The sequence below is a fragment of the Lactuca sativa genome, chromosome 5 (genome assembly GCF_002870075.4).
Source record: "Lactuca sativa cultivar Salinas chromosome 5, Lsat_Salinas_v11, whole genome shotgun sequence".
Lineage (NCBI taxonomy): Eukaryota > Viridiplantae > Streptophyta > Magnoliopsida > Asterales > Asteraceae > Lactuca > Lactuca sativa.
Window position 1 is genome coordinate 308,370,109 of NC_056627.2, and position 72,089 is coordinate 308,442,197.

The 72,089-nt window shown below is 37.5% G+C and overlaps 4 protein-coding genes across 5 annotated transcripts; 2 read left to right on the forward strand and 2 right to left on the reverse strand.

Moving 5' to 3' along the window:
* Window positions 1–6,529: 6,529 nt before the first annotated feature.
* LOC111890760 (peroxiredoxin-2) lies at window positions 6,530–7,568 on the forward strand. The gene is made up of 3 exons (XM_023886848.3): window positions 6,530–6,723; window positions 6,997–7,076; window positions 7,167–7,568. Exons 1-3 carry the CDS (start codon window positions 6,569–6,571, stop codon window positions 7,418–7,420), a joined length of 489 nt encoding a protein of 162 aa, XP_023742616.1. The 5' UTR covers window positions 6,530–6,568; the 3' UTR covers window positions 7,421–7,568.
* A 10,361-nt stretch (window positions 7,569–17,929) lies between these two features.
* On the reverse strand, window positions 17,930–21,951 carry LOC111890754 (dihydrolipoyl dehydrogenase 2, chloroplastic). 2 transcript variants are annotated; one of them, XM_023886841.3, is made up of 15 exons: window positions 21,443–21,951; window positions 20,828–20,974; window positions 20,610–20,744; window positions 20,371–20,488; window positions 20,129–20,253; window positions 19,923–20,048; window positions 19,701–19,844; window positions 19,528–19,602; window positions 19,370–19,448; window positions 19,193–19,293; window positions 18,981–19,094; window positions 18,793–18,906; window positions 18,641–18,712; window positions 18,423–18,481; window positions 17,930–18,201 (listed from the first exon to the last, which is right to left on the reverse strand). In XM_023886841.3, exons 1-15 carry the CDS (start codon window positions 21,767–21,769, stop codon window positions 18,117–18,119), a joined length of 1,821 nt encoding a protein of 606 aa, XP_023742609.1. In that variant the 5' UTR covers window positions 21,770–21,951; the 3' UTR covers window positions 17,930–18,116. The 2 variants fall into 2 exon arrangements, with proteins under 2 accessions (XP_023742609.1, XP_023742610.1); XM_023886842.3 differs by lacking the exon at window positions 18,423–18,481 and having other exon boundaries at window positions 21,443–21,950.
* Window positions 21,952–33,002: 11,051 nt separating this feature from the next.
* Window positions 33,003–35,198, forward strand: LOC111890724 (serine/threonine-protein phosphatase PP1 isozyme 9). Its single transcript, XM_023886806.3, has 4 exons — window positions 33,003–33,434; window positions 34,017–34,576; window positions 34,651–34,845; window positions 34,931–35,198. Exons 1-4 carry the CDS (start codon window positions 33,239–33,241, stop codon window positions 34,952–34,954), a joined length of 975 nt encoding a protein of 324 aa, XP_023742574.1. The 5' UTR covers window positions 33,003–33,238; the 3' UTR covers window positions 34,955–35,198.
* A 3,834-nt stretch (window positions 35,199–39,032) lies between these two features.
* On the reverse strand, window positions 39,033–40,104 carry LOC111890797 (peroxidase 5). The gene is made up of 2 exons (XM_023886883.2): window positions 39,880–40,104; window positions 39,033–39,791 (listed from the first exon to the last, which is right to left on the reverse strand). The coding sequence occupies exons 1-2, from the start codon at window positions 40,102–40,104 to the stop codon at window positions 39,033–39,035; spliced, it is 984 nt and encodes a 327-aa protein (XP_023742651.2).
* Between the last annotated feature and the right edge of the window lie 31,985 nt (window positions 40,105–72,089).

Sequence of the window (72,089 nt, forward strand, 5' to 3'; positions counted from 1 at the left end):
CAACACTTGACCAAAAGATAGATCTAGGCTTCTAGGATCGATCTAGCACGTGAAGTTACAAACTTTACGTGTATGCATGGGACTATGAGCTCAAATGGCCCTAAATGAGACTCTTAAGATGCATGGGGCTCTCTAAGGCTCCAAAAATCAGTCCCTTTTTCTGCCTTGTAACCCCTTAAAGACCTTGGATCTAAAGTCTCAGCCCCCAACCATGCTTGCACTCATGATTGGTCACCAAGAATGGCTCCTAAAAGCCCTAAATCACCTCAAAAAGGGATCTAATACATGAAAGAGCAAGTTATCAGCTTTATACCTCTAAAGAACTGCAGATGGTGCACAAACTCGAACTCCTCTGGCCTCCTCTTGATTCCTCAAGCCTTTCTCTTCCTTCTTATATTCCAAAATCACCAAAAACCACCACAAAGGCCTTAGATCTTTACACAAACGATTAGGGTTTGATATAGAGAGTTCTTGAGAGCAATAGGGATGAAGGGAGGCTGAATGAGATGCTTAAATACGGTGCAATCCCATAAATTAGGGTTTTATCCAGTCAGGGCCTACTCGTCAAGTCTGGCTACCGACTCTCGGGTCCAAGTCGCTCCTACTCATCGAGTTGGCCATCAACTCGCCGAGTCTAGGCAAAAAAAATATTAATAATACTTAAATGAAATTCATACCAGGAACCGGGTGCTACAAAAACCTTATGTTTAATCTCAGATTATGCTCTTCTATTTGTGACTAGGATGCCACAGATCACAAACAAGATGTGAATAACCATGTAAACATGCTTGGCAACCTCGATGCCTTTTATCGTCTCTAATTAATGTGTCTGTTTACCATATGCGCTCCATTAACAATGATAATTTTCTATATATTCATCATTTGTCTTCAAAATCCCTATTAGTATGTCGGTTAACCACATACGCTCCACTGACGACATATTAAAGTATGATGTGTGTTTTCATGGATTAGCATACTTTTCACATTTTTCTTAAAGTAACTAGAGTATGATTTTTAAAGAAAGTTCTAGTACTTTTATAGCATTATACTTTTAATGAGATTATGTCTTATCAAATTCATTCGGCTAACGACCCTCCACCATACAAGGGAGCGGTGAGTGTAAGTGGACACTCAATGGCGGTCATTTTATAGGTCACTTCCTTATACCTCTTTATAGTATGGCTTTGTAAATGAGGCGTAGTAGCGATTTGACTGACTTTTCTTATACATATAATATATTAAACTTTTAATACTATATAAGGTGTATTTTAAAACTTTTCTAAAATACTAGCTTTAATATTAAATTTTTGAAAATTAATTTAATTTAAAATTAAACCATTTATGATTTAATCTTTATCTTTTAATTAAAAACTAATTAAATTAGTTTAAATCACAAGAAGATTAAATAATTACTTACTGTAAATCTGTTAATCAAATAGTTTAAATATAATCCTAATTCAATCCCTACTAAATTTCAAAAATGGAGGGTATTGGGTTATCTAATTTTAATTATTTTATTTTAACCAATTAAAACAAATAATTATCAAATAAGAAACCCTAACAAACCCTAAATAATTTAAAAATTAAGGGAGGAGGCCAGGGTTTCAAGAACCCTAGCCCAAGTCGAAAATTTCAAGCATTAGGGTTTAATTTCAATAAACCATAATTTGATCTATTCAACTATTATGCATATTCAATTAAAAACATTGGGCTCTGATACCACTAATATAGGTTTATAGGTTACAAAAATCATGTGGCGGAAAATAACTTAACTCTTAAGTTCACTAATTGGATCTATGTTTTCACTATTGGATGTTATAATCTATGAACATCAAGGAACCCTATGGAAACCCTAGTTTAATCAGAATTCATAAGAGGGTTAGAGTGTACATAACTTTTTTTTATTATACTTGTAAATAACCAATAAAATCCTTCTTCAAAAGCTCTTTGAAGCAAGCACCAGAAATCTCGTGTCTCTGATGGTTCACACCCAAACCCTAGCTACTAAGGAAACTTGGAGAGAGAGAAAGATAGAGAGGGGGGGGGGGGGGGGGGGGGGGGAAGAGGGGATGATTTTTGGTTATCCTTCTAGGAGTATAGGTGGCCAAAAATATGATGCCTAAGGACCCTATTTATAGCTGATAGGAAAATCCTAAAAACCCTAATTTGAAATAAAGTAATATTATTTAAAATCTGCAATTATCTAGCTTCCTAATGATTCATATTATCCATATGGAATATTTCAAAAACCCCAGGGAGCCTCTAATTTTCGTCCAACCCTAAGAATATTCTAGAATTACTCTCTTGTTCAACTATTGAACAATTATGGTTTTAGTCCTTGCTCTTTTAATTAATCTAATTAATCCTAAAACTAATTCTAATTAATTTATGATTAATTTTTAATTAAATAATATTATTTCTAATTGATATATTAATCTCATAATATATTAATAAATCATTTATTACTATTTAGAGTAAATTACATGAATGGTCCCTATGGTTTGGGGTAATTTACACGTTTTGTCCCTAACTATTTTTTTTAACTCGAACGATCCCTAAGATGTAATTCTGTTGCACGTTTGGTCCCTGACAGACCTAAAAAGACTATATTGCCCTTTTGTTTAATTTTTTATATTAATAATTACTTATTTCTTATTTTTTAATTAAAAAAATATCATTAAACACAAATGGCTTCCACCCATCATCATACTTGGAAATTACCATTGTCAAACAAAACCCTTTAAACCAAATATGAATGGAAATTTGAAATGTTTTCAGATCTGATACGAACATGATGATACAATCGGCTAATGAACAAAGCAAACAACAATCTATAACCCCAGAAAGAGGATAAGATCCAAACAACAGATGCACAATTGGGAAAGTCAAATATGAACATATTAAAGATTCTATGGCTCCAAAAGTAGATCTTAGACAAACATTGATAAATCAAATAGATCCACTACAAATTCATTGATAATAACGATTGCAAAATCAATAAAGAACATGCAAGTAGCCAAAAACACAATCCAGTCAACATGACACACGTTCGATACAAATCGATTTCAATTTCATATCAAGAAAACGGTAACGATGGAGATAATGGGACAGTTTCTTGGGGATGAGACGAACCGTCGGATATGCATTGGAAACCCGTCGTTCTACACACAAAAGTTGCTGACAACCTTTTCACGTCTTCGATCTGCACTTGAAAGTCGTTGATCTATACCTATGATCATCTGCTTCATCGATCTTCAACATCAGCCGCCAATGTACACCATGTAGTCGATTTGCACCTTCAACCTTTCACCTCTGCTGCCATGGGTTTTTTTTGGATGCACAGGAACAAAACGAAGGTGCATAAGATGGTGGTCGGCAATTTAGTAATGGTGATCGATGGAGGTCCGGTGAGCGTGAGTGGTGGCTGTAGAGTTTTGATCTAGGGTTTAGAGAGAGAGAGAAAGATAGAGAGATATAGAGAGAGAGAAAGAGAGAGATAATAGGTTTAGTGGGTGAGGGGTAACCGAATGGGTAATAAAATTATATCTTAGGGACCGTCCGAGTTAAAATGTTAGGGACCAAACGCGCAGATTACACCAAACCACAGGGACCATTCATGTAATTTACTCTACTATTTATTAATCATATAAGGGTAAATTACACCAATCGTCCCTCGTGTATATGCCAAAAAGCGCGTTTAGTCCCTATTTTCAAAAATTAACTCGGATCGTCCCTCAGTGTGTTTTTTCTTGCACGCTTAGTCCCTCCTCATATAAAAAGACCATTTTACCCTTATTTATTTATTTTTTGATTTATTTTATATTTATTTTATATTTATTATTTATTTATTGATTTTTTATTATAAAAAATAATTATTTATTTCCTTTAAAAAAAGAAATGGACCCTAAACCTAAGCACCTTCATAACTCGTCTATTCCCTTATTCTTCTTCATTCCGTCTCATCTCCACCATCACCACCAACACCAATCCCTGACATCACCGTCAACACCGATCGTCATCCCTTGAAGAAGAATAAACCTTAAAAAAATAGAAATTCAATTGTTTGAAACCTAAAACCCTGCAACTTAACAAATCTGCAACTTGCTACTAGGTTTTACCTGTTTAGGTCACAAGGGTCAGAGAGGGACCCATATCACCGGAGAAGAAAGGCGAGATGATCTAAAGTGGGGAAATAGAAATCTTATCGGAGAAGAAGAAAAAGGGGAGGGCAACCATCTATGAGTGGAAAACCACCTCCACTGGAACAAACCAAACCTCGTTCTCATCCATGGCTACGAAGGTAACTCAATTGGCAATTCATATTGCAGGTATCTACTGACATACAATTTCACCATACCATATCTGGTGTTTTTCACCAAATCTTACTCGATAAGGATGGAGCTTACAGAGGTGAGATGTTTCAGGTGAAGTGTGTGTGTGTGTGTGTGATTGAATGAAGAAATTAGGGGTTAATAGATTTTTGGTGTATATAATTAGTTACAGAGGTTTGTGGTGTACTGGATGGTGGATATGGAGGAGAAGATGGTGGAGAAAGGGGTGATTGTTAGCAGTGGAATTGGGTATACGGAACAACAGAAATCTGAGTATCTGGAGAGGAGAAGATTGGCGGAATGTTCCAGAGATTTTGGTACAAGAAAAATCAAGAGAGGGAGGGGGAAGAAGGTCGATGGTGGATGTGTTAAATCAACAGTCGCAAGTGGTGATGCTATTTCCGACATGAATAGAGCAAGGAAAGTGAGGTGGTGGTCCGTGGCGGCGATCAAGCGGGTTTCCGATGGTCCTTGTATCTCCGGTGGCCGGATTCTAATTTCAAAGGGAGGTGAGGGACGATGAAGAGAGGGATTGAAGAGTTAGGGTATTTGTTGGTAAATGGGGTGGGAGTGATAGGTTTAAGTGTTTAGAAATAATTAATAAATGTAAAAATACAGGATTGAAATTTAGTTTTTGTTTTTCTTATTAATACAAAATAAAACAACAAGGGCAATATAGTCATTTTATGTGAGGGTAAGGATGAATTGTGCAGATTTAAATTAACGAGGGATCAATCGTGCAAGTTTAAACCAAACGAGGGACGGTCCGAATTAATTTTTAAAAATAGGGACTGAACGTGCTTTTCGACATATGCACCAGGGACGATTGGTGTAATTTACCCATCATATAATAAATCAATGAATTGGTCTCTCTCTCTCTCTGAAAGTCATCATATTCAATCGCTAGTTTTGAAGGCAACTCAAAAAGACTTTGCTTTTAATTTAAATATATATACCAATTTAGAAATTTGACGATGATTGGTTGACACAAACAATAATGGTTTGCAATCAAGAAACATGATATTTTCCACCTTTAGACATGGGTTGTTCTGTTGCGATTTGGATGAAGATGAAGAATCTTTTTTTTTCATTTAGATGCAAACTGTTGTTCATGACGGAGATGTGAGAGGTGGAGGCGGAGACAGAGACGAAGAAGTGAGTACCAAATTAGGCGTGGATGAGAGATAGATGGAGATGGTGGTATATTCTAATCGAGAGGGAATGGCAGTGTCTAGAAACATTAGAATGGATTGGAGAATTAAACCCGATAAACAGTACCCCAGTCAGATACTCTTCTTTAAGAAGCCTCAAAATTAAATCTTATATGTATATAATTAGGATCAAACCTTCGTAATTTAGGTGTTGTTTGTTTTTCGGAAAAAACCTCTTCAGACCTCTTATTGCTGTGCGGCGCAGCACACGTGCAACACTTTTCATCTTGCATTGGTTTGTTTTTTAGAAGTCTTCAGAGTCAAAAACCTCTATATTTGGCGCAACACTTGTACTGCCTCTTCCAACCTCTTTCAACATCTTTTTATTTTTCTAGCTAAAATTTTTATTATATGTTATTGAAATTTTATTTCACTTTTTTTTTGTTTATTCTTGTTGATTTTTTTTTTGTTTTTTTTTATATATTGAATAATGATTTGTTGAATTTTTTTTTGTTTTTTTTTTATATTGAATAATGATAGATTTGTGATGAAATATCATTATTTTTTGCTAAATATCTTTAAGTTTTTTTTGTTGAAATATGATTATTTTTTATTGAAATATCATTAATTTTTGCTGAAATGTTATACATTATTAAATTTTTCGTATTAAAAAACTATTTTTGATTTATAAAATTAGTTTATTTTAATTTTTTAATATCTGCAGCAGTATGCAAATGTTAAAAAAACAAACACGCTTCTTATTACAGTTTGCAGCCTTTTGGTCCATCTCTTCTACTACAGAGGATTGCAGAGATAATCCGTAGACTTCATGAATTACAGAGATCATCCACATACTTCATACATTTTTGCTTCAAAAAATCAATTAGACCTTATTCTTTTAAAATTCCATGAGCCGGGCAACGAATCTTGGTTACTCAGTCAAACTGTATTAAATAAAATTAAGCTGCATAGCCGGACCCCAAAAGTTTTCAACTTTGGTTAATAAATTCCAATAAAATCCGCTCCACTCTACCCCTTAAATTCATCAGCCGCTGATCACCGTTCAATCGAATCATTCTTGCTGAAATGGCTCCGATTGCTGTTGGTGACACGATCCCCGACGGGACTCTTGCCTACTTCGATGAGCAAGATCAGATGCAACAGGTTTCCGTCCACTCTCTCGCCGCCGGCAAAAAGGTCGTTCTCTTTGGCGTCCCCGGCGCCTTCACTCCAACTTGCAGGTATCCTGAATTCCATTTTGCCCATTCTCTAATGAAACTTCAGTTGTTCATAAGCTTGATTCTTAGCAATTGGAGAAAGCATTGATGATTTTATATCTAAATCATATATATCTCGTATCGATTTCAAATTTAGGGCTTTACTAAATGAATCCCTAATAGAATAGGCCTGTTGATGATAAATTTATATGATTTGCGTAATTTGTCCTCTTAAATGTCGAATTTGATCTTCTTCTTAGTTCATCAAAATTGTAATCGTTTATTTGGTTAGAACAGTATGAAGCATGTTCCTGGCTTCATTGAGAAATCCGATGAGCTTAAATCAAAAGGCGTAGAGGAGCTTCTGTTGATCAGCGGTAAACCATAAGTGTGAATTTAGTGTCTGTTCTTTGTTTTCGAATTGTTAATTACGGAAGTAATCTTCTTGGTTTCATTTTCATTTGCAGTAAACGATCCTTTTGTGATGAAGGCATGGAAGAAGTCATACCCAGAGACAAAGAACGTGAAGTTTCTTGCTGATGGAGCTGCGAAATACACTTACGCACTTGGGTTGGAGCTTGATCTTTCAGAGAAAGGGCTTGGGGTTCGTTCACGAAGGTTTGCGTTGTTGGTGGATAACTTGAAGGTGGTGGCTGCAAACATTGAATCCGGTGGTGAATTCACAGTGTCCAGTGCAGATGATATCTTAGCTGCTCTGTAAATCTGTAATGTGTCAAAACTTTCTCTCTTAATGTTTTCCTCTTCATTGAGTAAGTATCTTCTCTAATACTTGTAGAAGAGAATTAAAAGATGACTATGTATGAGGTGCGTTTTATTTTAAATAAACGGGATTCAGATTTACACTTTTATTTCATTTTGTAAAGTATAAATTTTGCTGCTCTTCTACTCTCAATCTCTAACTGAACATAGAATCCCATTATACTAATCATATACACCAAAATGGTGTTAAAATGATGATGGATTGAATCATACTCGTGAGGATTTGATGTTTTGTATTTATTATACTAATACTTTATGTGTTAGTATACTTGTGTAGTTATATTGAAGTTGTATGGGATTTGATTTATCGTGTTATTATAGTAGTTCTTAGGATATTTTAGTTGTATAGTTATATTAGAAATATAATAATGATTAGTTGTAATATGTTGAAATTAGTCATTATGTTTTGAATTTATTTATAGTTATTGTAACATAATATGATGTAAAAGAAATTGGTAAAAACCTTTAAAAATAAATGTTTGTTTTTTGACAATTTATATAAGTTATAAAAAGAACAAGATACGAATATAGTTTTTTAACTCACAAATTCACAGCAACACCAAAAGCAGAGAGGAAAGAAGAGAAAAGAAATGGTTTTCTCCTTTTTCGGATTTCTTGAGACCGATATAGTGTTTCTTCATTTCTAGGGGATCCAACGGTTTGTTTTCTTTGATTTTTGAACATTGAGACCTTCATATCGTCCGCTTGAATTTTTGAGATCAACTCCAGTGACTCGTGAAACGTTGCTAGTATTTGCTGTTGGAAATTAGCAACATATTTGGTGATGTTACTCTTTGCCTTTTGTTTTTTGAGATCAACTCCAGAGACTTGAGAAACGTTGCTATTATTTGCTGCTGGAAATTAGCAACATATCTGGTGATAATCCTCTTTGCCTTTTGTTTATTTGATTTCATACAAAGTAATTTGTTTATTTACTCTTGTTTTGATGGGGTTTTCACACTAAAACTTTGGCGTCTCATATTGATTGATTACTTACTGTTTTAGGCTAATTATAAGGTCATACAAATTTCATTAGGACTAGTTTTGTTGCAATTGAAAAATAAATTATTTGTTTGCATCCGCAAAGGACAAAGGTTCATTTGAGTCGAGAAAGGTTAGCAAAATGAAGCTTATTTTCGCCGTGTTATTTATTGTTGTAGTTTGGTTTTCTCATAATATTGATATCAGAGCTTTGGTTTTTGTTATTGGGTTATTTGTTTGAACAATGGAAGCTAATACAAGTAGGATTGTCAATTTGAATGGTTCTAATTATCATGTTTGGAAAAGCAAGATGGAAGGCATTCTTTATGTGAAGGATTATTATTTGCCCGTATTTAGTACCGACAAACCTAGGGATAAAACAGATGCAAAGTGGAATATTTTGCATATAAAGGTTTGTAGATAAATTCAACAATGGGTTGATGATAATGTTTTGAACCATATTAGCACGAAGACTTATGCTCGTACTTTGTGGAACAAGCTTGAGCATTTGTATGCTCAGAAGGCTGGGAACAATAAGTTGTTATTAGCTAAACAGTTGATTGGCTTGAAGTCCCATGATGGTGTTGGGTTTATATTCAAAAATAATATAATTATAGTGTCAAAACTATGAGGTTAGCAACAGAAGCATTTTAAAAGAATATAAATAAAACTATGTTATACCCACCAAGGATCTTTTTGCAAAACATGGAAAGATTAAAACTCAACCATATGGAAAAAACAACTATAACATTTGAAGACTTTGATTTTTCTCAGGAGATTGGAAGTTGATGAAGATGGCAAAGACTTCAAAGTAGAAGCTCTCTATAATGTATCCACCAAGTAAGGATAAACCACTTTGAGATGTTAGTCTTCACTTGTAATTAGTTGTTCTTAAGCCTTAAAAGACATATATCAAATAAGTTTTAAGGAGAAGCAACTAGTAAGCCCTTAAACTCGACACTACACAGTGCAAGAGAGGAGATGGGAGAGCACCAAGTTGCTCTCGATTTTGGGAGAGAAAAGAAGAGAAGAAAGAGTGAAAAAAAAACTAGTTGGTTTTTGTCATTAACTTTTCTTTTATATACTACCTAACATCTAAGAAGGATCATACCATCTTTAAATGCAAGATTAATACAAAGGCATGGGTGAATCACAAAGTCAAACAAGCAACCATCGCCCTCCTTCATGGAGTTTACGGTTTACGGCTTGAAGGAGGTGATGAGAAGGCTAATGTGTTTTCCACTCAATCTTCCAAGTTCCAACTAACTAGTTACATGTAGCAACTAGATGATTGCTCAAAGTGTCCAAATAAATGTACATAACATATATATCCATACCATATGAATATAAATAACTTTGATTTTATTTTATTGTTATTTCCACGAACAATAATTCCCAGTTGGTTGTTGAAATATTATTTTCATAAAATAATAATTTTCCAATTAAATACAAGTGTTGATTATATTTATTAATAATCAAATTACTCTAATAAATAATTAATAAGTAGTAACTTCTTATAAGGTGTGACCGTATATGATCATAAGTCATTAGCAAAATATCATTTTATAATGACTCTTGGGCATACATATGTTTCAATCTCTCACTTGCACGACTCATCATAGGTTGATATAGACGGTGGTGAACTGTAACACCCGAAAACCAGAAGGCCAAATGAAGAAAGAAAATCTCCAAACAAGAAGGCGACTCGTCGAGTTCAAGGGTGAGAACTCGACGAGTAGGAAGGTTGCCCCGCGTGTTTTTGGAAGACCAACTCGATGAGTTGGAGAGGACCAACTCGACGAGTTGGACTAGGTTTGGGAAACCCTAAATCCGGGATTTTGCACCCTATTTAAGCATCCTAATCCCCACTTTCTGACCCCATTTCCAGCCTCCAAGTCCCAAACCCTAGTTTCAGAAACCTTAATGCATTTGTGAGCTTGTGAGCCATTTTTGAGTGAACTTTGTGTGTTTTGAAGCTTGTGGAAGAAGAAGAAGCTAGAGGATTCAAGGAGAAGATAGTAGATCCATAGACTTCCTTTCATCCTCATCATTTTCTGGTAATCAAGTCTCTAACTTGCTTAGTAGTTTCTTATATCTCCTTATTTTCACTTTATTGGGTTTTTGGTCTAAGAAGCTTGATCCTTGGGATATGGACGACCCAAGTAAGTATACCTTCAGATCAAGGATTATAGAGGGCTTTCATGGCATAAAGGTGCAAACTTTATGGCCATTGAAGCCCCATGTAAGACATAGGATGTCATTTTGGCCTTTTAAGCTCCAAAAGGCCATGCATGGAGTGAAACATGGAAGCTTGACGTGTACATGTAGTGTTTAGGGTCTAGATCTCTGCTTGTAAGCTTTAGTTTGGAGTATGGATGGCTTGTGGACCAAGATCTAGGTCCTAAGGAGTTAGGGTTTGAGCTAAACCCATTAAGAAAAGGTATTAACGGGTAAAATTGGAAAGTTTACCCTTAAAAGGACATTTCCGGTGTATAGGTGGAGTATGGAGCTTAGATCTAAAGAATAGAGGCTTAATTCGTTAAGAAGGGCTTAACAGACTGAGGAACTCGACGAGTCCATATAGGAACTCGACGAGTTGGGTTGGAAGTTGCCCGATTCTGATGAAAGAGGAGGCAACTCGTCGAGTTGCTGGAAAACTCGACGAGTTGGGTCGGGATTTCACAATTTGTGGATATGGAGAACCCGACGAGTTTGGGGTAGACTCGACTAGTTGGTTCGAGATATCGTGTTCTATGATTTGTGGAAACTCGCCGAGTCGAAGGATGACTCGACGAGTTGAGTCAACTCGAGCGTTGGATTTGACTTTGACCGGAATGTTGACTTTGACCTTGACTTTGACTTTGACCAAGGTTGACCCTTGAGGGGTTATGAAGCATAGATTGGTTACTAAGGGTTGTGATATGCAGGGATTGTGTAGAGCCGATCGCGAGGCAGAGACGTTCAGCTATCATCCGACATTGAGGTAAGTTTCCTCCTGTAGGAACGGGTCGAAGGCAATAATGCCGACCTATATGTATGATTATATGTTATGTGTGTTGATTAGTAGCTAAGTGTGGGTAGGGCCCATAACTTAGCATTATTTGGTATGGATAAGTATTGATAGATTTATATATGTCAGGTGGTACCCGAAGAATGTTTATATGTATGTTTCTGGACTACGATTCGATGTCGGGTGGTACCTGAGGAACGTATGCATGTTAAGTTATACTTGTTGTTTGCGTGATACTTGTATGTGCCTGGTAGGGAGATGAGTGTGGGTGGGGGCCCGTATCTCATCACTAGCTAAGTATGTGTAACGCCCCATTTTCTGGTATGTAATTTAAATAAGTATTTTCAATTCTTAAGGGGTACTCGACGAGTCTGTAGCCCGACTCGTCGAGTAGAGACGGGATGATCACACAAACTGAGTTGGCTACTCGACGAGTCCATAAGTTGGGACTCGTCGAGTCCGCATGTCTGGATGAAGCCCTAATTTTAAGGGTCTGCACCCTATTTAAACACATTTATGCACCCCAGCCTCGCCTCCATCACCCTCAGAACATTTCTTATCAAACCCTAGCCTCCTTAAAGAGCGTGTGAGTGATTATTGCCTTGTAAAGGAACTTTTGGTGCATTTTGGAGCAAGTAGAAGAAGGAGAAGGTTGAAGAGTTCAATGAAGAATAAGTAGATCCGAAACACACTCCTTTGTAGTCATCTTTTCTGGTAATAAAGTCTCCATCTTGCTTATTAATCTAATAGATCTAGTTTGTCCCCAAATTTTTGATATTAAGCTCAAAAACCCCAAGTCCTTTGTAATAAAGCCTTATGATCAAGTTATACTTCAGATCTAGCCTCTCTTGAACTCCAGGAGCTCATTATAGCCACCTTTATGCAATCTTGGCCTTGTTCTAAACCCTAAGTGCTTAGTATTTGATGATTTTGGGTATTTTAGCCTCATACCCTTGTGCATGCACGTAAAGTTGGAAACTTTACGTGTAAAACCAGTCCTAAGAGCTCAGATCTATGTTATGGAGGCACTGAAATCGATTAGAATCGACTGTATAGTAATAGCATGCTTGGGACTCGACGAGTTGTTCTTCAGACTCGACGAGTCACAGACTGGACGTGTTCATATGTTAAAGGAGAACTCGACGAGTTGTTCATACAACTCGGCGAGTCGGATGAAGTTAGACTCGATGTTAGCATCGAGGAAGAACTCGTCGAGTCTTTTCCAAACTCGACGAGTAGAAGCGGGTAGAGGGCTAGAATGGATGATAGGGACTCGGCGAGTTGACGGCCCAACTCGGTGAGTCCGGTCAACAGGAAGTTGACTTTGACCAGGAAGTTGACTTTGACCTGCTCAGGGGTAAATAGTGATTTTATCCTGAGATTAGTTATCAGTATTTGATTTAGTGTTTATGGTATTTGTAGTCGGAGAGTTCCGGAGCAGCGGTAAGGCAGTTTCAGATTTAGCATCTCGGCAGCCAGCGTTACGAGGTGAGTTTCCTTCCAATAGGAACGTTTCTACGGCCACAATGCCGACCCGTCTAGTTAGCAGTAGTCCCGGACTTCGGTCCGATGCGGTAGTTCAGTGTGCTTGATGTCTTTGTGATTCAAGCATATATTTGTGTTATGTGTTCCGGACTTGAGTCTGATGCAGTATGCAATATATGTGTTTATGCTAGTAGTTATGAGTATGCTATGCTATGTTTAGTCAGTTTCCGGACTTTGGTCTGATGCAGAGGGCAAGGCCCTGGTTAGTTCCGGACTCTGGTCCGATGCAGTTTCTGGACTTCGGTCTGATGTAGAGGGCAAGGCCCTGGTTAGTTCCGGACTTCGGTCCGATGCAATTTCTGGACTTCGGTCCGATGCAGAAGGCAAGGCCCTAGTTAGTTACGGACTCCGGTCCGATGCAGTGGGCAAGGCTCAATATGTGTTTGTATGTTGTTGTATGGTATGTGGTAGTTTGGGGGAGCTCACTAAGCTTCGTGCTTACAGTTTTAGTTTTGGTTTCAGGTACTTCCGCTAGCAGAGAGAAGAGCTCGGGTTATGACATCGCACCCACCACAACTTCAGTTTTATCCTGGGAGTTTTATTCAGACATTTTGTTATGATTGATACAATTTTGTTTTGACACCGTTACTATGACTTTTGAGTACTCATTTCATGGTTCTTGTTATATATGATATTGGATGATGTGATTTTTAGTAATATTAAAATAAAAATTTTTGGTTCGTATTTTGGGTTGTTTCAGTATGGACGGGGTTCCATATCTCATCATTAGCTTCGTGCTTACAGTTTCAGTTTTGGTTTCAGGTACTTCCGCTAGCAGAGGGAAGAGCTCGGGTTGATGGCATCGCACCCACCACAGCTTCAGTTTTATCCTGGGAGTTTTATTCAGACATGTTGTTATGACTGATACAGTTTTGTTTTGACACCGTTACTATGACTTTTGAGTACTCATTCCATGCTTCTTGTTATATATGATATTGGATGATGTGATTTTTAGTAATATTAAAACAAAAATTTTTGGTTCGTATTTTGGGTTGTTTCAGTATGGACGGGTTCCTTATCTCATCATTAGCAGAGTAGGGGCGGGGCCCAAGATAGGCGAGGCCTTAGACTAGAAGAGGTAGTGTTGTGTATGATTCTTTATGTACTAGCATGATTATATGTTATTGTTTGTATGTGCATAGCGGGCGGGGCCCAGAGACAGGCGGGGCCTGGTAGAAACACATATGTATACCGAGCGGGGCTCGATGCCAGGCGGGGCCTGATGTCAGACTCTTTCCGATGTCGGGCGGGGCCCGAGGAAAGGTCGGGGGCCTAGTTCATGTGCTTATGTGATTATGTGTATGGTATGTGGTAGCTTGGGGAGACTCACTAAGCTTCGTGTTTACTGTTATCAGTTTTGGTTTCAGATACTCCAGTTAACAATAGAGGTGGCAATCGTGTCGTGTCGTGTCGGGTTCGTGTCGTGTCGAAACACTAAACGGGTTGAAAGTGCTTGACCCTAACCCGACCCATTTAATTAACGTGTCGTGTCGTGTCAACCCGTTTATTTTCGTGTCGAGTTCGTGTCGGGTTTCGGGTTAGGGCTATACCTCGAAATATGTCGTGTCATGTGAGGTTAAAAGATTGAGCATGTTGGAAGAGTAGGAGTTGGGTAGGCGGAAAGGAAAAACTAATAGTTTGGAGGCAGAATGGATGAAGTCATAGGAAGTTCAGATGATAAAATTAAAAGAATGGGAGTTGGGGAGGCGGATGACAAAGGTCATGAGGATGCGATAGTGGTGAAAGAGAGTGGGTAGTTTAGGAGAGAATGGAAAAATTGAAATGAAGTCTTGATATAAACGGCTAAGTCATTTCAACATTATAAAACAATTCAATTCGAAGGCTATCTTTTACTTATGGTTTTGATTTGGTATCTTTCTAGTTTATTTAAATAATTCAAAATACTTGCATATGAATAAACGGGTCATTTTCGAGTCATATTCGAGTTGAAATTCTCAACCCTAACCTTACCCATTTAATTTTCGTGTCGTGTCGTGTCAACCCGTTTATTTAAACGGGTTGAAATATCTTACCCAAACCCGTTTATTTCGTGTCGGGTTCGTGTCGGGTTTCGTGTCGTGTCAATTTTTGCCACCTCTAGTTAACAAGGGGAAGAGCTTGGGATGACTGCAGTGCACACACCATTTTTTTAGCCTGGGATGTTTTTACTCTGATATGTGGACGTGTGTTTTGATACGATACTTTGATTTGATACGATGACTTATGTTTTTGGATGAAATGAATTTGGAAACTATGGTTTAATTAATAAGTAAAATGAAAGTTTTGGACTGTATTTTTGGGATGTTACATGAACGTCTAACAACATTTCATTTCCCCCTATAGCATACAATGAAGAATGTTATTCATCAACATCCAATTCCCAAAGCTCAAAACTACAATTGATGTATAAGGTAAGTTTATCAGTTATTCCTTTATTACAGACATCCTGTTAAACACGAGACTTAGATCACAATCAATCCCATTTGGTGTTCAACTTTGGGTAATGTGCATTAGATGTCTAGCTCTCAACACATAAGAGAAACAAATCCAATATTGGCTACATAAGCCTCTTATATAGTTCATGTAATACCTGATAATAGCCTTTAACTGCCTATTTAAAGATCAACATTTGACCACATCAAATTATAGTTCATTCCGTACACTTAAGTCCCATTATTATTCTCATGTATTAAGGATACAAAGATAGTAACTTTTATCAAGTATCAATGGGTGATCTTGATGCGATTCATGTCCAATACTTATTCTCTGATAAGTACCTATGAATCTTGGTTACAAATTGGATTAAGGTGTCTAAGTCCATAACTAAATTGGTATAAACTTGTAATTAGAAGCAAAATCCTTTTTGGGTCGCTCTCATAACTAGAAACTGATTAGAATGACAATTTAAGAGAGAGAGAGAGAGAGAGAGAGAGAAAAAAAATTATTAGTTTATTATATGATTAATAAAGTAATTGGAAATAGATTAAATTAATTAATAATTTATCATAATTAATTTGGAGTTAATTTTTGATCAACTGGAATTAATTAGAAATGCAAGGATTGTTTGGTCATTGCTTAATAGTTGAGCAAAAAAGAGATTCTAGAAACCTCCACAGCTTTGACGATTTTGGATGTCTTTGATGGCAATCTAGAATGCTCTAATTAATAAGGAAAATAGATAATTACCAGGATTTGAAATAATATTATTTTATTTTCAAATCTAGGGTTTCTAAGGTTTTTTAGCAATTATATAAAGGGTCATAGGGCTTGTAATTTTCGGCCACCGGTACAAAAGAAATTGCACATAAACAGTAAGAAACACAACACCAAATCAATTTCAGAAATCTTTCCAAAAATTCGACTCAAATATTTAGAGATTTTAGAAATTACAGAAAGTTTTTTAGTTGCCATTAGTGTGATGTGGTTCTGTCTCTTCGGATCCTTGTTTTCTCCCCAAACAGAGGAGAAATCAGACCTCGGGACTTGATCGAACTTACCCAAATCAGTTGAACTGTGAAGAGAAATCAGAAATCGAAATATCCATTATCCAATAATGTCTTTTCTATTGTAATGGAACTCCTATAGGTAAAAATCAAACTCCTGACAAAAACCACAAAATCAAATTAAGATATGATGATTGATGGCAATAGTTCAGAAAGAAATTAGTATTAGATTAAGAAAAACAAAACTTATCCAAATCAGTTGAAGAGTAATCAGAAATCGAAAAATCCAACAAGTCCTTTCTACTTTCGTCGCCCTTTGGAGGTTTGCTTCAGGTTAAACAAAATTAAATTGGAAATCAAACTTCAACTTGCACACAAATCTTAAATCGCAATACTATGAGATTATCGATTAAGTGCAACATGTTTATATGAAGAAGATGAATGAGAATAAAGAACAAAAATCAGATGTAGAATGATAGTAAACAGAATCATTGAATCAGATCAATCGATTTAAGTGTTTTTTAACCACAAAAATGTTTATGGAAAAAGTGTTTATTGGCTTTTTAAGCTATGAATCACTAACTTTTTAAAACCTTCATATATTGTCTTGCAAAAAGCCAATTGAAAATCATTTTTTTAAGAAGCCAAACATTTTTTTAACATATTGAATTTTTGAAAAAATCAATAAGTTAATATGTCATTTTAAAAAGTATTCCCAAACACCCACTTAGACTTTAGATCCGGCTCCTTTATCTCTACGAACTCGTACGTTTTTCTAGGGGGCGATTGGGTTTTACCGATTTGGCGATTGCAATTCTCAAAGGGCTTCAATTGTTTGGCGCTCACCAGTCACGCCTTCGTTCTTGCCTCCACACAATTGTCTGAACTTCTTGACCATGGACTAAACTTTTGGGCCAACATAATATACATAGTTCTTAATGGACTAAACTTATGCCCCCCTAATATGTTGCCCTGGGCATTTGGTCAAATGCCTGATTATAATATTATTGTATATCTTTAGGTCATTGGAATAAATTATTTCCATTAATCTTTAGTAAACAAAAATCTTTTATCACAGTTCTACAATGGTTAACATTTTCAAAACTTTTTTTATTAACCAATTCATCTTTTATCTATCTTAAAACTTTTATAAAGCCCCTCATAAAATTTATCATTGCCTTAACATATCATATTTCGGCAAACATAAAAGATGGTAAAATTTTCAGTATATAGTTATGAAAACAAGAAACAATAAAATACCATGCGACCTCAATGTTATAGAATATTTTAAAATTTGTTTTATTTTGAATTTTTTTGACAAATTACTTTTAAATAACATATTCTCTTTTCCTTGTCCGGACTATAAATTAAACGAATTGTATGTGAAGCTTTGATACATGAATCAACTATGATAAGTTCCCAAGTATATAAATCACAATAATCATAATCTAAAATTCTAAATAAACAACAGTTGATACTACATCCTCTTTCTTTAATAATTGATTATTTAAAATCCCATCTTAAACTCATATGTTTGTCATTTCTCTATCCCTCTCTTATTCCAAAATCCAGAATTTTCAAACAAAAATCGAAAATTTTCAATCACTCGATACATAATTAGCATGTGCTCCAGAAAAATATGCCTTGGTGCATCATCATTAAGAAAGATCCACAGCTTCTTGACCCTCAACAAGCTTAGACCGGAACTGGTTCAGCAACCGCACTAGAAACCTCGTTTTTAACCTGCACAATAACAAAACAAAAAATGCGTATCGTTTCTAAGCTGAAAAGTTAGCTGCTAGCTGATATCGTAATAGATAACAAACGTAAAATGACATAAAAGGATATATTTGGATTTTGGAAAACTTGTGGAAGGGTATATTTGGAAAAGTTATGGAAAAATCCCCATGGGTATTATCTTGATTCAAGAGGTGTGTTATTTGTTGGTCTTATTATATTTATACCATTTTAAAACGAGTGAGAATGTGAGTTGAGGAGGAAGTAATGAGGCTTTCCCTCTTACCTGCAATTTGTACATGAACAAACATAAGGTTTGTCACGTAAGACATGACATAACAGGTTGTACTGTGTTTGACATGCACTGGAACTAATGTCAGACTTCCTATTGTTTCTCTAATGTTGTTTAAGACATTTCTTGGACCTAAAATGCTTAATTGATTACCTTGGCTGATTTGAATAGTTCATCGATCACTTCAGACAAGGTTGGATGGGCATGAACAGCATATTTGATATCCTGCATCATTCCATTCCAATGTTATGAATAATGATAAATGGTAAATAAATAATGATGATAAATGGTAAATAAATTCAAACCTGGATACGTGTTCCAAGAGCAATAGCATTTGATGCTTCATGAATAAGGTCTGCAGCATGCATTCCAAATATATGAACTCCAAGAATCTCTCCATTATCAGGTCTATAAATCATCTGCACACACAAAACCCAAAAACATAATGAGTAAACTTACAATAAGTTTTTTTTTTTTAAATGCATAAAATAACCTTAGCAATCCCTTCTCCTTCATTTTCAGCAAGGGCTTTAGTGTTAGCCTTGAAGCTAGTTTTGGCAATACTGATTTCAAATCCTTCCTTCTCAGCTTTTTCTCTTGCTTGTGGCTGCAGGGTTATAACAAAAAAAAAAATTAACTTCTCATATATTTTTATTTTTTTTATAAAGAAATCTAAAAATAATACAAAAATGAAAAAGAACATACCTCTGTTAACCCAACCATACTGATTTCAGGATGGGTGAAACATGCAGCAGGGATGCTTAGATGATTTAGGACATGGTCTTTCCCAGAAACTTGCTCAACAACTATGTTAAGGGTACAATTGTCAATTCACACACGTAGCAGATAAATCATACAACTAAAAGTAAACAATATCTTTACCTGAAATCCCCTGTGCACTTGCTGCATGAGCAAGCATCATCTTTCCATTAGCATCACCAATGCAATACAAATGAGGGACCTGAACAACAATAACATAAAGTAAATGAAAACAAAAAAAAAAAAAAAAAAGGTAAAGATAGATAGAGAATGTCAATTACCAATTCGCCCTTGGAATCAATAACTCGCATGCGCTCATCAACAGGAATAAAACCACGTTGCGTTTCTACATTTACCTATAACAAGAGAAACCAAATAATAATAATAATAATCTTTAAATCTTTGATTTTACACATAAGATCTTTAGATGTATAGTATTGTTAGATTCACATACATTCTCCAAACCAAGCCCATTTGTGAATGGTGCTCTTCCAGTTGCAATGAGAGCAGCATCTACTTCCAATGTATCTTTTGGTTCCTTTGTTTTCGCATCAATAAGCTCAATTGTTACAGGTTTACCATCTTTAGCTGGAGTTATCTGTCAATACACAAAATAATAACTCAACAAACATGAACATTAATCCAACAGAAAAAAAAGGGTTAAAAGTTTATGAACCTTGGTTGCAAATACACCAGTATGATAGTCGATCTTTCGAGGATTTATGAGAACCCTTTGAGCTAATTTCCCAATTTCAGGGTCAAATCCAGGCATTAACTGATCTAAAGCTTCTACAAATGTCACCTGTGAGACAAAAACTCATAATCAGAAGCTTCATCATATAAATAATGTTTATATGTTCAAAAAGGATTAGTAATACTTACCTCACTTCCAAGTGCTGTATACACATCACTGAATTCAAGACCAATGTAACCACTTCCTACAATAACTATCCATTCTGGTACTGTTTCTAGTTTTAGTGCATGATCACTTGTTATGACAGTTTTACCTGTAGTAGTAAATATTATGAAAGTAATCAAGTATTAATACTATTTTCACTTTCAAATGTTTTTTCCTTTTAAACCATTATTATAGAAAAAAGGTTCTGTAAGAAACAAGCACTTACCATCAACTTCAACTCCCTTAGGGACAAATGGAACTGATCCAGTAGCTATAATTATGTTTTTTGCAGTAATAACTGTCTCAGTGCCACCAATTGTTCCATATTTCACCTTCTGTGGACCCTGTAAATATGTTCATAACAAATTGATCATATGGTGTTTGTATATTGCTTATATCTAATCATCTAGTGCAGATAATAAGAAAAAGGAGAACTTTTCAAAAAGAAAGAAATTTATGACATACCACAACAGAGCCAAAACCTGTCAATATGTCTACACCAAGAGATTTCATAGAATTGGTTAAATTGTTTCGAATTTTTGTGGCAAGATTTTGAGCATGATCAGCTACACCCTGTCTGTCATAACCAGCAGCTGCAACCTGCAAATATGAATTATTACAAATTAGTAAATTATAGAAATATTTAAGGACTGATTCTTATATTTTTTGAGTAATGGATATACCTGTAAACCAAAAGACTTCATATGGTGTTCATTTTGAAGCTCCCTCATACGACCACTGACAGCAAGAAGAGCTTTTGAAGGAACACAACCACGATTGACACATGTTCCACCAACTACATCACCTTCGATGATGGCAGTTTTCAGACCCTGCAGATGTCAAATTCAAGTTTAGGAAGATGAAAATAACACAACTTCTTGATATATGGTAAAAAACATCAAAAGCTATTCGTATATCCCTTTCATTGCTTTGTAAACCATACAAATCAACACTGAAAAGTATCTGTGATGTGATAATGAATAACAGAGCCACGTTTTCTAACAGAGTTATATGAAGCACAATAGATGCGCATAAAATTTCTACTTAGATAGGTTCAGTCAATATAGTTCTTTACTATTCATGAGATGTGCACACGAACAGTATTCACAAACTTGAAAAATTCCTATACTAAATCACTATATTGCGCAGAACAGGACAAATTCATGCAAGGAGATTCTGAAAATCGAGTTTCTTGCTTCAACAATGGAAATGTTTAATTGTTGCTAAATGTGCAATCGATAAACTTAAATAATTGAAAGAATAAACAAGCAGGAAGGAAAACCCGTCGCTTGCATTACCTTCTCAACAGCGTGAAGAGCGGCTCCATGACCACCAACACCAGCTCCAATAATTACAAGATCATAGTCAAAACCCTTAGAAGAATTTCCGTTGGTGGACAAGGAAGCCGAAATCTTAGTCTTGGGACGCAATTGCTTGAATAGAAGTGCATTGTTAGAGGACTTGCATCCAGAGAAAGCTTCTCTTCTGAGGCCACAGAACCGGAGCTGGCTTGGCGTAGCGGTGTTGCTGAAGAAGAGGTCGGAAGCGGCGGAGTTTGCTCCACCGTTGGATCTGACAGTGATCGGAGAAGACGAAGAAAGTGAAAGAGAGATTGAAGATTGCATTTTGAACAAGAATCGGAAAGCAGAGAGAGATAGAGAGAGGCTTAGATTTTACAGAAAAAGGAAGGGAAGGAGGGAGGGATGTATATATGGCGAAATGGGGGAGCTTCGAGAGGTCCGTTGGAAGGGGCGGAGTTAACAAAGGGGAGGAGAGTGTTTGCTCAGCTTGGACTCCGGTCGTTAGGATGAGTTGGAGAAGTTGAACAGCGTCTAAGGTTTTTTTTTTTTTTTTTTTTTTTTTTTTTTTTTTTTTTTTTTTTTTTTTAATAAAAGTAATTACAAATAATTTGGTTTATTTGTACAATACTAAGAGAATGCCTGTATGTATAGAAAATCAATATGTATTTTTATCTTTTACATTTCATATATTTGGTTTTCTTAGAGGTGGTGGAGCTTTTCAACGGAGTGTCCAACAGATCATGCATTCTAATGTCATATCTTCTAGATCCACAAATATTGTTTTCAAAATAATTAGTTTTATCATCCAGAAAGAGTTAGCGATGCAGCTTGTTGTTCATTTGTCTTCCATCGATATGTATTGAACTATATTAACCGTATTAAAATAAATAAATAAATAAATAAAAATAAACATAGACATATAGGATTATGATTTTTGTTTTAAACGGTTTTATGATACAGAGATAATTCTAAAAATAAATATTTGAATAAACCTTTTTTTTAGAATATGCAAAAGTTTGTATATGTTTGAGATTGAATCTAATTTTTTTTTTTGTTGTTGTTAAAAACACATTCCTAGACATCTTGGTTAAACCTTACTATTTTTTATATTTTTAATTTATTTTAGTTTAATTTTTATAACTTTTTAATGGTAAAATAACTTAAGATTGTAACAAAATATTAAAATTGTTTAAAAAAAATACCATTCAAATTTATCAAGTACAAAAAAAAGTTAATGAGGTATTTCCTTTGTACATATAATATCATCCAAATTCATTGTTTTTAATATGGCCTAATGGTGAGCAGTTGCTATAGGTTAGAGTCTAAGTATATTTATAAAAACAAACGGAAAAATGACTTAGAAATATAATAAAGTATCAAAATTGTTTACAAAATATCATTTAAATTTAGCAAGTACAAAAAAACACCAATGAAGTATTCCCTTTTTACACATAATACCATCCAAGTTCAATGTTTGTTAAAATATAACCTATTAGTCATCGATTGCTTCAGTATAAGATCAAAATATATTCAATAAAAAATTAAAATAAATATGAATTAGGGATATTATGTGGAATACTTAGTTGACCCTAACCTAAATCACACAATGACCAATAATTCATTTTTGAACAAACAATGAACTTAGATGATACTATATGTACAAAGACAATATTTCACTGATATTTTTTATACTTCTTAAACTTAAATGGTATTCTGTGAACAATTTTCATGTAACGACCCAATTTTCAAAAGAAAATTTTCATTTTTAATTAGCCAAAATATTTTTTTACAGCTATGAGGTTTCCAAATACAATTGTTTCCAAAATTCATAACCATTACAAATTTTATTTCAAATCATCAGAGTGTCCCATAAAATGCTCGAGAGAGAGAGTGCACGCCGCGCCATCAACCCTTGCCCTTGCCCTTGGGCTCAGATGTACCTGAAACAGATCCACAAAGGGTAAGCTAATGCTTAGTGAGTTCCCCATAACACATATCATATTAACTATAAAAACTATCTCTACCACATAAGTCATGCATACAAACATATAAGGATGTCGTGGGCTCCTCCCAAGGTCTTACTCCAGGATGTCATGGGCTCCCCCACATGGTCTTACACCTAAGTGTCATGGGCTCCCCCATGGTCTTTAGCTGGAAAGCCATAGGCTCCCCCACATGGTCTTACATCCAAGTGTCATGGGCTCCTCCCATGGTCTTTGCTTGAAAATCCATGGGCTCCCCACATGATCTTACATCCAAGTGACATAGGCTCCCCCGGGGGTCTTTCCCTGCAAGTATCATATATATAGCTAGCATATTACCAAACATATCTAACTATCATACGTCATGTCTCTACAGAAAGCATACCACATATCCCTACACAACAAGTATACCATTTATCATGAAATGGGCTGGCCTTGGTGCCTTAGACCCATTGATATGGTGAGAAGACTCACCTCTCATGATTGTAGAACTGATAAGCTAAGATTAGCTAATCCCCCATGTGCTGCTTCAAATCAACCGCCTATAATCATCATGTGATTAACTCGTTAAAATCCCGTAGACACCCTTAAAGTCAACCCCCGTCAACAGTAAAGGTCAACAGTCCATGTTGACCTCTACTTGTCCAGTGTGTCCAGCAACTCGTCGAGTTTTCTGAGTAATTCCTCCACTAGTCGAGTTACCTGTGTAACTCGCCGAGTCCCTCCGAAAACCCATGAATATCAAACCGAAAACCCATGAATATCAAACCGAAAACTCATGCAACCGAAATCTCATGAAAACCGAAAACTCACTCGAAAGACCCAAAAAACGCGTAAACCCCTATTGACTCGTCTAACCTACCCCTCCTATGACTATCACATAATATCATAGCATACTAGCACATAAAGCATAAAAAATAGAGGCATACCAGACAATTATCACAAAGACAATCATCTAAACTATATTCAAGTATTGGTGTCTTCGACCCACTTCTACTGGAAGGTAACTCACCTCAAATGCCGTGTAGTAGCTAAACTGTCATCGGCTCTTGGATCAACTCCTATCAAACTCCTACACATAAAAATATCCTTTAATTACCCTTTCATATTTAAGGGTCAACTTTGGTCAATGGTCAAAGTCAAAGTCAACATCCAGGTTAAATTCAACATCTAGGTCAAAGTCAACATCCTGGTTGACTCAGCTCGCCGAGTTGGTCCATCAACTCGTCGAGTTCCATGATCCATAAAACCCTGGAAATCTCGATCCAACTCGTCAAGTTCTTTCATGAACCGGTCGAGTTCCTCTTCATAATAGAGTCGAGACATTTCCCTCTCAACTCGCCGAGTTCCTCCTTGAACTCATCGAGTTCTTCAATCTTCTAAACCTAAAATCATGGCCAACTCGCCGAGTCATCTCCTAGACTCAACGGGTTTTCCCAGTAACATAAAAGGTTGGGGGACCACGATTCAACTCGCTGAGTTGCATGAACAACTTGTCGAGTCACCCATAGGCTAAACTCATTCAGTCGTTTCCAGTCGAGTTCAATGCTTCTAAACCATAGATCTGATCCCCTAGGACTAAGTTACCATATAAAGTTACTAACTTTACGTTCATGCATGGTGCCATGAAGCTAGACACACCAAAACCAAGCTATATAAGAGGTCTAGGGCATGGGGAAGGGCCAAGGCGTGATAAAGTTGGCAACTCTAAGCCTCATAAGCTCATAAGTGCCTAGATCTGAAGTCAAAACCTCATGATACACTCAAATCCCGAAAATGACTTCAATATGGCCCAAAAGTAACAAAATACAACCCTAAATGAAGATCTAAGCAAAGGAAATATCAACTTTATACCTCAAATGAATAAAAAACGCAGCTTAACTTTCAGATCTACTGGCTTCCTCTTGAATCCTCAAGCTTCTCCTACCTTCTCAAGCTTCAAAATCACCAAGAACACACAAAAATGGCTCAAGAACACTCAAAGGTGGATTAGGGTTTCATGGCTAGGGTTTGGAGGGATGGAGGCTACAAATGAGGCCACCCTTTTGAGGTTAAGGTGCTTAGATAGGGTGCAAAACCTTGAAATTAGGGTTTCACTCTGGCAGCCCTACTCGTGGAGTTGAGGCTCTCAACTCGCCGGGTAGACTTCAAGTCCCGCGTCCAAAAATCTATTCCTACTTGACGAGTTTGGGGCCTCCAACTCGTCGAGTTCCTTTGCAAAAAAAAACTAATTTGATTTAAAATACATACCAGGATTCGAGTGTTACAACATGATTTTCAAACAATTGTAAGCACCATGACCCCATGGTGGGTGCCAAATTGTTTTGGTCAAAAATTAATCAAGTGTAATTCAACTAAATTGTATGAGAGGCTGTGGTGTTAGGATAATGCAAATGTAGTATAATGATCTAAGTGAGACAAGTGAGTTACAAGGAAAGCCCTTGATCCTTTATAGGATCTCCGAAATAAAACCTTGGGAGGTGATAATGACCACCTGCCTTGTTGTTTTTATTGATTTCAATCCGAGATTACAGAGATGATGAAGATAATACGAGTACAAGTGTAGTAGTTAAGCTAATCGTGTGTGTAGTGTGTGGTTCATAGGTGTTATTTATAGTCTAAGCTAAATAACAAGAAGTCTGATATTTCTGGGATCCTCCTTGAACAAGTATTTGCATGTTGTTTGACTTGGTATTCCCAAGTATTAAACTTGGTTGAAGTGATTCTCCGTTGAGAATGAGTCTTGTGTTGACTAATTCTGCACATGTGAGAAAAATAAAGAAGATATAGCTGTTAAAAATGTTATGAAATATTAATGATAACAATTAGGATCCCGAGATATGTTTAAGGATCCTGCAACTTCAGGAATATTAAGGATCCTGGATATGATTCTAGGATCTTGCCCTTAATAATATGTGTTAAGATGAATATATGATACATGATAATAATGATAGAAGTATTATTACTAAGAATATAAATGTGTATTAAATACCTAATACTATGTGTTAAATATATACACTAAATTAGGATGGTCTTGTCTAAACAGAGTTGGTATTGGAACTTGATTACATAGACTGTAGTCTAGTCTAGTTTCTAAACTATGACATATAAAGCATGTTTAGATCCAATTAAGTTGGATAATAACATAGTCATACTCTATATCACAATGGTATTGTGAAGACTGTATTGACGATGAATAGTGAACTGGTCTATTTACAAACTAAGCTTTGTCAACGACATTTAGTTCAAGTTAAGTTGAAAGAACGGTAGTTATACCTTGTATTGCAAAGACATTACATAGATAGGAAATTTGTGTTGAAGGATGATTACATGTATTATATGTAACATCATATTAAGAGTATGTGTGAGATGGGACCGGATAATAGAACTTTTTTGGATGCGATTGATGATCGGTAGGGTACGTTTTACGTACATGAGTACTATATTAGTATTCCCCCTCTTTTTTTAGACAACCAGGAATGGTATGTCTATATCGCGCAACCGTTAGGTGCCTAGATGACTAGTCATCTGCCAGAGTGGGATGACGACCACTAAGTGTAACGACCGAAAAATTCCAACCAATTTAAAATTTTCAAAAACAACCCGATTCCATTAAAGTTATTACAAAAAGGTTTTCAACACAATTTATTTAAAGTATTCCCAGAATCACATCACGACAGAAACACGAGGAGCGGTACGATCACGCCTTTGCCTTGCCACGGTCTCCTGAAGAACCTGAAAAACATTAAACCACAACTGTAAGCCCAAAAGCTTAGTGAGATATCCCCAAAATACCAACCACATATACCATACACGTATAACATGCCATATCATATCCGATCACAGAATAACCATGCACTTTGGGTCTACTGTGTGACTGGTCCGCCGCACCGGCCAACAGTCCACCTGGTCCACCCTCCGAGTCTAGCCATATACATCGATTCTACAGTGTGATTGGTCCACCCGCACCGGGCCTTCAATCTACCCGATCCACTCTCTGAGTCTACAGTATGACTGGTCCGCCCGCGCCGGGCCTTCAGTCGGCCTGGTCCACTCTCCGAGCCTCGACACGTCTGGTCCGCCCTCTTGGGGCCTACAGCCTATCCGGACCGCTCGCTGGGCCTTCGGGACAACCGGTCCGCTCTGGGTATCTTGGCCTACAGCACAAAGCAGGACCCGCCTCAACCCAACTCCAGTCCAAACAACCATGTGCACATAAACATACAATCATATAACAATTCACAGTCAACAAGCCGGTCAAACAGATCACATAACATACCATCATCCTAACCAGGATACCGACCTAACCAGTCACTAGCATAGCATCACCCTACATATCAGGGAACCGACCTTAACCAGGTCTCTAACATATACCATCCTAGCTACCAGGATGCAAACATATCAAAGCAATATCATAACAACAAATACCCGGATCTCAATCCGATAAAGGGTCGGCCTTGGTGCCTTAGACTCTGTTGATATAGTGAGGATAACTCACCTCGAAACTGCCGACTGAACAGATAACCCAAGCTGCTCCGATCACTGATACGATCTCCACCACTGGACAACCACCAAAGCACTGAACTCAAAACAATATCCAATAATTACCAAAATGCCCCTGGAAATCACCGGTCAACCCTTGGTCAAAGTCAACCCCTGACTGACTTTACTCGCCGAGTCACCCCGAGACTCGCCGAGTCCAACAACTCTGAGTCCACTCGCACACAACTCACCGAGTCATCCCTTGACTCACCGATTCTCGGCTCAACCAGAAAAGATTGGGACTCTTCGACAAGACTCGCCGAGTCCAAGAACAGACTCGTCGAGTCTAAGGCTATCTTCAACCTACTCGCCGAGTTGTTCTTCCAACTCGCCGAGTTCCAGGCCATCTTCATCCAACTCGTCGAGTTCCAGCCTATCTTCAAGCAACTCGCCGAGTACCACCGGATCTGAATCCATACAGAGGCTTTCCAAGCCATACAGATGATCCAAACCATAAATCTACCCTTCCTAAGGCCATCCATCACGTAAAGTGGCAAACTTTACGTGAATCCAAGGAGATCTAGGCATTTTCACTCTAGGGTTTGGGTTTGGGACAAGATAGCTCCTTCAATCACTCAAAAACAGGGACTTTTATGCATTCCAACCCTTCTCCATTCCAAATTTGAGGTAGCAACCTCAGATCTAACCTCTAAACTCCAATACATCAAAAGATATGATCTCTAACACCTCCAAAATGATGAATCTAGATAATAGCAGCTCAAACAATGAAATAATACCTCAAAAGGAAGCTCCAAGAGAAGATTAATCCGGATCCTTGCAAAGCCCTTTGATCCAAGTCTCTTCTCCTTCAAGATTTCTTCAACACCACTTCTCCAAGCTCCAATTGCACTCTAATCCCTCACAATCACGTCTCAGGGCTTTCTGGACTTCAACAGAGGGTAAAGAGGCTAGGGAGAGGGTATAATGTTCTTTAAATAGGGCTCATCCTCCGGATTTAGGGTTTTCTCCGCTTAGCGCCTACTCGCCGAGTCCATCCGCTGACTCGTCGAGTCGGCCACTTAACACGCGACCAAAGTCGCGACCCTACTCGCCGAGTCCACCCATGGACTAGCCGAGTTTCCCCTTCCCAATTTACTCTTTTAGCCCTTCAACTTTACTCTTGATATTCCGGGATGTTACACTAAGTAAACCTAGTCTTGTGGAATAGGCTAGCATACTTATAGTATATACGTGTTATTGAATTATACTGATCCAAGGAGACTTGATCATATCCCCCATGGTTGCCTTTCTTGACCAACACATGCTACCAAGGACTCCCCGAAGCAGTATAGTCAACTCGTTGCTTACAATGATCCATTAGGATAGATCTTATAAGATCAGTGTTATAGGATCAACATGTGAGGATCAACTGGATGGCTAACTAAGGATAGAGAATTTATTATGGATGTTTATTGATGTATTGTTAGATAACAATTGGTGTTGCAAGAATAATATCATAATAAAATTAGGGGGATTGAAAAAACTATGTATCTCACTAGGTTTCCCAACCTGACCCACTCATTTTATATGCATCATAGGTAGCGGTGATACGACTGTTGAAGATTTGAATAAGATGTTGAGTGAATGAAGAGAAGATATGCAATAATATTTAGGACCAATAGGTGTTTATGCCATAACATATGTACTGTATTGATTATGACATCTCTAGTTTAAGACAATAACTTATACTCAAAATGTTTTAATGTACTAGGATTTCCCACAAAGCAAGATATTATGATTTTTAAAGCGTAATGATTTTTGTTGGTTATGGAAAATAAGGGATGTCAAAGACAATAATTTATTTATTTTATGTTATGTTAATGTATAGCTCACAAGACATATTGTTTGATATATGTCGTTTCCATGTATTTCAGGTTCAGGTAGCAAGCCTTTGATGAGTGGGCTTATGAGCATCCATGATATTAGACAAGACTTTTGTTTTATGTTCTATCCTTGTTGCTTTAATAAGTGGTTAATATATGATATGTTGATACCCGTTAATGTTTTCTGGAAATAATTTGATGATTGTTGAAACTCTAGTTTTGTAAACATTGACATACACTCTGATATATGGGTTATTACAACAAGATCCGATTTTTCCAAGTCCAACAAGTCCGGAGAGTAATCAAATGTGCTCAAAAGGTCATGGAGTTCTCTTAACTCTAAGAACACATGCAAAATGACCAAAAAGTACCAAAAATTACACATAACAAGATCTCAAGAACTAAAGAGCAAGGTATCAACTTTATACTTATAAAGGTCTAGAAATGGAGTGAGTTTGCTGGATCTACACCTGGAACCACCTTTCCTACAACAAAGGAAACCTTCTTGATCTTCAAGCTTCACCAAAACACCCAAATAAGCACCAAAATTGGTTCAAGGAGAGAGAGGATAAGCTCAGAACACTCAAAGGAGGCCTGTGTTTCTCTTAAGGGATGTTCTAGGGTTGATAGAGGTTGAGAATGACAAATCCTAGGGGTTAATGTGCTTTAAATAGTCCCTAAAACCCTAATAAGTCGTTTATCCCATGTATCTGGGCGCTCTGCACCCCATAAATGGCGCCCTGACGCCTTCAGTATAAATCTACAGCTTTTCAGTTTTTAGATTTTTGTGATTTATTCCTTCAATCTTTGGTCATCACTTTTACATTTCCTTGGACATTAAAATCACCAATCATAGTTTTAGAAAAGCATAGTTGGGACTCAGATGTTACAATTAAAAACTTCCAACACATGTAATCCTCCAATAGACAATTTGGTAAGCGCATCTGCCAATTACTCAAATCAGGAATCGGGTGTTACAATGTATGCCTATACAACCTTAACATCGGTAATTATTTAGTATTTGTAACTTAGCTTAATTAAGAGTCGATCGATTCATGGAGGATCAAATATGAATAGTTGGATAACTGGAAGGTTGCTTTGAATAAGCTAGAAAGTCGATCTCTAATGCATCGTTGGAAATCTTATACGAAAGAGCAAAAGATTTGTATAACCAAGTTGGTGAGAGCTGTTAATATTTTTTAATACCGTATAGCTATACCGTATGTTCCCATATTGAAATGATACATGAAGTTATTGTTTACACCATACGATACGAAGTGTTATCATTTTCTTCATTTGAGAGAGTTAAATATTTTTCATATTCTCTCTTGTTTTTGTTACCGTCATCTTTAGGATTTCAATCTTAGATGTTAGGGTTTTCGTAAACTCTATAAAAAGAGTAGAATATGATTAACCTAGAAGATTATTCCATTTTTTTGTAAGTTTTGTTCATATCAATGAAATGTGAAAAGTTTATTTTTTTATTATTATTTTTATTTTTTTTATTTTTTTTCGGTTCTCCACACAATCTTAAGGTATATCATTTTCTTTCTTAAAAAATTGTTCCTGTTGTAAAAAGGAAACTTGTGTTTAATATTAACATAATAATGCACGTTGATTATGATTTGTTCGTAAAATTTTTAATATTTTTTGATATGATAAAATATATTTTTACATTTATAAAAAGTATAACCTAAATATAGAATAATATTGAGAAATATTGTAAAATAAGCATCATCCAACAAATTTATGGGAAAATCTTGAAGTATTCTAGCATTAAAAACTATGTCAAATATTGGATTATGATTTAATGAGGATGGTATGATGAAAATGTTAAATTTTCATGATTGGTAAGAAATTTATAAGACAATATATATTTATGGCATATGAAGAAGTGTGCCAAAACGTAATATGAATTATAAACACAAACCGATTAAAACTAGCTTTTTAGAAATGGTTCATCATTTTAATGAAATTTGTACAAATGTTTGGAAAATAAATCATAAATGTTAAGTTTATAGTCAACTTCCTACTATGGCAATCAACTTTGGAAATGAAAGTTAAGATTTAATGTGGGATTGGCTTATATGTGTTAGAGATAAATGTTTAAAGGAGTTAATGTACAAATTAACAATGCATATGTAAACATACGACTTTGGATTGTACAAAATAGATTTTCAGAAAGCTAAGTTTAAAACTTGAAGTATCATTCTTATGATCTTGATGTTTGAGCTTACGCCTTGTTCCCGAGTTTTTTTTTAAATTCATTAAAGGAAAGGGAATGAAAATTTTGACAGAAAGAAAGGGAAGTGAAGGAAAATATTTATTATTCCGTGTTCCCGAGTTCGAAGGAAATGAAAGGAAAATTTTAAGTTTTTGTGTTCCTGAGTTAGGAGGAAAAAGAAATTAAAACTTAAAATTTTCCTTCCCCTCACTTTCTTCCCAAATCCGCCCAATTTGGGAGGAAAATTTAAAAGGAAAATATGACTCCAAAATCCTTCCCCTCCCCTCACTTTCCTTCCATTAATGAAACTCGGGAACACGATTTTCCTTCGACACCTTCACTTTCCCTCAGTATCCTCCCATTTCTCTCTTTAAGTTGAACTCGGAAACAAGGCGTTAGAGTTTAATTTGAGATTTGATTTATGGGTGAAATTAATTTACACTTAGAGTTTGATCACTTAAAAAGTAGAAGCATAATCCATAAATAATAAAAGAAATAGTGTTTTCTTATACTCTATATTGTATAAAAGAAATTAGTTCTAATACATTTACTAGACAAAATCAACTTATTTCAAGACAAAACATCAACTATTCCACCAAACTATCTTTACTTTGTCTATGTGCCAACCGTTGGTAAGTTTACAACTAGAAGTATCATATTGTCCACCTAACAATAATGATTACATATATAAGTATTTTGCAAGACAATATGATTATTTAATTAATTAATAAAATGATAATATATATATATATATATATATATATATATATATATATATATATATATATATATATATATATATATATATATATATATATATATATATATATATTCTACTTTGTGTTATATAAATATAGTGATATTAAAACGGGAAGACTTGAGCCGGTTATGGTATGGATAACCTTAGACCGTATCAAACCAAAGAGACGTATAGAGTACGAAGAAAATACGTATACATTGATTACTCACAGACGGAAAGAATTGAAAAAGTGTTCAAGAGCTGCAGGATAACGACATGCCCAAAGACATGTTCTTTCTCTTCTTTGAGAAATACCCACCACACCAAATCTCATTCAACCCCCACCCCACCTCTTTCATCCCTCATCTCTCTTCTAAATTCAATTACTCGATCCCTTTCTCTTTATCTATGTAAATCTTTCTCGATTAACCCTTTCTTAGGAGGATTTTTCTTCTCGTGTTAATAGGTAGGTAGGAAGATAAAATGAGTATGATCGTGATGGACGGGATGATGGAGAAGGGTGTATTGGATGATATAATTAGGAGGTTGTTGGATGGTAGAGGAGGGAAACAGGTCCAGCTATCGGAGGCTGAGATCCGTCAGCTGTGCGTCAACGCCAGGCAAATTTTTCTTTCTCAACCTAATCTCCTGCAGCTCCATGCGCCAATCAGGATCTGCGGTAAGATTCGAGGACTAGTTTTTGTGATCCTTGTATTTTTTTGTATACTTTTTTTTTGGAATCTCGTAATTATGACGCTCAATTGCAGATGGGTATGATGGATTTCTGCCCATGTTCTATGTAATTTTGAGTTCTATTGGGGTGCCCTAATGATCGAATTACTAAAGGGTTTCTTTGTATTTGATCTGATTTGGGGCGGGTTTAGTTTTAATGATGATTATCATGGTGAATCGGTGCCTTTCTTTGAACTATTTGGTTTGGGGGTTTTGTGTTTGTTCATTTTCTCACCCCATTGATGATCTCTACATTTATCCCTTAGAATTTAATTGATTTGAGTGGTTGTAATCCTAAGAGGGTGTTTGGAGTATGCCTTCCGCAAGTGATTATGTGATTATTGGGATAACAATTTCTACAATCTGAGTAATACTTATGATTATTGGATTCTTCAAGGGCTAAATAATCAATTTGATACTAGCTGTAACAATACAAAACTGACTATATACATATACTACTAAAACTACTTATATACTCTTATATTATTTCCTAATGTAGCTCATGTTCTTCAATCTTTGTTAATGATAGGTGATATACATGGACAATATCAAGACCTATTGAGGCTTTTTGAGTATGGTGGCTACCCTCCAATTGAAAACTACCTCTTTCTTGGTGATTATGTTGACAGAGGCAAACAAAGTTTGGAGACCATATGTCTGCTTCTTGCATACAAGATAAGATATCCAGATAAAGTGTTCCTCTTAAGAGGAAACCATGAAGATGCCAAAATCAACCGCATTTATGGGTTTTATGACGAATGTAAAAGGAGATTCAATGTCCGTTTATGGAAGATATTTACAGATTGCTTCAACTGTTTGCCAGTTGCTGCATTAGTTGATGAAAAGATCCTTTGCATGCATGGTGGTCTTTCCCCAGAGCTTGAGAATTTAAGACAAATAAGGGAAATTGAAAGGCCAACTGAAATCCCAGATAATGGGCTTTTATGTGATTTATTGTGGTCAGATCCTGATCCCAACATTGAAGGTTGGTCTGATAGTGATCGTGGTGTTTCATGTACTTTTGGAGCTGATAAAGTTGTTGAATTTCTTGCCAAAAATGATCTTGACCTTATTTGTAGAGGTCATCAGGTAATAAAACTTTGTTTGTTTATGGAAACATTGTATATGAATCATATGAACCATATTATGAATGTTTTTTGCAGGTTGTAGAAGATGGGTATGAGTTTTTTGCTAAAAGAAGACTTGTGACAATATTTTCAGCTCCAAATTATGGGGGAGAGTTTGACAATGCAGGAGCTTTATTGAGTGTTGACAAATCCTTAGTGTGTTCTTTTGAGATATTGAAGCCTCTTGATTATTCAAAAAAGCCAGGAACTTCTAAGTTGCCTCTTAAAAAGGTAAAATTTTAGTTAAGTTTTTGAATAAGATTTTCAACTTTTTCTCAAACTCTTGAGTATTTTCTATAAATGTTTGTTTGAATAGCCACCAAAAACAGGAACAGCATGAGGGAGGAAAAGTGGTGAGGGGATAAGAAAAATCATAATTCATAATGATGAAGGTTGAAGTGTAGAGATGTATGAAGTATGAAATGGATGACATCTGTAAGATGAGGTGATTTAGGGAGGGTAATATACTTAATGAATGCACAGAAACTTACTGTAGTTGGATGCAAATTAAAACACACCCTTTTTCCAGTTGGTTGGTTGTTATTGTTGGAAATATAGATTGAGAATCAGTCATCTGCCTTCAACGGTTTTCGTGTTGTTGTATATTGATTGTAAAATGTGTTTTTCTTTTTTCTTTTTACTTTTGAAAGTGTGTGAAGGATGTTCTTGTGTTGGTAATTTGGAGCTTTAACCTTTGATTTTGATCCCACCATTGAAATGGAAGATGAAAATGGTGTTCATGGTTTCTCTAAGTGGTTTCGAGAAAAGAACCAAAGAACATGTATGTTGATATGTTATGTTACCATGGCATTTACCCTTTTTTATTATGCACTTCAAAAAATCTATTTGGATAAAAGGATTCTTAGGGCTTTTTTTGTTTTCCTTGTAAAATCTTGCATTTCAAGGATGATATAAGTATATATTGAAAGAAGTACGATCTTAAATTTATGGGAAAATGCTTAGAGTCAACAATTTTTTCACAAAAGTCTTGTGGTGGGACAACAAAAAAGTGCAAAATGACAAGCTAACTAAATTAAAATGTCATGTATCTCTAAATTCTAATCCAGCCAAAATGTCAAAAAAGTGAATATATCCATAACTAATAAAGATATAATGGTCGAAACGCAATGTTCTCAAATTTATCCTATTTAATTCTAATGGAAGCGTTTAGACAATTAGACCCTTCAACATTGTTATTCATAGTAGAATTATCAGAGGAATGTTCCTCCGATCTTTGTGCATGAAACCTTAAACTTGATGGTTGGTGACAATTAGCTGCAAAAAGGAAATCGTATCTTCTTTATTTTCAAGACTTGTTTCCTTATCTTTATTGATTTTCCTTGGCGTTTATTTTAAGAAATTGTTATATTATCATGTATATGTTATGACTCTTTAGTGTATGGAATAAGATACATGAATCATTGGATTCTTATGATATCCAATCACGATACAATTATTATTACTTGTCAAAAATGTAATAATTTTAAGATATCGTTTTATGTCCAATGTGTAATAGTAAGTATCAAATATGCAATATTATGTGTGTATTGTGCATGATGAATAGTAGAATCAAACACATGTCCTATATAACAATAATGTAAAATTAGGCATGTCTAATATATGTAATTGACTAACAATAGTTAGTATGTTGTTTTCTGTTTGTAATTTATTTGCCTATATAAAGATCGCTGGTCCTATGAAATAAATAGAATGAAAATTTGTGAAATGTGCTTACTCTCGAATTTGTTTGTTGAAGTTTCTACCTTCTGAATAGCAGATCACCTATCATAAAAATATCATCCAAGAACTCGACAAGCAAACAAATATTATACAATTCAAAGATCACAAACATGTACTCTCTTATTTATCATTTTTATTACTCTATAATTTTTATTTCCCCCCCCCCCCCCCCCCCCCCCCCCTCCCCCCCCCCCCCGGGGACCGGTACATTGGGTAGACTTCATAATGGTCTAAAGACCTACATTTAATAAACGGCGTAATAGAATTTATATCACTTTTATATTATATTTATAGAATTTCCATATATCGCACATTTGGATTTTATAATAAAAACCTACATGATTTTTTAAAAAAAAAAAGACTAATTTCGAAACTGTTACAAATATATTGTACTAATTTTTAAAAAATTTGGCACACAACATACCAAATTTGATACGGATTATGTTTGTCTCGATTTTGCTATTGAATGTGGCAAAGCCATTTTGCCACAAATTCTCTATTTCTATAGTCATTTTATTATAACTGTTATTTTTTTACATAATAGATGTCGTAGTAACAATCGTCTCAAATTAACTATGAAAATATAATTGTGAATAAAAAAATGATACAAGGATCTACGTTCGGAATTTATTTTTAATTTTTATGTTAACGTAGCTATTCAGACTTAGCTATGGAATTCAGTATCTAGCTATATAATTTTTCCATAGCTATTTAAGATGTTTTTGTAGTGTCTCCGCTCCAACTAATTCATATATGAACAATGCTTAAAATTTCTTTTGATACCCATGTGATAATCCTAACATGTTTAAAAATGACCAACATAATGGAACAACAAATGTAAATTATAACATCAAATTGTTTATGTTAAAATGTTTAATTTCTATTCCACATGGATAAAAGAACTCCAATATTATAAGAATTAAGAAGATTGAGCGTATGCTTCAATCAAAAGCAATGATATATATGTTGTGTATAAAACGCGTTCTTTAAGTTAAGAAACATAATGCATTAGCTTTTTTCTCAATTTAGAAACTTCATAGATTTTTAGAAGTTGTTTGTAACAAGAAACATGGTTGGAACTTGGAATTATGTATTTCGGTTTTGAATAAGGTTGAATACAAGAAAGTTGCATAGTTTGACTTAGTTAAGAAAGTTGAACAAAAACATTGTTTGAAGAATGTGTTAATATTGATAAATCTGAGAAAAAGCAATTTATGAATGTCACTAAATTCTAAAGAAGATGTTAGAGGCATGCACAGCTTTTTAACTATGAAAATGTGTTTTGGGTGAATTTAATTTTAAATCATAAGTGTAATAGTTTGACTTTAAAAAAGCTAATCTATATATGTATGTTTCTATAACCGGACGTGGACCATTGTAAGATATACCCCTACAATTAACATGCTCAATGATTTATGTTTATGTTGTAAGACTATTTAACACATATTTTACCCTGATATTTTACTAGTTCGGTTATTCAAATTACATTCAACTATATATATGAAAAGCATATGGTGATCAGGTGTTATATTGAAATTAATTACTCTTTTGTGGCAAAGTTCATAAATTAATTTAGTAATACGTCTGATAATCATGTGATTTTGATTAGGGGTGTTCGTTTGTATGGATCGGTTTAATCCGATCCAATCAAGTAATTCCAAATTGATTTCGGTTTTCAAAACATAGATCCAAATAGTCTAAGCTAAATTCAAATCTGATTCGATCCGATCCAATTACAATTCGGTTGGATCGGTTTTTATAATTCGGTTTTCAAAAACCGAAACATTTTAAAACGACATATAATTATAATATTACCCAACTTTACACAAGAAACAAAAACAAATTATTTAGTTGTGATTTGAAATTTATAAACAGCTAATAAGAAGATATGTTATAGTTAAATATTTTATAGATAGAAATTTCTTGAGAGAAAATGCATATTAATGATTTTTTTATCGGGTGAAACGTTTTGAACCTATTTGAAAAAATAAATTACAAAATTAATAAATAACTATATATATATATATATATATATATATATATATATATATATATATATATATATATATATATATTATAAATAGATAAATAATAAATGTTTATTCTGTTTTTTTGGTTTATTCGGTTCTTATTTTGTAAATCAAAACCAATTCGAAATCCAAAATAATAATTAGGTTTTGTTGAAAACCAATCCAAAAGTTCGAATATCCGAACCAAATAGTTCAATCCAAAAGTTCGAATATCCGAACCAAATAGTTCAATCCAAATTGTCCAGCTAGATAATTCGGTTTTATACGAATAGTGTAATTATAGTTAAAATTTAATTAGCTTAAAGTAAAATCTTTCTGTGTGATTCTACTTTGTCAAATAAAATGGTTAAATCATATATATTCCCTATAATGTCATAGCTTACATTAAGTCTTCGATAAAGAAGACATCAAATGAGACATCAAGAACATGCAACATTATTTCTTCCGTATTGTAAAGATCATATAGCTACTTCAATAGTATATATAATCCTACTATGTTTATAGTATTTAATATCAAGCAATATCTTAACATGAGATTTGAATAAAAAGCACAACCAATTTCATTCTTGAAGAATAAAGAATACATATATAAGAAATCAATTAAAACCAAAACGATAATGATACAACAAAGTATACATTAAAGAAAATTTAGTTTCGAACCCCACACTTCTTACGAATTTCACCTTTTGTCCCTGTCAATACTTCAAGAGAACCTAAACGTATCATCGCTGCAGAAAAGTCGTTTCTCCAAGCAGCCAAGTTACTCGAGTATTTAGATACCAATGCGGCTGTAAATTTACTATCAACGAGCGTTTGATCCGATGATAACATAACCTTGTGTTGTTTCACGTTAGAATAATATTGATTGTCCAGGCGATTCGGGGTCACTAGATCAAGATCCGCAGTCCCAGAGATTCGACTCTTCGGGCATTTCTTTTTCAAAGCTGCTGCATATTTTGGATCCAACGAGGGATCAGTATGTGAGCCGTTAAAGAAATATAATCGTTGTGTAGCAAAATTACATCCTGCTCTCCCAATAGAGTGAGCTCCAGACAATGCGACCATGTCTCCAACACTCAAACCTTTAGCCACAAACTCCTTCTTCAGGGTGTCCACGTCAGAATCCGGTGACGGGAGGTCTACTTCATCTATGTTTGAAACCCTTCCGTCCCTTCGTCCTGATGGGATAGCATAATAGAAACCACCAACAATGGTGGTGCTATCTCGGGCAGCGAAAGCCAAGATGTCAGCACATGAGACAGTGTTAGGGCATGCAGCTTCTATCTTTGCTTTAGCCTGATCTATTATCTCGAGTCCTCTCAGAGTGCCGGCATTTGCTCCGGCATCTTGCTCTGACTCGATTTCACTGCCTGCCACTGTCTTAAGTAGAAGTGAAGCGTCGCAACCCTACGAATATATCATAAAAAAAGTTCGAAAATTAACGATGTAAAGTGATACAAGTTAGAAATGAAGCTGATGATCATGATATAGTTACCCTGACAAAGCAGTCGTGGAAGTAGAGACGAATGATTCCTGCAGCCATTCCAGGGTTGGCGGTGACTGCCTTATTCACTGTGTCTCGCACTATCTTCTCAGCAGCCGGACATGTGGTTTTATAGAACCCCAGTTTCAACTGTTTTTGAGCTTCGGTTGTATCCAAAGTCATCAGAAGCATGCATAACATACAGAGCTTCATGAACCATGTAACCACCCAATACATCTTCATCATCTTGGTTAAATTATTGAGAGAGAGTGAGAGAGAAAGAGAGATGTGAAGGATTAAATTGAGGAATTGAGGAATTGAGGGTGACTGACAAAGTATATATTGGCTCGGCACTTGTTCATAGAAATACAAAACTGTGACCTGCCGGCTTGCTAATAGTCTTGCAAAGTACTTGGGAGAGGCCAAGTCACCCTTCATCGTGCAATGACAAATGTGGGACTTATATATTTGTTATTTTATATATGTTATTGTGCTATACAATTACAATATTTCTATTACCAATATATATTATTATATTATAATTATATTTTATAGATTATTTTGTTGCAATTAATATATTGGATTTTAATGAGTTAAGTTTTAAAAAAAATTATCTGATTTACATTAACTATTGTTTTATTTTATTTTTATAGACCCATGTATTACACGAGTTTATTAAAAATAAAAATTTAATATCAATATTTAAACATTAAATATTTATAAAATAATACTTTTACATATCATAGTGTAATCTTTTGAAACCTTTATAAAAAAATCAAATCTTTTTTAGAGCATTTATGAGACTTTATTATCAAATTAATATAATGATTTTCTTTCCTTATGTGAAATTTTATTTTAAAAAATAGAAATTCTCAAAAAATGACAAGTGGAAAATAATAATTCTAAAACTTCTACAAAATTACATGTGGCAAAACTCTTGAGAATTTGATAAGTGACAAAAAAAAACATTCATTTATTAGAGAGAATGTAGGAATGATGACATATATACTCTCTCTAACATAACAAATTACTGAAATGGTTTGTCAAAATTTCATGTTTGGTCTCTAACTTTTGTTTTGCACTAGGACTATCTCCGTGTTATTGTTTTGTTACGTTTTTGGTCCCTGACAGATATGAAAAAACATATTACACTTGTTTATTTCTTTTAAGTTTTTAATTGTTTGTTTATTATTAACTAATTTACAAATTTGTTGACTTTTACATGTGGTCCCACCATCCTCATCCACCGAATCTTTCACCTGATCTCTTTCCTACTCTCTCACTCACTCACTCACACAGACACACACATACACACACACACACACTCTATCTCTGACTTCCACTACCAGACACCATCTACCTCAGAATATGAAATCTAAAAGTCACCACTACATGCACCTGAGAATATGAAATCAAATACAACACTATCACCACCGACTTCTACCATTGACGACCACCACAACCCACTTTTGCCATTAACGACTATAACCAACAATCCACCCTTATTGAAGATTAAACGTACACAAAAAATATCTCGATCTGGAGTATCCACATTCCCATCATAACCATTACAAAGTTTTGTTCAGTAATGTTCTTCTGATTTCCAACCAAAACGAACCCTAATCTCCATTTTTGTTGAAATGATTCCCGGTTAGAGATAGGGTGGAGTAGAAATGTGAACCAATTTCAAAAATACACAAATTTTTGGATGGTGGTGGTGGATCCTATTCACGTTTAACATTTTGTAGTTACAGAGGAGGATGTCGTCGGTTTCAAGGGAAAGTGTCGCATGTTTTTAGATGGAGGGCAGTCGGAATCTGGATGGTTTCTGGAGAAATACCCAAATTTACTCTTTATTGTGGCAGGAAATTGAAGGATTACTCTTGAATACTTCCATGTCGTCATCAAACTTACCTGCTACCGGTGCTGTCATTATGGGCTTCATCAGATCTGTTAATGAACGACTGAAGTGGTGTTGGAGAGAAAGGTGAGGACAGTTGTGTTAGAGAGAAATGTGAGGGCAATTGTGTTGGAGAGAAAGGTGGAGTAAAGATGTAACATCCCAAAATCACAATAAATTTTCACTTTTCAAAAACAACACATTTCATCCATAAAGTGTTTACAAAACCATTGTTTCAAAAGTATTATTCAAAATCAAAGTATCCCAAGATCTAATGTCATAAAAAAACAAGGAGATGTGCACGATCACATCTTTGCTTTCCCACGATCCTCTGAAGTACCTGAAACATTAAACTAAAACCGTAAGCCAAAGATTAGTGAATTCATCCAAAGTACCATCACACAACATAAAAACAATAACATGGAACTATGAGCCTTCAACCTGACTGGACCGTCTCGCAGGGCCTACAACCTATCTGGACCGATGTACGACGTTCGACATGACCGGATCGCCTTACAAGGCCTACAGCCTATCCAGACCACCCTGGGTGTCTTGGCCTTCAGCACAAAGCAAGACCGCCTCAACCCAACCATAATATGTCAACATATATAATAGACAAACATAAAACACATATCCAACAAACACAGATAAACCTACAGATCTACAAATCAATCATCTAACTAGCATAACTAATGGGTTTTAGGCATAACAAACAAACTCAAAACTCTTTAGTGTACATGCAACCTAAAACAAGATCTATCTTTTCTCCACTGAACCTACAACTAAGAACATCAAAAAGAAATCCTAGGAACCCTAGTATTTTTTCAAAAATATTAAAGAAAAGGTTTAGGGTTACATAGTCGTTATAGCAAACATGTAACACCTCAAATTTCAAACCAAAATTTTCATTTTAAATTACCAAAATCAGCGTTTCACAAAACAAGTTTTCAAGTACATAATTATTAAAAACATTCATTTCCATAATATCATAGTTCACATCTATCCCAACAACAAGCATCCCAACGAGCATGTACAATCAGACATTCGCTTTCCCGCGGTCCTCAAAAGTACTTGCCACATATAATCAAAAACTGTAAGCACAAGGCTTAGTGAGTTCCCTAAAAATACCACATACATCACATCATAAAATAAACAACTATGAATTATCAGCAATCCTGGGGACTATCAACAGTACCAATGAGCTAATAGCATGCCCGATGGGTTATCAACCACCCTGGAGACTATCATCAGTCTCAGTCACATATAATCAACAATACATAATAAAAGCAGCAAGACCTAGCTGGTCATCGCAGATACAACTATTCTACCATACAGGTGAGAATAAGTGAGGAGACTCACTTGATACTGACATATAGTAAACCTCACGTCAAAACTGTCGGAACTAGACCCCGCCTAATCAGCATAATAATTAACCCTAATTAATAATTAAGGTCTAAAATCCAACTCACGAGTCCAAATGCCATGGCTAAACTTTCTAAGGGATAAAGACCATTTTGCCATTCTCATGGTCCAAAAACCCTAAATCTTGACCAAGGGCCAAAGTCAACAAAAGTCAATGCTTAGCGAGTATGCTGAGCATACCAATCCTTACGCTGCACGTACAACGGAGCCAACTTTCATCAGGGAAGGATCAGGCTACACTGCGCGTAGCCTGGAGTACGCCCGACGTACTTCATCTGCCTCTATTTCTGTCACACCTCCAAACCAGGATGGCGGAAACGTCTGGGGGTGGATGACTTCATGTATAGTATCATAACATAAGGAATAATAACGATCAAAGCAAAACACAACCATCATAAATATAATTGAAAAAGTTACATTTTTGTAAGAGTTGCATGTTTCAAAATCAATTACAATATGATGATACAAGAATATTTGTTTGACGTTTTAGCGTCCCATCCTCAAAAGCTTGTAATTATCTGCTTTAATGATTTCCTAAGAATACAAGTAGTTTTGAAAAGTGTCAACAATTAAGTTGGTGAGTTCATAAGAGTTTGTATGAAGAATTGTAAGTCTTTCCTTGTAAAATGATAGTGTTCGTTTCCAGAAAATCCAATGTTTTCCTTAAAAATAGGTGTAGTCTTAGAAACCCTAAGACCAAAATGTACAAGTATTTTTAATACTTAAAATAGTAATATGTAGCTTTAATATAAAACGATTTGAATGTATGTTTCCTTGTAAACTAAATGTATCATTGGTTTCTCCATGTGAATTATTATAACCGGGCTAAAACATAGATGACATGTTACGGCGTTCTTCAGGCGTCGAAATGTTAGACATTTGTCACCCTAGACCTGCCGGTCTAATTGTTGCAAGTAGCTTAGGTGCGGGATTGTTAGTCCCATATAGATCTATACACAAGTATCATGCTCTCTTATGGGAGATTCTGGTTATAAGACAAGACTTTTGTAGGTACTCTGGTAGATACGATGAAGACTTTGTCTCATGAAATTGATTCAATATGTTTACGTTTTGTTGTAATGAAAACCTTTGTATGTGTAATTATCACTTTTCCATGATAATAAAATAGTATAAAATAATTATATATATCTTTATATAATTATCTGCTTTGTTCAAAATGTTACAATAGTGTTAATGTCCCATAAACTATACCTATTATAATTTATTATAATATTTCATTTGTACCTATATATGTATACATATATAGAGAGGCTAACATGATTAGGTATTCATAAATAACAATTATTATACATCAAACACAAATAAGTGAGTCTTTAGTATGAAACTTCTAGTTTTTGACTTTTTACGTCACAAAACGGTAAATAGTGAAATATAAACTTTGTAAAATTTATTTTTACATTTTTTTTGATATTTAAGTGTAATTAACTTTATATGTTTAAAACAACATATTTTTGGTCAAAACCCACAAAAATGGTACCATAACCTAGTTATGGCCATTTTGTTAGAAAACCCACTTTTTACATAAACGATATATTTTTAAGTTTTCTTTTTGTAAAACTAAATCTTTGGTATTTTTAATTAGTTTCAAGACATATGTTCCAAATAACATATTTTGGTCTATATCCCAAAAAAATGGTGTAATAACTTGGTTATAACCATTTTTGCTAGAAATGCCATATTATGCTCATAAAAACTCTAGTTTTTATAGTTTTATGTTTATAACTTTTTCTTAAGAATATATAATATGTTTATACTCGTTTTTCCATAGTTTTGTATTTTAAACAAACTTTTACATCTAAATGCTCATAATGCTATGTAATAACATTATTTCATGTATATAACACTTTTACACAACATATAAGTAAGCATGCATAACAACTTGTATATTTACACAAGTTTACTTGTATTCTCCCTCTTAAAACTTGGATAAATCGAAAATGAGGGGTATGAACTCATCTTATGTGTGTTTTATTGTTGGATAAAATGTTGTAGATGGAAAGATTCAAGTTAATAACACTTGAAGATTTGAAGATCCTATGAATAGTAACACATGATAATGTGTGTAAATGGATTGAAACTAGTTTATAAGTGTGTAGAATCACTAGATTAAGAAGGAAGTACTTACCAAAAACTCAAGAACCAACTTGGAAGAAATTAGCTATGGAAGATGAGAGATTTTCTTGGAGAAGAAAATGGTGATGAGAGAGGGCCTCTTAGGCGTGAATAAATGTGTAATACTTTATGGGAGATGCTTTTGCAGTTAAGATGTTAGATTATGGGGGAACAACATTGTTTCTAGTGTTCTTTTATAAAAAAAAGTCAAACTTTTATAAAACTAGACAATTTTTATAAAAATAGTGGTATTTTTTTATAAAGAAATATGGTATAACGGATGTACAAATATTTAATTTGAAGTATAAAAATTCAAATTATTATAAAAATCATTATTATTAAAAATAATAACATGTTATATGAAGGTTAGGTTGAATTCCCAAGTTCTTGCCATAAAGAAATTTGGGTGTTTTAGCCGGGCACAAAATTTATCGCATTTGGTGACGAATTCACCAAAATTTGTGTTTGTAGCATTTGTTATGGATTTGCCATGTAATATAAGTTTTATGAACTCCACTACATTGAGTTGTGAATATTATTTATACTAAAATAATATCAAATTGAATTATCGAATTGTTATGATACTATCCTTATTTTAGGTTTATATTCGATAATTGGCAACCAGAGAGGTACTTTGTGTTATAACTTGTCAATGGTACATTAGAAAGATTAGAGAATATCACATTTCTCCTAAATTTCTAATACGATTTGAGTTGAACTGGTTGACTTTTATTGACTTAAATTTGTTTGACCAAAAATTGACGGTTGTCACAATTTCCACCAAGTTAGTGTCTTAATCCTTTAAGACAACCAACCCAACCACAAATCTGACTAATCTAAGACATCTTAATCCATAAAGTCATTGGCTTTAAGCCATTGCAAGGCTAGGAAAGGCTCAAAGCATCATTTCATTCATTCTAAGCTACTTTACTATTGTATGAGCCAAAAAGGGAAGATCAAGCAAGCATTTTTATGAATCTAAACGTCCTAATATGCATGAAAGGACAACTAAAACCTTCTGGGGAGTCCCAAACTCATAAAGGTCCAAACTTGGGGACTTTTAGCTCATAAATATTAAACGAAATAGATCTTAAAGAAAACTTGCCAAGGTAAAGACTTTATACCTGAAAATGATGCACAAAGATGAGAAGTTTCTGGATCTTCAAGCTTGCTAGCACCTTCTCCTTCTTCTCTAATCTCCTTCTACTACAAGAGCCAAGAACACTCAAAACTTGCAATATCTCACATATAAGCAACTCACATGATATTAGGGCTTATGAGAGGGTTGGAGGCTAATAAGGGTGGCCAGAAATGATGCCATAATGTTCTTTAAATAGAGGCAACCCTTAAAATTAGGGTCTATATAACATCTGGGCTAGTACACCTGGCGTTCCACATGTACGCCCAACGCATTGGCTGGCCATCCGCGATCATGCACACTGCATGAGTACGCTACACGTACTCATATGTACACCCAACGTACAACCACTTTTGCAAGCCTTTTTCTATGAGGGACCAAATGTGCCACTTTTGATAAAGGTTCAAGATATAACAAAATATACCTGATTTCGGGATGTTACAATTCCCCCCCCCCCCCCCCCCCAACTAGAATCAGACTTCGCCCTCAAAGTCATCCTTAGGAAACAGCTTCGGATATTGCTCACACATCTCGGACTCAGGTTCCTATGTCCCCTCCGAACCTCTTCAGTTCTGCCACTGAACTTTGAGCAAGTTCACAACCTTGTTCCTCAAGGTTTTCACCTTCCGATCCAAAATGGCCACAGGCTTCTCCAAATAATTCAGGCAATCATCGACCTAAATGTCCTCCAAAGGGACCACAATTGTCTCGTCAGCTATCAACTGGGAAACATAGAAGGTATCATGAATCTATCTCAGCTCCTTTGGTAGCTCCAACCGGTAGGACACCTTGCCCACACGGGCTAACACTAAAAAAGGGCCAATAAACCTGGGTCCCATCTTGCCCCGCTTCCTGAAGCGGATAACACCCTTCCAGGGCAATACCTTCAAGAGTACAAGATGTCCCACCTGAAACTCTAGCTCAGAGCATCGCCGATCCGCATAACTCTTCTAGATGCTTTGCGCTGTCAGCAATCTCTGTCAAACCTGTTGTATAAGCTCAATCGTCTTGAGCACTACCTTCGTTCTCCCCATGAACCTCTGTCCCACCTCGCCCCAACAGATAGAAGTTCACATCTTCTTCCGTAAAGGAGCTCGAATGGGGGCATATCGATATTGGCATGATGGCTATTATTATAAGAAAACTCAGCCAACGGAAGATAGGAGTCCCAACTCTCACCAAAATCAATTACATAGGCACGTAGCATATCCTCAAGCGTCTGGATAGTCCGCTCACTCTGCCTATCTGTCTGCGGATGGTATGCAGTATAGAAGTGTAGCCGGGTACCCAACTCCTCATGAAATCTCTTCTAGAACCTGGAAGTAAAGCGCACATCCCGGTCAGACACAATAGACGTAGGCACCCTATACCGAGCCACCACCTCTCGAACATAAATCTCGGCCAACTTCTCTGCACAAGAGCGCTCACTAATAGCTAAGAAGTGAGCACTCTTTTTCAAACGATCCATTATCACCCAGATAGTGTCAACACCCTTCGCAGTGCTCGGTAACTTGGTAATAAAATCCATGATGATCTGTTCTCACTTCCATAGGGAAACCTCGAGAGGCTGCAACTTCCCATGAGGGCACTGATGCTTTGGCTTGACCTTCTGGTAGGTAAAACATAGCTCTACAAACCATGCCACGTCTCTCTTCCTGTATGGCCACTAGTAGTGGTGCTTTCGATCGAGATACATCCTGGTAGCCCCTAGGTGGATGGAAAATATTGATTTGTGGGCTTCATTCATCAAGATCCGTTGGGCCCCACCCGCACATGGTACCCAAACCCGCTCATGAAGGGTCAACAGTCCCCGATTGTCCATCTTAAAAGCTGAAATATGGCCGATCACCCACTTACTCTTCCGGTTTTCCTCTTTTATGGCCTCCGAATGAGCCTCCTTGTTAATCTCTAAAACTAGAGTTACAACGGTCATCCTCATACACACATCCTGAATCAGGGCACTCACTACCCTCTGGCTCAAGGCGTCGGCCACCACATTGGCCTTGACTGGGTGATACAAAATCTTGCAATCATAATCTTTCACTACATCAAACCACCTCCTCTTCCTCATATTCATGTCAGGCTGATCCATAAGATATCTCAGGCTATTATGGTCCGTGTAGATGGTACACCAAACATCATAGAGATAGTGGCGCCAAATCTTGAGGGTGAAACCACTGCCCCCAGCTCTAAATCGTGTGTGGGGTACTTTGCTTCGTAAGGCTTCAGCTGCCTCGAAGTGTATGCTATCACATGCCCTCTTTGCATCAACACATCACCCAATCATGCAATGGATGCATCACAGTAGACTACAAAGTCCTCAACTCCCTCAGGGAGGTAAAGTACTGGTACCTCACACAGTATCTGGGGAAGAGTCTCAAATGATGCCTGCTGCTCAAGCCCCAAAGAAAAAGCAACATCCTTACTTATCAACTTGGTGAAAGTAACAACAATCTTGGAGAAGTCTCTAATGAATCTCCGATAATATACCACCGATCCGAGGAAGCTCTAAATCTCATATGGAGATATCGGTACCTCCTACTACATCACGACCTCAATCTTGGCTGGGTCGACCAAGATACCATTCTGGTTTACGAGGTGTCCCAAAAATTGAACCTCATGCAACCAGTAGTCACACTTGGAGAATTTGGCATAAAGCCTCTCTATCCGAAGAACTCCCAGAACCTCTTGCAAATGCTCCTCATGTTGTTCCCTGGTCTTCGAATAAACAAGAATGTCATCGATGAAAACAATTACTAATCGATCTAACATAGGCTTGCACACCTGGTTCATCAGGTCCATGAAGACCGCCGGTGCGTTGGTGAGCCCGAAAGGCATCACCATGAACTTGTAATCCTATATCGAGTTCGGAAGGCCTTCTTATGAATATCCTCCTCTCGCACCCTCATTTGATGATAAACGGATCTCAAATCGATCTAGGAGAACCAAGACGCCCCCTTAAGCTGGTCCAAAAGATCATCAATCTTTGTCAATGGGTAACGATTCATCACTGTTAACTTGTTCAACTCCCGATAATCGATGCACATCCGGTGTGAACCATCATTCTTTCTGACAAATAGGATCGGTGCTCCCCAAGGAGAACTGCTCGACTAAATAAACCCTTTGCCCAATAGCTCTTGCAGCTGAGAGGATAACTCCTTCATCTTAGAAGGTGCACGACGGTATGGTGCCTTGGCGATCGGCGCCGCACCAGAAGTCAGATCGACCCGGAACTCCATCTGCCTCTCAGGAGGCACACCCAGTAACTCCTCGGGGAAAACATGAATAAACTCACGAACCAATAGAACATAAGTAAAAGTAGTCAATCTGTTTTCCTCAACCTGAGTATCCACAACATAAGCCGGGTAACCCATACACCCATGCTGCAAACTCTATCTTGCCTTGGAGGTAGAACAGAAAGCTAATCTTGACCTAGTACCCTCGTCGTATATAGTCAGTAATCCCCTACTAGGATCTCGAACTGTCACCAACTGACACTCACAGTCAATCAGAGCCCCAAAACGGCTCAACCAATCCATACATATGATCACACATACATCCCCATCGTGATAGGAATAAGATCTATTAGATAACCAACGCCAAAGATCTCCAATACACAAACATGATAGGCATCAGTGGAAAAGAGTGGTCACTCATCAGGTATAGAGACTCTCAAGGGCCTGATCAAGGTCTCTCGCACAATATTAAAACCGCGACAGAAAGACGTGGACACAAACGATCAATTCGCACCCGATTCAAACAACACAAGCGCAAGCACAAAATTCACAAGAAAAGTACCTACACAACCGATAATATAAGAAACATAAATAAATGAATAAAAATATTGGGAGCACATACCATCCACAATGTCTGTAGCGGCACGAGCCTCCTCTGATGCCAACTGAAAGGCTCTCCATCGAACCATGAGTGGCTCAGCCTGCCCCTGCTGGCCATTAGTGATGCACAGGGTCGCGGGAGCTGGGGTCTGAACCGTCATGGATGCAAGATGAGGACAATCTGCCTTCACGTCGCCCGTATGGTTGCATCTGAAACAAACCCGAATCCCCTTGGGGCAATCCTTAGCCAAATGCCCCTCCTTGCCATACAGGTAACAAGCTGACCTTGATATACACACATGACTCATCTTCACTCATAGAGAAACCAAACTCTTTGACTTTTTCATGGAAGCAAAGATTCCAGCTGCGAGATGCTTGTTTCAATCCATAGATAGATTCATCAAGCTTACACATTCTATTTGGAAACTTTTCATCTATAAAACCCTCTGGATGACTCATGTAAACATCTTCAACCAACTTCTCGTTAAGGAAAATGGTTTTGACATTTGTCTGCCAAATTTCATAGTCATGAAATTCAGCTATGGCAAGCATTATCCGAATAGATTTTATCTTGGCTATTGGTGAGAAGGTATCATCATAGCTAACCCATAAGGTTTGAGTAAATCCCTTTGCAACTAGTCGAGCCTTAAAGGTGTGTACTTTTCCATCCATGTCGGTCTTCTTCTTGAAGATCCATTTGCACCCAACTATCTTTCGACCTGGTATATTATCAACCAAATTCCAAACTTGGTTGTTATACATGGACTTGTTCTCGCTATCAATTGCCTCTTTCCATTTAGTAGCCTCAGGGTCTGTCATTGCTTCCTTATAGCTAGTCAGCTCACCAAGTTTATCAGTGTTTGATCACTAATAAACGTATCAACTTTTGTTTATATGGAAACCATAAATCTAAGGTGGCACTCTAACTCCACTGGAACGCCTAAGAGGTAATGATTGGTCTATTGTTCAACAAGAATCTCTTCCTTTTGTTGAGTGCTAGTATCATCTAAGGTTCCATCACTAGTTTACTATTGAATTTCTTCAAGGTTAGTAGTGCTCCGACTGTCCTCTTTGAATATGAGCTCTCTCTCTCTCTCTCTCTCCCTCTCTCTCTCTCGAAAGGCTCCTCTTGTGCTACAAAGACCACATTGTCACTAGGCCTATAGAACAAATATCCAAATGGTTGCTTTGGGTAACCAATGAAAATACACCTCTCTCTTCTAGCTGCTAGCTTGTCATTAGTCTCTCGTATTACAAAAGCTTCATAATCCCAAACTTTGATATGTGCTAACAATGGAACTTTCCATGTCCACATGTCGGGAAGTGTTTTGGCAACCTTCTTTGTAGGGACAAGATTGAAGATGTGGGAGGCTGTCTCTATGGAATATCCCCAGAAGTGAATTGGAAGTGAATCACAACTCATCATGGAATGAACCATGTCCAATAAGGTCTGATTACACCTATTAGCCACACCATTTAACTGTGGTGTCATAGGAGGAGTCAATTGTGAAACTATTCCACATTCCTTTAAATACTCATTGAACTTGATACTAAGATACTCTCTGCCTATATCAGATCTAAGCATCTTTATCTTCCTACTCAATTGATTCTCAAATTCTTTTTTGAACTCTTTGAACTTTTCAAAGGTTTCTGACTTATGCTTGATTAAATAGATATAACCATATCTGCTATAATCTTTTGTAAAAGTCACATAGAATAAATTAAATTCCCTTGTGGATGATCTGAATGGTCCACATACATTTGTATTTATGCGATCTAACAAACCTTCACCTCTTTCAGAAAATCCAATGAAATGTGATTTTGTCATCTTTCTCAAAAGACAAGATTCGCACGTATCATCTGACCTTAAGTCAAATGATTCCAACACTCCATCCTTTTGGATTTAGGTAATGAGTTTTTTGTTAATGTGTCTAAGACGACAATGCCAGAAGAATGCTTTGTCTATACCATTAGACAAATCAATATGAAAAACATTATTGCCTAAATTATCAACACACATTGTAGTTTCATACACACCATCACAAGATAAAGCTTCAAAATAAAAAACACCATTTTTATAAGTAGAAATATAACGATTCAAATCATTAAAAGAATATCTAAACCCTTGTGTGAACAATTCATGAAAAGAGATAATGTTTCCAGTCAGTTCCGACGAGTAGCAACAATTTATTAAATCTAAACCAACACTGTTACTAAGCACTAGACTATAAACTCCAATCTTGGTAACAGGTGAAGACCGCCTATTCCCCATGATCAGGTTCACTGTTTAGTGCTCCACCTCCTCACTTTCTCTTAGCCCTTGCAAATTAGAACAAATGTGAAATACACATCCTGTATCAAGGACCCAACCCAAGAACGAGAAGATGATGAGTTATTATATAAAATAGTATATATACCTGCAAAAGATGGCTTCACTTTACTATCCTTGATGTCTTGCAGATAGTTCAAGCAACTTCATTTCCAGTGCCCCTTATCATTTTAGTAATAGCAAGTGGCCTCCTTAGGATTAGAAGAATAAGGAATGTCAGCATTGGGCTTAGCCTTTGGGCCACTACTAGATGACCCAACATGGGCCTTTCCCTATCAATTCTGCTTGGTAGGACCTTTCCTCTTCTTCCCTTGTCCTTGACCAATGGCCAGAATGGGAGCACTAGCAGGATTAAGGTTTGAGTTCTTACTCTTTATTCCCGCGTCAGTAGTCTGCAGTAGGTTTTGTAATTGGGCCAATGTGGTCTCACTATTGTTCAAATGATAAGTCAGGCTGAACTGATCATAACAACTTCGTAAGGAGTTTAGGACTATGTCAATAGCCAACTCCTCATCAAAGTGTACATTGAGCCTAATAAGGTGATCCACGTATTGTTGCATTCTTTGCACTTGGCTACTGACAAACCTCCCTCTTTTATCTTTCTTACTATGAGGGTGTCACACCCCCAAACCAAGGATGGCGGAAACGTCCGGGGGTGGAGGACTTCATGTATAGTATCATAACAATAATGACAATAGTGATGAAAGTAAACACAACCAACATATATATATATATATATATATATATATATATATATATATATATATATATAATTGAAAGAGTTACATCATTATATGAATTACATGTTTCAAAATCAATTACAATATGTTGACAAAAATATGAAATGTTTGACGCCTTAACGTCCCATCCTCAAAATCCACGTGATTTCCTGTTTAGTGATTTCCTGAGAATACAAGTTGTTTGAAAAAGTGTCAACACAATGGTTGGTGAGTTCATAAGTTTTTTTTATACAATTATGAAAAAGCTTGTCTCATAATTGTATAGTTGTTCCAGAAAAATCCGATATTTTCCTTAAAATGAATACTGTAGTCTTGTATCCAAAGACCGAAACGTATGAGTAATCTTCCTTATTTACAGAAAATAACGTGAGTTTATTTCAACATAAACGCGTATGATATTAATGAAATTCTCATAAATTCTTATGTTTGTTAATACTTTCTGTGAGTTATTATAACCATACTATGACCTAGGTGGCCTGAAAACGACGTTCTTCGGGCGTCGTAGAACTGAAATGACACTTGTCACCACAGACCTGCCGGTCTAGCTGTTGCAAGCAGCTCTGGTGTGGGTTTGTCAAGCCAAATATAGATCTATATACAACTATCACGCTCTCCCTCCAGGAGACTCTGGTTACAATACATGACTTATGATTTATGCGAAGCGAATGTCTCACAAAGTTATTAACGAATTTACACTTAACATAATGAAAGTTTCCCTTTTGTATAAATGTACCTTTCTGAAATGTATGTATTCGGAAATGTATCATAAACTATACCTATTATAGTTTATCAAAACAAGGGTAGTAATAGCAAAGTACGTAAACTATACTTAACATAGTTTAATAAAATGTTTGTGTGTAATGGGTGTACTTCAATGATAACACTTTGTTTATTCTATGCTTTATCTAGTAAAAATCCATTTGTTAACTGGTGTATATCTAGATACTAACACAAGAATGTCATATATTGCAATACACATAAACACATAATAATATACACCTTGCTCAACATGTTACAAGGTGAAATGAAATTGCTAGTGCTTTTCTGATTATAACATTTTCTGTAACTGTTATTAGAAAATTTGTACAAAAATCATAAAATGTCCAAATCAAGTTCTGCAACTTCTGAGAGTTTGGAAAATGAGTCTAGTTTGTTCATAAATTTTCCATAATTTTTAGTGACATCTAACTTGTGTGAACAAGTCCATATTCGCAGACTGGTCCGGATTGATGTTTGAAATGATAGACAGTTTTGTAAAAATCACCATATATTGTAGAAAAATCATATGGAGATGTGCAAGTAGTCATTTTAAAGCTAAGAACCTGAACTACATGCACCTAAAACAGTTTTGAAAACAAAAATGTTTAAGTTATCCAAAACAGTCCGTGAATGGAGTCCAACTTTTCTGATGAAAGCTGTTAGATAAGTTTAGTTATGTTCATGGTGTTTTAACTTGTATTCTCCCCCTTAAAACTTAAGAAAACATGGTAATGGAGGGGTATGAACTCACCTTGAGTGATTTCAGTAGGTGATTGTTGAATAATGGAAGTGTTTAACTCAAGAACACTTGAAAGATCACTTGGAGATTCGAAGATCTAACATGAACGTGATGATGTTTGTGTAAGGAATTGATGATTGGATTAGAATGAAGTGTATAAATCACAAGAAGGATGGATTATACTTACCAAGAGTGGAAGAACACTTGATGATCAGCCTTGGGATCTCGAATTAGAGAGAAAAGTTTGAGGGAAAAGTTGGAGTTGGATCTTTGGTGAAATGAGAGTAATTGAAAGAAAATGAGGAGAAAGGTTGAGCGACCAGCCCTAAAACGTGGGGATGGCTTGTGAGAGGGGTAAAAAGTACAAGGAAGTGACAAGGTATGGTGAGGAAGTGTGGCTGGTCATAGAGTGGGTGTGGAAGTGGTTGTTTGTGTCATAAGGTAAAGCTAAGTCAACACTCTACCTTTGTACTTCACATACTCTCTTGTGGATAAGGTTTTATCCTTAAAACGTGATTAATCATTAATTAAGGGGTCTTATATGTTAAAATAAAGTTTTGGGTGAAAATCCTGTGTTAAAACAATTAAAAACGGGCCTAAAACGCAAAATTAGTCGAAAACCGGGAGAAAAAAAAGGACTTCCAGCGAGACCTCTCGGTCCTAGGCCGAGGTTCGGTCCCTAGGCCGAGGTTCGATCCCTAATGATGTCGAGCCGGAGGCGAGATGGGCGAACCAGAAGTGTGAAGCGAAGGCGAAGGCTCGGTCAAAGGCTCAGAAGCGAGGGCTCGGTCAAGGCATCAGGATCCGAAATGGACCGAAGGTTCAGGTTCGGGTGTGTAGGCGAGGTTCGGGCCCGAGAGGACCTTTCGGGTTCTGTTGAGCAGCCTTCGGCTCAGAAGGGTTCGGTCCCTTAAGAGGACTTTCGGCCCCTAAGAGAGGTTTCGGGTCCTAAGAGGGGTTTCGGGTCCTTAAGCCCTTTTTGTCCGTTTTTGCCTCGTTTTAAGCCGTTTTCGACCCGGTCAAGGGTCGGAATGACCCAAATGACTTCAAAAAGTTACGAAAACTTTTGAGAGAGATTTGGGACAGATTTCACATACTTAGAGAGATTTGGGAGAGATTTAACATTCTTGGAGAGATTTCTCATACAAAGAGATATTTGGGAGAGATTTCACATACTTAGAGAGATTTGGGAGAGATTTGACATTCTTGGAGAGATTTCTCATACAAAGAGATATTTGGGAGAGATTTCACATACTTAGAGAGATTTGGGAGAGATTTCACATACTTAGAGAGATTTGGGAGAGATTTGACATACTTAGAGAGATTTGGGAGAGATTTCACATACTTAGAGAGATTTGGGAGAGATTTGACATACTTAGAGAGAGATAGAGTGAAAACGACTGAGAGTGGTTTCATGTGTGACAATAGTGAGTGTTTGGCTCCGCAACGCAAGGTCCGTGAACCCCGTTAAGCCATGTTTTAGGATCTTACACACTCCCGATGAGTATGCAACATTGTTTTATTGTTCTTGTTCATTGTTTAGTACTGAGGTTAAGAAAAATTAAACACACAAATTTTTCCAAGTGATGTTTTCTCATTAAGATAACAAGTTATACAGTAATTACATATCACAAACCCTAATATACAAGGTTTAATCGAGTTGACCGGTTTGACTTGCTGACTTTGACTTGACTCTAGATTGACGATTGTCACAGAAGGACTTTACCACCTTGTATTTTTCTTGACGAGCTCGTTTATGGTACTTTTTCATAAGTTTCTTGTTCATCTCGTACGGCCAATAATCCTCATAGAATCTTTTCAATTTAGGAGTCATGGTGGCTACCATGATGCAAGCAACTTTTGTTGCATCATCGTAGTGTTTCTTGTACGTGAAAACTTCTTCAGGAGTGGCCTTCTCTTCATCGATTTCATTGAGTTCTTTCTCGAGAACATACTCTTTGTTATCAAAATGAAGGGCCATCTTAATGTTCCACATCCAATCATTGTAATTGGAACCATCCAATGTGACTTTGGAGCATATTGAGAGCAAGGAGATGTTGTGGTGGTTGGAAGAGGAGGAAGCAGATGCATCAGTTGGAGTAGACATCTGTAAAAAGAAGGTAGTTTTAGTTAGATGAGAATAATCGTTAATATAGCAACCCAAAATGAAATATTAAGGCTAGGATCGAAATATATAATTCACAACTTAGAAAAAGGATGTCATAATCTAATTGTACATTATATAAAGGTAGGTAAATGACGATTTACCAATTCCACCAATAGAAAACAAAATTTTAAAAGGAAATTAATTTTTGATGAAATTCCTAGATCTTTTGAGATTCATTGAAACTATTTAGTTGCATGTTTAATCTCAAATTATGCTCTTCTATCTATGATTGGGATACTGAGGATCACAAACGAGATGTGAATAACCATGCAAATGTGCTTGGTAACCTCAATGTTGTTTATCATCTTAATTGATGTGTTGGTAAACCACACACGCTCCATCAACAATGATAATTTATGAGATATCCATTTTGACTCTTTATTAGTCCATATTAGTGTGCTGGTTAACCACACACGCTCCACTAACGACTTATAAAGTGCAATGTACAATTTCATGGGTTAGCATACTTTTCATATTTTCCTAAAGTAAATAAGAATGAGATTTTATAAAATAGTTTAGTTACTTTATTTCATAATACTTATTAATGAGAATTAATGTCCTATCAAGTCCTTTTTGCTAACGAACCTCCACAAATCAAGGAAGTGGTGGGTGAGAGTAGACACCCATTCAACTACCATTTTATAGGCAATTTCCTTATACCCCCTTATAGACCAGCTTTGTGAATGAGGTGTACTAGCGACTTGACTGAATTAGTCTTATACATATAATATATTAATCAATTAATAATAATATATAAGGTGTATTTCAAACTTTTCAAAATACTAGGTTTATTCTATTAAATTTTGAAATTAATAATCAAATAATTTAAATTCAAAACTACACCAAATGATTTAATATTATCTATTAATTAACATTTAACTAAATATATTACATCAAATAAGGATTATCTAATTAAATTAATCAAATAATTTAATCCTAAGCTTTACCCTCTAAATTTTTGAAAATTAGGGTATATGATTTATTCCAATTTTAATTATCTAGTAAAATGATAATTACCAAAATTGGAAAAACCCCAATCATCCCACCACATTTTCGAAACTACTTGGGGATTAAGACTAGGGTTTCAAAACTCTAGCCCTAAATTTTGAAAACTTGGGGAAGGGACTAGGGTTTCTAAAACCCTAGTACAAATTCATGGCATTTTATGGTTTAATTTTTATAAACCCTAATTGATCTATTCTTTTATTATAGCTATTCAACAGAAAACAAACCAAATGTTTTGATACCACTAATGAGTTTTAGGCATAACAAACAAACTCAAAACTCTTAAGTGTGCATACAACCTAAAACAAGATCTATGTTTTCTCTATTGAACCTATAACTAAGAACATAAAAAAGAAACCCTAGAACCCTTAGTATGTTTTCGAAAATACTAAAGAAAAGTTTAGGGTTACATTACTTTTAGACGTTATAGCAAGAAAATAGAATCCCTCTTTGTTGATCTCTTGGAAGCAAGCACCATAAGTGTCGTGCCTCTAATGGAATCACACCCAGCTAGCAAGAGAATGACTTAGGAGAGAGGAGAAGGGAGGCTTGAAAATTTTGGCCATCTTGTTGAATTATATGGTGGTCAAAATTTAGAGGCTCTAAGGGTCCTTATATAGTGGTACAAGGAAACCCTAGATAACCCTAATTTGAATTAAATAATATTAATTCAAATTTGGTAATTATCTACTTCCATATTATTCACATGAGATATTCTAGAAACCCTAGAATATCCATGGAATATTCTAGAAACCCTAGAATATCCCTCTAAAAATCGTCCACCTCCATGATGGTAGGTTCTGGAGTCTCTTGTTTAACTATTGAACAATTACACTTGAGACCTTGCACTTTTTTCCTTTTAATTAAGAGCTTAATCCTTAAGTTCTTTTGTCCATATTCCAGATCTAGTCTTAAAATAATGTCCTTAACCATAAAGTTTCCAACTTTATGGTATTGCATGGCTATTAAGTGCCTAAACACAAAAACACTAACTACTTAACCCACTAAGACCTTGAAACTCATGCATGGAAGGAAACTAACAATCAAGATTACATTTCTATGCTTCTAACTACTCCAAATTAGCTGAAAGGACAACTTATATGGATTAGAGTAATCCATACTCATAATATCAAGCTTATGGGACCAAAAGAACTCCATTTCATGTCTTAAACAAGATCTAATCAAAGCTTCACCAAGTTCAAAGCTTTTTACCTCCAAATGATGCCAAGTGGTGATGTGATTCTGGATCCAAAGTGTTCCACTTCTTCAAGATGATCTTCTCTTCTTCCTTTCTCCTTCAAGGTCACCAAAACTCACATAAAATGCTTAAGAATGTTTTAAGATGGATTAGGGTCTGCTTGGAGACGAAGGTGGGTTTGGAGTTTAAAGACGAAGGTGGGTTGGAGGCTAATGAAAGAAGGTAGGTTTCAGACTTAAGGAAGTTTAAATAGGGTCCAAACCCTAAATATTAGGGTTTGGGATTCTGGCACGAACGCCCAACGTTCCCGGGGAATGCCCAATGTTCGCAAGCTTGCCCAATAATTACGACAATGCCATTGTGGACCACTTTGCATCCAATTCTCATATAAAAGGGGAAAGTGTAATTAATTCTCATTCTAAGGGGTTAAAAGGTAAATACCTAAATATCCGGATATTACAAAGAGGTGGTGGATGATACGTGAAGACAATAGTGGTCGCCGACGATGGTTGTGGTGTAAAGATGGTGATAGTGGTATGGGAGACCGGTGAGGGCTTTAATAGAGGTGAGGAGTCACTGAGACTAGAAACGGGGATAGAAGTGAGAAAAGTAAATGGAAGGTTTGGTATGTACTTGACCCGGTTGTAGCATGGTCCTTTTGGGTTGCCTTCACCAAAACAACTTGACTCGATGAATTATACAGAAAGAGGATAAATGTGGTTTGTTAATATATTATATGAATAATATATTAAAAGAGAAATCATATTGTTTAATTAATATTGGTCAAGAATTAATTAGGAATTAATTTTGTGATCAAAAGATATTAATTAAAACCAAAGGGGCTTATATTGTAATTATTGGATAGTTGCAAAGTAGGCTGACGATAGGGTGGACGAATTCTTATGGATAAGGCCTTAAGAATTCGTCCAAGCTAGGGATTCCAAAAGGATCTTATGGGCTGCTTAGAGCCTAAGCAACCAGATAAGTATTTGATCGAAACCCTAACTCCTCACCTATATAAAGGGACCCTTGGCATCATATTTTTGGCTACCCCTAACCCTAGAAGGATTGCTAGAGCCGAAAATCACCTTCCTCCTCTCTCTCTCTCTCTCTTACATTCTTCCAATTGCCTTGGTGTTTGTGATCGATTAGAGGTATTACATTTGTGATACTAAGCTCTTAAGGTCAAGATCTTCAAGCTTCAATTGAAAGGTAAGCATCTAAACTTATTTTAGTTATTAGTTTCGATTTTGTATGCTAGTATTAGGGTTACATGCTTTGGACGATTTGCATGTACAATTAGAAAAACCTAGATCCAATTAGGGTTTGCATGTACACAATAGGATTGTTGTAATGCTCAAAACCCATAAGTGGTATCAGAGCTTAGGCTGTTTTTTCTTTTGTATTTGATGCATAGCTTAACCGTTCAAAGCAGAAAATTCTTCGTTTTGCTTCTGCTTGGTGGCCACGACGTGGTGGTGGGTCAGATTGCAATTTTCGGGATTTTGGCCTATTTTTGATTGAGATAATTACCAAAAATGTTTTTGATTAATAAAATCCAATTTTATTAAATTGATATGATTATCCTTATCAAAATAGAAGATAACTGCAAATTAATTAGATAATTATTGCCTTATATGATAATCTTTAATTATTTGGATTATTTGACCGCATTATCTTGCCATGTAATTGGATTAGGTCAATTTAGATAATTACTAATTAACTGTTTAATTAAATTATTTGTAATTTGATCTAGTTGGTTTTGAAAAGTTTCAAAACTTGCCCTCAAGTTTTGGAATTTAAATTTTTTGATTAAAAAGTTTAATTTTGAAATATTTAAAAATCTAAACACTAGAATTTTACAAGTTTAAAATTCAACCTTATACTATTATAATATTATAAGATTAATAATATATATGTATAAGATTAAGCTAGCCTTACCATTAGTAGGCCTTATTCATAAAGCCGATCTATAAGGGGGGGGGGTACAAGGTTGTTGCCTATAAAATGGCAGTTTAATGGGTGTCCACTCTCACCCACCGCTTCCTTGATTGGCGGAGGGTCGTTAACCGAACGGGTAGGATAGGGCAACTAATTCCTCATTAAAAGTATAATGAATATATAAAGTAACTAAATTTTTTTTATAAAATTTCCCAATCTTAGTTACTTTAGGAAAAATATGAAATGATGCTATTCCATGAAATTACATTTTGTACCCTTTCAAAGTCATTGGTGGAGCGTGCGTGGATAACCGACACACTAATATGGACTAGAAATGGTGGCAAAGGTTGACTCGATGTCTTTCATAGATCAGTGGAGCATATGTGGTTAATTGACACGTTGATTAGGTGGAAAATGACATCGAGGGTACCAAGTAATTTGCATGGTTATTCATACATTGTTTGTAATCCTCGGTATCCCAGTGACAAACTTGAAGGGCATATTGAGATTTAAACATGCCATTGAAAAGTTCAATGAATCTCAAAAGATCTAGGAGTTTCAATACATTTAAAACTTAATTTCTTTTTCATTTTCATGGTGGAAATTAGTGAATCGTCATTCACTTACCTTCAAATTATTTGCAGTTTGGATTACGACATCCTCTTCTAAATTGTGAATAATGTTGTTGGATCCTAGCCCTAATTTCTCATTTGGGGTGTTTAATTGGGGATTCTTATCTAATCAAACTTTGTCTCTTTTCTTGTAACACCCCGTTCTTGAAATATCTAATTTTGGGTTCCCGAGAGCAAGAGTAAGGGCGTTTCGGTCCTTGATGTGGATATAGAGTTTGGCAAGAACGGATTATGATGGAGGAGAGGTTGTAAATTAAAGATGTGGGCAGCAATGGTCCCTAAAGGGGGGAAATTTAGCAAAGGAGTCCCATGCATGCGTGCTTGTGTTTGGCTAGGTACGCCCAGCGTAAGCTGGACGTATGCCCAACATAGTGAAGGAAAGAAACGCGGAGGTCTCTCGACGTGCGCCCAACGTACTGGATGTACGCCCAACGTATGTCTATCATCCAGAAACCCTAAATTTAGGGTCAGCCACTATATAAGGAACATAATGGTTCTTACCCTAGCCTCCATAAGCACTCTCTTAACCTCAGAAACCCTAGATAGCCGTCCCACCTCCATTGTTGGGTGTGTTTGGCCTTGGAAATCTTGTTTTGGAAAAAGGGAGTCTTGAAGAAGAAAGAGGAAGTTTTCAAAGGAGTTGAGTGGCTGAAGCTTGTAGATCTAGAAAGACATCATATTCTGAGGCTCTTTTGAGGTAAAAAGTCTCTAGCTTGACAATCATATTGTGTAGATCTATGTGTTGTGAAGTTTTGACATCATTCTTTTCCCAAAAACCCTCATCTTGATGCATGTTTCGAGTTGGTTGAGATTAGCTGTCCTTTTAGACCTTAAGAGAGGTCTTGAGTAAGAAAAATGAGGTCCCAAGGGCTTTGGTTGTCTCACATGTGTTATAGATAGGTCTTAATGGATTAAGACCTTGGATTAAGAGCTTTATGGATGTCCCAAGTAATAAAGTTTGAGACTTTATGAATCATAGGCATAATTGGTCTATGGATCTGAAGTTTGGACTTAAGAGCTTAAGCCATTAAGATCGTATGAGAAGTTGTAGTTCAGCGGAGTTACGCCCAACGTAACTGGGAGTACGCCCAGCGTAGTGGGTCTGTGTCCCGATTCCAATCCGCGAGCATCGTTGTATGCCCAGCGTACCAAGGAGGGTACGCCCAACGTACTCCCTCGGTTGGGTTTTCATTTTGGGCCTTAAGAGATTGGGCTGTAATTGGGCTATTAGATCTTGGGCCATGACTAGACATTATGGATGGAGTATTGTGGACTCACTAATTATTATGGACCTTGGATCTAGGCCCATTTGGTGAGGTGGTCCCAATTTAGTAAATTGGGCCAATATTGGGCTTTGCTTCAGACTTTTGGTCTTTGGGCCATTAGTGGGCTTGAGAGCTTATCTAGTGATGGGCCTTTCATATTTTGATTGTGGGCCTTAGTCATGGACCGGATTGAGTTAAGGGTAAATTGGTCAATTTACCCTTGGAAGGATATTGTGTTTGGTCTAATGGTTATTTTTGCTACTTCGAATAGTTCGGGATTTTCGGTGAGGCGGTGATTCGGGAATCTGCTTCTTCAGTTTAGAGTTTTGGCAGTTGCGAGGTGAGTTATCCTCACTATATCAACAGGGTCTAAGGCACTAAGGTCGGCCCTTTATCAGATTGTGATCCGGGTATCGTTGTTGTGTTATTGCTTTGCTATGTTTGCATCCTGGTAGTTAGGATGGTATTATGTTAGTGACCGGTTAGGTCGGTATCCTGGTTAGGATGATGTTATGTTATGTGATCTGCTAGATCGGCTTGATTGAATGTGAATTGATTGAATGTTTATGTGCACATGGTTGTTGGAATGGGGTTGGGTTGAGGCGGGTCCTGCTTTGTGCTGTAGGCCAACATACCCAGGGCGGGCCGGTTGTCCCGAAGGCCCAACGAGCGGTCCGGATAGGCTGTAGGCCCTAAGAGGGCGGACCAGACGTGCCGAGGCTCAGAGAGTGGACCAGGCCGACTGAAGGCCCAGTGCGGGCGGACCAGTCATATTGTAGACTTAGAGAGTGGACCAGGTGGATTGAAGGCCCGGTGCGGGCGGACCATTCACACTATAGACTCGATGTATATGGCTAGACTCGGAGGGTGGACCAGGTGGACTGAAGGCCGGTGCGGCGGACCAGTCACACAGTAGACCCGAAGTGCATGGCTATTCTGTGTTTTGTTATGATATGGCATGTTGTGCGTGTATAGTATATGTGGTTGGTATTTTGGGGGTATCTCACTAAGCTTTTGGGCTTACAGTTGTGGTTTAATGTTTTTCAGGTTCTTCAGGAGATCGTGGCAAGGCAAAGGCGTGATCGTACCGCTCCTCATGATTTTGTTTTATGATGTGATTCTGGGAAGACTCTGATGATAATTGTATTGAAAACCTTTTTGTAATAACTTAATGAAACGGGGTTGTTTTTGAAAAGTTTAAATTGGTTGGAAATTTTATGGTCGTTACAAGTTGGTATCAGAGCCTTGGTTTGAGTGAATTGGAGGAACATTCGTGTGAATCTAGTCTCAAATCAGGGAGAGTTTTTAAAAGAGAATTTAAAATGGTTTTCAAAATGAGTAAAGGAGGACGCGGTGGTACGATCAGCCGGAGCCAGTAAGTCACCCCAAAATACCATACATGATATTTGTTTTTGAGCTTTGATAGAACAGCATGCTAGTACTAGGCTAGAGATCTTTAGGATTTCATGATAATGTTGCCTGATTAATGATGCCTGCTAGCCTAGGGTTCCTCTGTGGAAGATTTCCGGTGTTCCTTTAGGAGTGAGGGTTGAACGCTTGTTATGTATGTTTTTCACTAGGGTGTTGTGGTATACTTAATACAAATATAGGTAGGTGTGGAAGGTAGTATGGGCCCGTACTATTGAAAGCACAAGACCCATACGCGTATCAAAGAAACCATGACCTCTAGTGTTGGGTTGGGAGTTGGTTCCCGGGTTTGTGGGAAGTATCTGAGAGCTTGTGGTGTTTTTCAGTATGGTGGTTACGAGGCATGCTGGGAGCGGATCCGGGTCAGGATCGGGAGCAGGAGAGGGAGGTCAGGGCGGGTCAGTACCGCCCGAGGTTATTGGTCAGATGAGCACAGGCGAGTTGGACGCTAGGATTCGTGAGATCCTGCATGATGAGGTTGTTGCGTTGTTCTGGGCCGAGTTGCCGGAACTGTTCGGGTCAATCAAGATCACTATGATTGAGTATTTTGATGAGCGCTATGCGGCTCTCATAGAGATGGCTGCCGCGGCAACTACATCGGCGGTAGCAGCGGCAGGGGAGGAGCCGGTCGAGGTTTTCAGTATCGGGACTTCGATAATACGAAGCCTCCTACCTTTGATGGGGTTCAGGACTCAATTGTTGCTATGAGATGGTTTTCGGACGTGGAGGGGTGTTTCTTCACATGTTCGTGCCCTGCTGATCAGAGGGTGAGGTGTGCTCTGAACCTGTTGAGGCTCGGGGCGAAGGATTGGTGGAGATTGACCACGGGGTCATTTTCGGATGCGCAGAGAGCTACGGTTTCATGGGATCAGTTCCGGGAGATGTTCAGCACTCGTTATGTTTCGCGGGTTGAGAGGGAGAGATTGGCTCAGGATTTCCTTGAGCTGAAGAAGGATTCGGAGTCGGTGACGAAGATCACCAGGATGTTCATTGAGAGGGCAATGTTTTGCCATGATTTCGCTTCGGAGCAGGCTCAGATGTCCCGATATCTGAGTATGCTCAAGAGGGATATCAGGTAGTTTGTGTCTACGCAGAGGTGCGAGACCTTGTTGGAGTTGCAGGAGGCCGCCAGGCGGCGTGATTTGGAGATTGAGTTGCAGTTGCGAGAGCAGAGGCAGGCTCCGGTGCAGTCGCAGCCGGCACCGAAACTGTCCAAGACCGTTGATTCTAGATTGGGAAATTAGAGCAGCCACACTTGTGGGAAGTGTGGGAAGGGTCACACCGTAGTTTGTAGGTCCGGTGGTTCATGCCGCAAGTGCGGAAAGGAGGGCCACTATGCGAGGGATTGTCAACAGACAACCCTGGTTCGGGATTTGAGGATTTGTTATCATTGCCATCAGGTTGGACACTTGAGGGCCAACTGTCCACAGCTTGCTGCAGGACCGGTGCAGGCTCCAACACCGGCCACTTTGAGGATTATGGATGGAGGTCAGGCTGGAGCGGAGCCCCCAAGGGCTCAGGGTCGTGCTTTTCAGCTTACAGTGGAGGAGGTCAGGGCAGTGCCGGATGCAGCTGCGGGTATGTTTCTTTCTTGATGTCTTGTTATTTGGTGATTATTGTTGAGTATTGTTTATCTGCTAGTCTCACTGTGTGATATTTTTTTTGTATTGTATTCGTTGTTCCTTGAGGATTGTGGTATGGTTATGGGTTTGGTGTTGAAAAATCCGTTGGTTGTCATTCATGAGGATTATCTGTGGGAATCTGACTTTTGGTCGGAATGTCGGGTAGCATCTGCAGTCTAAGGAGTGGTTAGCTGAAGATTGAGTTTCTTTCAAGCCTGGGATGATCAGTGTTATGTAAATTTGTGAAGATTGCTCGTTCTGGTGGGAATCAGTTCGCGTGTAAGGGTTTGTGTTGTGTAAGGTTGTCGAGGGAGGTCGGTGATGGCGACCGATGGTTTATAGTCAATGCTCTAAGTGGGGGATAATTGGAGAATTCTCTGGAAGATCGATAAGCATGTGAGGTTGTTTAGCTGTTAGGATTGAACAGTGGTTCTGTCAGCCGAGCATAGGATGGTATGAGCAAGTGACAGACAGGCGGGGCGAGATGCAGACCAAGGGTGATTGATTGTGGAAGGCCTAGGATCAGGCCGGGTTTGAGTATGAAGGGTGGAGATAGAGTTCGGAACCCCTAGAGGGCTAGAACAGGATGCATGGGAGAGTTTTCTAGAGAGATAGCACGGGATGATGATTGTTAGATGAGCGATCCGGATAGACTGAAGGCCGGTGGGTGTACCAGTCAGGCCGAAGGCCTGGAGAACGGTCCAGACAAGCTGAAGGCCCTGGAGGGCGGTCCAGACCTGTTGAAGGTTCTAAGAGTGGTCTAGATGGGCTGAAGGCCTGGTAAGGCGGTCCAGTCATGCTGAAGACTCTGCATGTGTTGATAGATCTGTATGAGGATATGGAATGAGTATGTCGCGATGTGATATCATTAAAAGGTCTGGCCATGGATATTGATCACGATTAGTGTAGGTCGTTCATGGACTCGAGAAGTCCTTGCGAGCGGATTCAGAGTATGTGTGGTGCATGGGATAGCGGTTATGCTATAAGGAAATGGTGTAGTATTGGGTGAGCGTCGTGGCATTTGTGGTAGTGTCAAGGCAGCCAAGTGGTTTTCCTTGGTAAGGAAAGGGAAAAGAATGTAGCTCCGAGAGGGAGTGTAAGTTCATGAAAGTGAAGGTAGTAGTGCGAAGTTATGATTGGGGTGTTCCAATTATGGTCATTGAGTAGCGGGTTTGCGGCAGTGGTGTGGAATCACATCCGAATTGGATGTGTGCTGAGGTCATAGAAGGAATTCCAAGGGTGTAGAGCCAAGAGGCTCGGAAGGGATGCAGCGATGGAGTCTTGGACTCCCAGCTTGATTTTGATCAAGGAATTGTTTATGTAGTAGAAATTCATCCTGAGGGATGTGTCATCCTGTCGGCATGGAGTGGATAAAGTTGGACTCAGATCGGGATTCCGGTGGTTCAGGATTTTCACTAGCTCGTATGAGCCAAGTGGTTCTTGTGATTTGGAGCGAGTGAAGTATCATGGAGTGGTACTCGGTTGATAAGTGTGGTTATCAGAGGATGAGGCCAGTGGTCGGCTTGAAGCGGTGGTCAGAACACCGCAAGAAAGGGAAAGTTGGGTTTTGGGTTACGGTGGTTGTGTCTTGAGCAACGTGGTCTGGTTAATGCCAGGTGGTGCATTGCGGGAGTAGTTCTGGAGTTGAGTTGCCGCAGGCTTCGAGGACGAAGCCTAATTTAAGTGGGGGAGAATTGTAACGCCCCATTCTTGAAATATCTAATTTTGGGTTCCCGAGAGCAAGAGTAAGGGCGTTTCGGTCCTTGATGTGGATATAGAGTTTGGCAAGAACGGCTTATGATGGAGGAGAGGTTGTAAATTAAAGATGTGGGCAGCAATGGTCCCTAAAGGGGGGAAATTTAGCAAAGGAGTCCCATGCATGCGTGCTTGTGTTTGGCTAGGTACGCCCAGCGTAAGCTGGACGTACGCCCAACATAGTGAAGGAAAGAAACGCGGAGGTGTCTCGACGTGCGCCCAGCGTACTGGATGTACGCCCAGCGTACGTCTATCATCCAGAAACTCTAAATTTAGGGTCATCCACTATATAAGGAACATAATGGTTCTTACCCTATCCTCCATAAGCACTCTCTTAACCTCAGAAACCCTAGATAGCCGTCCCACCTCCATTGTTGGGTGTGTTTGGCCTTGGAAAGCTTGTTTTGGCAAAAGGGAGTCTTGAAGAAGAAAGAGGAAGTTGTCAAAGAAGGAGTTGAGTGGCTGAAGCTTGTAGATCTAGAAAGACATCATATTCTGAGGCTCTTTTGAGGTAAAAAGTCTCTAGCTTGACAATCATATTGTGTAGATCTATGTGTTGTGAAGTTTTGACATCATTCTTGTCCCAAAAACCCTCATCTTGATGCATGTTTCGAGTTGGTTGAGATTAGCTGTCCTTTTAGACCTTAAGAGAGGTCTTGAGTAAGAAAAATGAGGTCCCAAGGGCTTTGGTTGTCTCACATGTGTTATAGATAGGTCTTAATGGAATAAGACCTTGGATTGAGAGCTTTATGGATGTCCCAAGTAATAAAGTTTGAGACTTTATGAATCATAGGCATAATTGGTCTATGGATCTGAAGTTTGGACTTAAGAGCTTAAGCCATTAAGATCGTATGAGAAGTTGTAGTTCAGCGGAGTTACGCCCAGCGTAACTGGGAGTACGCCCAGCATAGTGGGTCTGTGTCCCGATTCCAATCCGCGAGTATCGTTGTACGCCCAGCGTACCAAGGAGGGTACGCCCAACGTACTCCCTCGGTTGGGTTTTCATTTTGGGCCTTAAGAGATTGGGCTGTAATTGGGCTATTAGATCTTGGGCCGTGACTAGACATTATGGATGGAGTATTGTGGACTCACTAATTATTATGGACCTTGGATCTAGGCCCATTTGGTGAGGTGGGCCCAATTTAGTAAATTGGGCCAATATTGGGCTTTGCTTCAGACTTTTGGTCTTTGGGCCATTAGTGGGCTTGAGAGCTTATCTAGTGATGGGCCTTTCATATTTTGATTGTGGGCCTTAGTCATGGACCGGATTGAGTTAAGGGTAAATTGGTCAATTTACCCTTGGAAAGATATTGTGTTTGGTCTAATGGTTATTTTTGCTACTTCGAATAGTTCGGGATTTTCGGTGAGGCGGTGATTCGGGAATCTGCTTCTTCAATTTAGAGTTTCGGCAGATGCGAGGTGAGTTATCCTCACTATATCAACAGGGTCTAAGGCACCAAGGCCGGCCCTTTATCGGATTGTGATCCGGGTATCGTTGTTGTGTTATTGCTTTGCTATGTTTGCATCCTGGTAGTTAGGATGGTATTATGCTAGTGACCGGTTAGGTCGGTATCCTGGTTAGGATGATGTTATGTTATGTGATCTGCTAGATCGGCTTGATTGAATGTGAATTGATTGAATGTTTATGTGCACATGGTTGTTGGAATGGGGTTGGGTTGAGGCGGGTCCTGCTTTGTGCTGTAGGCCAACATACCCAGGGCAGGCCGGTTGTCCCGAAGGCCCAACGAGCGGTCCGGATAGGCTGTAGGCCCCAAGAGGGCGGACCAGACGTGCCGAGGCTCGGAGAGTGGACCAGGTCGACTGAAGGCCCAGTGCGGGCGGACCAGTCATACTGTAGACTTAGAGAGTGGACCAGGTGGATTGAAGGCCCGGTGCGGGCGGACCATTCACACTGTAGACTCGATGTATATGGCTAGACTCGAAGGTTGGACCAGGTGGACTGAAGGCCGGTGCGGCGGACCAGTCACACAGTAGACCCGAAGTGCATGGCTATTCTGTGTTTTGTTATGATATGGCATGTTGTGCGTGTATAGTATATGTGGTTGGTATTTTGGGGGTATCTCACTAAGCTTTCGGGCTTACAGTTGTGGTTTAATGTTTTTCAGGTTCTTCAGGAGACCGTGGCAAGGCAAAGGCGTGATCGTACCGCTCCTCATGATTTTGTTTTATGATGTGATTCTGGGAAGACTCTGATGATAATTGTATAGAAAACCTTTTTGTAATAACTTAATGAAACAGGGTTGTTTTTGAAAAGTTTAAATTGGTTGGAAATTTTATGGTCGTTACATTTGTATTTCAGATATCTACTTTGAACAACAACGCTTCAGGCTCGACCCCTTCCGACTCATTCTCACTCATGAACTTGTGTGGGAGGGTGATTTTCGATGGGAACAATTTCAATGATTAGATCTACAACATCCGCATGGTCACTCGCTACGAGGACAAGGAGTATGTTCTCGATAAGTAGCTGAAATAGGTAAATGCCAAAACTGCTACTCCCGAAGAAATCGCTACTTTCGAGGCTCAGAGTGAGATGCTATGAAAATCCATTTAATCATGCTCGTGACCATGACTGCCGAACTCCAAATGTCCTACAAGGACTACTAACCTTATGAGATGCATCAAGATTTGATGGATAGGTACCATCAAAGCGTGAGGCAGGAAAGTTATGAGATCATCCCTAAGATGATCACTACCAAAATGAAGGACGAAGACTCTGTCACGGCGCACCTGCAAAAAATGCAGAGATACGTGGACCACTTGCTGAAGTTTAATGTTAACTTCGATAAGGAGCTGTCCATATATGTCATTCTTCACTCCTTACCTCATTGTTACAACCAATTCCGCATGACCTACCACATGAACAAGGAGGATGTCACTCTAAGCAAGCTTCAAGGCCTGCTAAGGACTGTTGAGAGTATTCTAAAAGACATATCCGTTCATCAACTGTAACACCCCGTTCCTAAGAGTACTTAATTGTGAGTCCCCGGGATTTAAGAGGAAAGGTATCTTGGTCATCTTGTGGGAAAAGTGGAAAAAGAGGGCCAAATATGAAATTTGGGACACGCCGAGTACGCCCAACGTAAGCTGGGTTACGCCCGGCGTAATTGAGTAAGTGGACGCGGGTGCAAGGTTGAGTACGCCCAGTGTACTAGAGGTACGCCCAGCGTACTCTCAGAGTTCTAAAACCCTAAAATTATGGTCATCCACTATATAAGGAACATGTTGGTTCATACCCTAGCCTCCATAAGCTCTCCCTTAACCTCAGAAACCCTAGATAGTCGTTCCACCTCCATTTTTGGGTGTGTTTGGCCTTGGAAAGCTTATTTTGGCAAAGGAGAGGCTAGAAGAAGAAAGTGGAAGTTGTCAAAGAAGGAGTGGAGTGGCTGGAGCTTGTAGATCTGGGAAGATATCATCCTTTGGAGTCTATCTGAGGTATAAAGCTTCTTGCTTGTCATTTATATTGCATAGATCTAAGTGTTGTGAAGTTTTGACATCATTCTTGTCTAAAAAGTCCTCATCTTGATGCATGTTTTGAGTTGGTCAAGATTATCTGTCCTTTCAGACCTTTGGAGAGGTCTTGAGTGAGAAAAATGAGGTCCCAAGGGTTGTGGTTGTTCCATGTGTGAGATATGTAGGTCTTAATGGATTAAGACCTTGGATTAAGAGCTTTATGGACGTCCCAAGTGATAAAGTTTGAGACTTTATGAATCTTAGGCATATTTGGCCTAGGGATCTGAAGTTTGGGCTTAAGAGCTTAAGCCATTAAGAAGTTATGAGGACTTAATGAGCAGCGAAGTTACGCCCCCCGTAACATAGGAGTACGCCCCGCGTAGCAGGTCAGTGCCCCGATCCCCAGTTGCGAATCAGCGTGTACGCCCAGCGTACCAAGGAGGGTACGCCCAGCGTACTCCCTCTGTTGGGTTTTTCATTTTGGGCCTTAGGGATTGGGCTGATGGATTTTGGGCCGTGACTGGACATTATGGATAGAGTATTGTGGGCCCATTGGTTGTTATGGATCATGGGTCTAGGCCCATTCGGTGAGGTGGGCCCAATTTAGTAAATTGGGCCAATAGTGGGCTTTGCTTCGGCCTTTTGGACTTTGGGCCATTAGTGGGCTTGAGAGCTTATTCAGTGTTGGGCCGAAATGAGTTAAGGGTGGATTGGTCAATTTACCCTTGGAAGGGTATTG

Bases quoted from the DNA above. Each gene is read 5' to 3' on its own strand.
- LOC111890724 (XM_023886806.3), top strand. From the start codon at position 33,239: ATGAGTATGATCGTGATGGACGGGATGATGGAGAAGGGTGTATTGGAT. The intron at 33,435-34,016 runs GTAAGATTCGAG...TGTTAATGATAG, and splicing joins TGCGCCAATCAGGATCTGCG to GTGATATACATGGACAATAT. The intron at 34,846-34,930 runs GTAAAATTTTAG...TTGTTTGAATAG, and splicing joins CTAAGTTGCCTCTTAAAAAG to CCACCAAAAACAGGAACAGC.
- LOC111890754 (XM_023886841.3), bottom strand. From the start codon at position 21,769: ATGCAATCTTCAATCTCTCTTTCACTTTCTTCGTCTTCTCCGATCACT. The intron at 20,049-20,128 runs GTAAGTATTACT...TTTGTCTCACAG, and splicing joins ATACAGCACTTGGAAGTGAG to GTGACATTTGTAGAAGCTTT. The intron at 19,095-19,192 runs GTATGTTCTTTT...ATAACCCTGCAG, and splicing joins GTATGGTTGGGTTAACAGAG to CCACAAGCAAGAGAAAAAGC.
- LOC111890760 (XM_023886848.3), top strand. From the start codon at position 6,569: ATGGCTCCGATTGCTGTTGGTGACACGATCCCCGACGGGACTCTTGCC. The intron at 6,724-6,996 runs GTATCCTGAATT...TGGTTAGAACAG, and splicing joins GCCTTCACTCCAACTTGCAG to TATGAAGCATGTTCCTGGCT. The intron at 7,077-7,166 runs GTAAACCATAAG...TTTCATTTGCAG, and splicing joins GGAGCTTCTGTTGATCAGCG to TAAACGATCCTTTTGTGATG.
- LOC111890797 (XM_023886883.2), bottom strand. From the start codon at position 40,104: ATGTATTGGGTGGTTACATGGTTCATGAAGCTCTGTATGTTATGCATG. The intron at 39,792-39,879 runs GTAACTATATCA...ATATATTCGTAG, and splicing joins TCCACGACTGCTTTGTCAGG to GGTTGCGACGCTTCACTTCT.